Source organism: Cavia porcellus, unplaced genomic scaffold (assembly GCF_034190915.1).
Source record: "Cavia porcellus strain 051 isolate PalLab524CR breed Dunkin Hartley unplaced genomic scaffold, mCavPor4.1 scaffold_32, whole genome shotgun sequence".
NCBI classification, from domain to species: Eukaryota; Metazoa; Chordata; class Mammalia; order Rodentia; family Caviidae; genus Cavia; species Cavia porcellus.
The window spans coordinates 26,745,341-26,806,288 of NW_026947515.1; the positions used below are offsets into that span (position 1 = coordinate 26,745,341).

At 51.7% G+C, this 60,948-nt stretch overlaps 1 protein-coding gene and 1 long non-coding RNA gene across 28 annotated transcripts; both read right to left on the bottom strand.

Moving 5' to 3' along the window:
• Positions 1–3,289: 3,289 nt before the first annotated feature.
• On the bottom strand, positions 3,290–6,259 carry LOC134474289 (uncharacterized). The gene is made up of 2 exons (XR_010045035.1): positions 5,599–6,259; positions 3,290–4,374 (listed from the first exon to the last, which is right to left on the bottom strand). It is a non-coding gene; the product is annotated as an uncharacterized LOC134474289 (long non-coding RNA).
• Positions 6,260–12,872: 6,613 nt separating this feature from the next.
• Positions 12,873–46,716, bottom strand: LOC134474349 (uncharacterized). 27 transcript variants are annotated; one of them, XR_010045169.1, is made up of 8 exons: positions 37,749–38,115; positions 36,171–37,492; positions 35,712–35,783; positions 33,238–33,427; positions 30,863–31,040; positions 20,174–30,427; positions 18,804–18,910; positions 12,873–17,708 (listed from the first exon to the last, which is right to left on the bottom strand). XR_010045169.1 is itself a non-coding variant. In XM_063242044.1 (4 exons), the coding sequence occupies exons 1-4, from the start codon at positions 46,699–46,701 to the stop codon at positions 30,653–30,655; spliced, it is 669 nt and encodes a 222-aa protein (XP_063098114.1). In that variant the 5' UTR covers positions 46,702–46,716; the 3' UTR covers positions 30,435–30,652. The 27 variants fall into 27 exon arrangements, 1 of the variants encoding a protein (XP_063098114.1); XR_010045166.1 differs by having other exon boundaries at positions 33,238–33,458; XR_010045174.1 differs by lacking the exons at positions 35,712–35,783; positions 36,171–37,492 and having other exon boundaries at positions 33,238–33,458; positions 37,749–37,838; positions 38,016–38,147.
• Positions 46,717–60,948: the final 14,232 nt, after the last annotated feature.

The window sequence follows — 60,948 nt, forward strand, 5'->3', positions numbered from 1 at the left end:
AACCCAGGGCATTCATCCTGAGTTATATCCCCAGTCCTTTTCATTTTGAGACAAGGTCTCTAAGCCCCTAAATTGCCCAGGCTGTACTCAAGCTTGCAGTCCTCCTGCCTCAGCCTCCTAGAGTTCTAGAATTGAAAATGTACACCACCACACCTGGCTCTGATAACCTGCTTTCAGGGCAGGTTGCCCAGCTTTCTTTCCCTCCTGGGTGCTGAACTAGCAAAAATGGGCTTTCAGGAAGGCAAAAGGAACAGAGATGGTTTACACACAGGAACGGGAGGCAGAGGAGTCCTGCGAAGGTCCCCAGGTAAATCTACCTTGCCTTGGCTTTTCATGTGTGAAGATGGCCAGCAGTAGCCACAGTGCCCCCTGCCCAGATGCTCAGCCCCATCCATACGCTGCCACCCTGCTGCGTTCAGTGTGGAGTAGGGATTTGGAGAGGGGACCAGGGCTGGGTGGGCGGGGCAGGATGCCAGGCCCAGGGGAACCTCCAGGGTTCCAATCCATAAAAGTGTGCCTGAGACCTTCTACATTTAGGATGCAGCATCGGGGGTCACACTGGATAATCTGCCCCAGGCACCTGGGAGGGGACACAAGACTGCACCACCGGAACCACACTCCTGACCTGAGCAGTGGCAGGAAGAACTGACATCAAAGAATGACATCAAGGAAGGAAGTCGCATGTGCTCAGAAAGCATGACCGTAAAGCAAACAGGTCCTCAAGGTGAGCCTGCAAAAGCAGAGTGACCTAATCACTGATGAGCATGGCCTGGGACCAGACCCAGCTGAGCTGTCTGGTTTCCCTGTGGAGGTGTCTCATCAGGTCCCACTGGAGTCCTGTGTCCCTGGAGTATTGGAAACTTGGAGGTTACAGACTCCTGCTCACCGTCGCCATGGGACAGGCATCAAGCTCCCGCCCACTTCCATCTCTCCCCACCTCTCTCTCCCTCTAGGCCAGTCCACCATACTGGGAGAGTGTGACATGCTGTGTGGAGAGGTCAGAGGCCTCCAGCCTCCAGCCAGCACTCCAGCCATTGGCCACGTGGATGGGCCTCCTGGGAAGCAGCCCCTCCAACTCCAGCGAAGCCTCTCAATGACCTGCCTGCAATTCTGAGGTACAGCCCAAACTAGACTCTGTAGCCAGGCAGCTTCTGGATTCTCAGAGTCTCCTGAGTCATGGGAAGTGCATGGCTACCATTGTTGGATCCTCTAGGTTTGGGGAAAGGCTGTCACACTACAGTAGAGAGCAACAGCAGGAGACCTGGCCCCGGTGACAACCTTGAGGCTGATCCTTGCCTGACCCTGGAAGCAGGTGGTTCACGTGGCAGACTGTCCCCCGGCCCCTGCTGTGGCTCCCCAACTTTCCCCAGCCCTTCTTATCCTGCCCTTCTCCTGGCCACCATGATTTCTTCTGTTTGAGCCAGTCAGGATGTTTCACAGGGCTGTCTGTCAGCTTTAATTTTTAAACCACAAACACCAGTGCCACCTTTTAATTATACACACCAGGGAAGGGCTGTAAGCAGTGAAGGGAGGCAGAAGCACAGGTCAGCCTAAGGGGAGAAGAATCTGAAAAACACTTTGCTTCTGAACATGTAAAATGGGGATGCAGGGGACACACTCAGACCTGCGGGGGCTCCTCTGGCCTTACAGACCTTGAGCTGCTCCTGCCCTGAGAGCAGCTCTAGTGGAGAGGGAGCTGGCTGGGAGGAGATGCTGCAAACCAGAGTGTGGGCTTGCCCCCTCTTTGTTCTCTGGTTCAGCATCCAGCAAGTGTCGGATACAGCCCGGAAGGGGCCCCTCTGCAGAAGAGGGACACCTAGTCCCCAGGGCTCTTGGTCCTGGCGGTTGGACCAGCTGCTTCCTGGTCCTTCCAATTGCCAGGAGATGCTGAAAGGTGGGTTTCCTGTGGGGAGCTATTGGGTAGAGATCTGCTGGAGTGTGCTCTGCACCCCCAGTGCCACCACATGCTCCTCGCCTTTATGAGAGCTTGGCACTTACCACCCACCTCTGGACAGCCGAGGCAGCTAATTATCCTGACCCCGTGTGTTTGGGTAGGAGAGGAAGGGAAAGGCCTGTAATTAAACCTCTGAGTCAGAGAGGGCTGCATCTTGGCAGAAGGTCAGTTGGAAAGTGGCTAAACCTCTTCCAACTTGGAAGTTAAGAGCGGCCCCGTCCCCACCCCCACCTCCCACACTGTGGGTGGAACTCAGAACCTTCACACTGAGCTACATCCCCAACCCTTTTTTGTTATCTTTTATTTTGAGACAGGATCTAGTTAAATTTCTCAGGCTAGGCTGGACCTTGTGATCCTCCTGCTTCAGCTTCCCAGAAGGTAAATGCAACATTTTAATTGCAGTGTCAGTTATGATTATATTTTTCTCTTATTGCCATCAAAACAGATTTATCTTTTTGCACCTCTAGGATAGAATTTCTCAAGAATAACACCCAATTGGTCCATGTCTGCCTGTACCCACACCCTTAGTACCCCTTCCTAAACTGATTCTGGGCCTGCCCTGCACTTGGCTTTGGCTAGTTAAAAAAGAAGCAGAGGCTGAGGCAGGAGGATCACTGCAAGTTCAAGATAAGCCTGGGCTACAAAGTGAGCTCAAGGCCTGCACAGGGAGACCAGCTCAAAAAGACAAGAAAAAGGAAGAAAAGAGAAGGAGGAGGAGGAGGACAAATCCTAAAGTCAGAGCATTCAGGGCCAAATACACAGTGGGCGGTGAAGAAGAGTTTTGTAAAGCACAGAGAGCCCTCAGATGAAAAGGTCCAGGCATCTGGATTTCCCAGGCCTTCTCTGAGGAATGACTCTTTCTCTGGGTGCTATCTTTACTTAAGTCTAATTTTTTTCTACTTATACAAATTAACTATATAATTATTATGAAAAATTTTAGAAAAAGGTAAAGAATAAAAAATTTTAACCATGCATAGCTCCACAACCTAGAGCTAAGTCATGCTAAGCACACAGTTGGACCTCCACAGCCAAAGGCTCCAGGTGCTCAGATTCAACCAGCATTGGGTCCAAAATACTCGAGAGGAAAAATGTGTCCATACTGAACCCTGCTGACTTTTTCTTGTTATTCCCTAAGAAGTACATAGAACACAAATTCCACAGCATGTACCTGATAGTGTAGGTCTTAGGAGTAGCTTAGGAGTAGCTGGTTTGCACTGTGGAGAGAGTTCTGTACAGGAGGAGGTGTACAGGTGAACACTGCACCACTCAACATAAGGCCTTGAGCATCTATGGATCTTGGTATCTGTGAGGGTTCAACTCAATTTCAACTGGGGATAATTGCATTTTTCATTTATTACAGGCTTTTTGCGTAATTTCTGCACTGCATTAAAAGCATTAGTTAGTAGCTTCAAAAATTAACGTAAAAGCATTAGTATTAGCTTCCAGAAATGAAGAATACATGTTTATCTAGTAGAATAACCACTCCAAGGGTGACCAAGGGCAGCGCAACTAGCAAACTTCTGGTAGAAGTGCGATCATAGAGTTTACTGGGTTCATCCTAAAGGCAAGAAAGGAGACAAATACAAAACCGTAGTAAAATGACGAATTTAAACCCAAAGCAGTCAATTATTAGCTCAAATGCAAAAGTGCTAAATACTTCAATTAAAAGGTAAAGATGGAAGCCAGGTGTGGTGGCTCATGCCTGTAGTGCCGGCACTCGGGAGGCTGAGGCAAGAGGATCACTGCGAGTTTGAAACCAGCCCAGGCTATGATGTGAGTTCAAGGCCAGCCTGAACTGCATAGCGAGACCTTGTCTCAAAAAAGACCAAAAAAAAAAAAGGCCAAGATCGTCAAAGCGTGTTAGAAATCAGGAAGTCAGGGATGCACCGAAGAAAGCACAGGCGCATTCCCGCTTGTGTGGGAAGCAAGCGCCAGGCAGCCTGGTTGCCATCCAGAGCGGGCTTGGCCTTGCTCCCTGGTGCTGTTGGCATCTGGCTCGGGCAGCTCAGGAGGGAACTTTTTCAGCTGATTTTGGCGAAATTATCAGCCGGGTTTCAGACATGGGTGGACCACGCTGACTTCAGCCTAGGACGTGCAGGCCTGAAGCACCTGTGCTTGAGAACGTGAAGACGGCGGCAGTGAAGCGGATGCGCCAGGAGCGTTGAGCAGGCCACACACAGAGGGACTGGCCTGATCCCCTGCCTTGTGCCATACCAAAGGTGAAACTCAGCCCTTTTGTTCTGCATCTCTGTGGGTCAGGAATCTGATGGATCACCTCGTAGGAGACTTGTGGCTGCCCTGGATTTCTGGGGGCACAGCGGAAAGATTCACGGGTCTGGAAGAGGTGTTGCAGTGAGGGGTGGCAGGCTGGTCCATTCCCATGTCCACTCAAGAAACGGTGTGGCCGCTGCACTGCCGAGCTGTTGGAAGGAAAGGGGAGGCTGAGACAGTTCCCTAAGCTTACATCCTGCTCTCTCCACCTCTCCCCACTGCCACGGACTGGCCATGAGGTCAGGGAAGGGACTGGGCCCTCAGCACACCCACCACCATGGACATGGCCGTGCCTCGCCCTCACCTGCACGCACCACACTGCACTCGTGTGCTGGCACTGCTCTATGTTCATGCCTTCACACACGTTTGCATACACACTCCTAATGCAGTGCACACACACACACACAAATACAGTTTCCTCCACCCACACACTGTCCTACACTGACATGCACACTCAGCTACATTTACACACCCACACAATGGAGCCTTTCGCCCAGTAGATTCCAGAGCTTTTCCTGCTCCAAGACCAGCTATGAGACACAGGGGTTTTGTCCTTCCCCATCCCCACACTGTGATTCTAGGCACCCAGATAGCAGGCCGAGGACATGGAATTCCGCAGCAGCAAGCTCTCCGTGCCCTGCCCCACGCAGCCAGGAGGCTGCTGTTCCTGGGGTTCCAGGCTAGGAGAAAGGAGGTGAGGGGAAGCTCCCCTCCTCCTTCTGCCTCCTGCTGACAGGATAGAGACACAGCCTGTGCAGAAGAGTATTTGGGCTGCCCCTGCCAAGAAGCTGACCACACTTCCGGCCTCTTTGTGCTCCCAGTCGCATCCTCGGTGCCAGCCTCGGTGGCCATCTGGGAAGTGGTTGTGAATAGTACCACCTTCCAAGGCCATTTTGGGGGAACCCCATGGCAGTGCCTGCAAAAGCACTGGGGGAATCATTAATGCCTGCCCTGTCGGAGTGATGCCACTATTACAACCTGCACTTCCTGTTAGCATGAGGGCTGGGGACAAGCTTCAGGAACAGCAACTGTACACTCAGGAGCTCTTCCAGGACAGCAGCGTGGAAATGTGCCCGAGGCCCAGGGGCACAGGCAGAGGGCAGCAAGAGGCCCAGGGAGGGCAGTACACAGAGAAAGTGGGATGCTGGGCGGCGTTACCATCTCTGCTGGCCCTACCCAGGGCCCTACAGTGCCCAGCAGAGCCAGAGCCTTCCTCTCCCTCCAGCGGTTTCCAGGAAAGGCTCTGTTGCCATGGGAACATTCAACCAATTATTCTGCTTTGCAGAAAATCACTTACAGCCAACTTGGCTGGAACACATTCCCCTCCCCAGAGCAAATGCTACCTCGTTTGCTTGGCCCTACTGTGGCCGCACCTGGGAGTGGAGCCGCAGGAGAACAGCCTGAATCTCAGGCTTTCTTTGGGCCAGAGCATGTGGACAGTGCAGGAGAGGAGTGCGTCCTTTAGCAAACCACAAACCCTGGCTTCCCAGGGTTTGCAAGTCCATGGACGCATAGGAGCCTCCTGAAGACGGAGTGGGTCAGGGCCAAGGTCATCCGGTTCCGTGGGACCAGCATCGCTGGGAGCCAGACTCCGCTGGACACTGGGAATCCACTGGGAATCCTTCTAATACTTTCCATGGGAACTTGGGAACTAAAGAGGGGTAATGACCGGCAAGCAGATCAGTATCAGCAAGTGACAAGGACAATGATACCACATGTTCAGATTAGTCAGAAGTGGCCCAAGAGAGGAAAGAGAATGCAGGAAGATAAACAGAGGCTGGGTTTTAATGTACAAATAAGAGCTTGCCAGGTAGACAAGGGGTGAGGGTGGGAGCTCCGGGCTGGGGAAACATGAGCAAGGAGTGGAGTCATGGAACAAAACAGCACACTTGCCGGACAACAGCTTGCCGGGCGCTGTCCTCAGCCAGGGGCAGGGGCGCAGGGTCAGGAGTCAAGTGCACCCTTCACAGCCTGGCTTTGGGCCTGTGTGCAGTGGGAAGAACCAGACTGGCAGGTGGCCAGGCCAGGCAGGAAGGAGGCCAGAGATCAGCCAGGAGCCTGGGGTCCCGCCCAGGCAGGGAGTAAGGACGCTGGACCAGAGCTGGTGACCAGCAGAAGCAATAGTCAGGAGGACTGCAGCGAGCCTGGCCAGGAATGGGGTGAGACTCCCCCGGACCTGCATCTAAGGAGGTGGGGTTTGGAGGCCACTTTAACCAGGATGAGGGGTAGAGGAGGAGGGCAGAACACGGTTGGACTGGCCCGTGATGAGGAGACAGGACACGTTTAGTATGCCACAGGCCAGCTGTGGCCAGGCCCTCTGTAGCCAGACGGCTGGAGTTTGATTTCCTCCGCAGACGATTCTTAGCTATGTGGCCTTAAGAAATGAGCGAACCTTCCCAAGCCTCAGTTTCCTCTTTTTTTGTGGTACTGGGGGTTAAACCCAGCATCTTCACATTAAGTTACACCTCTAGTCTTTTTTAATTTTTTATTTTGAAACAGGATCTCACTAAGATGCTAAATTACCCCAGCTGTGCTGGAACTTGTGACTCTCCTGCCTCAACCTCCCATAGTGCTGGGGTTATAATTGTGGTCCACCATGGCTGGCATCAGTTTTCTCTTTTGTAAAATAAAATCTACCTTGCTGGGTCTACATTAGTTAGCTTTGCCATCACTAAAACAAAATATATGACACCCACAACTTGGAGGAGGAGAGACTTAATTCGGCTTGTTGTTTTAGAGGGTTCAGTTCATGGTCTAGTGACCCCAAGGCAGGAACATCACGGCAGAAGGATGTGGCAAAGCAATTCTGCTCCTTCCTGGTGGCCAAGAGATACAACACAGAGGAAAACACCAAAGAGGATAGAGTCCCCACAGGCGCACCTCAATGACCCATGAAACGGACTCAGAAGTGTACTTTACTAATCCTCCAGGCAGTTTTAAAGCCAGCCAAGTTCACAAATGAAATTGCTGATGTGAATGCTTGAGGCCCAAGTCCAGGTCTGGGTTCTTCTGCAGCCACGTTGAATACGGGTAGACTCAGGAAAATGTAGTGTACTCAGAGGCTGCTGTGCCAGGTCAACAGACCACATGGCATCCCACCTTGCCGGGCTGACTCCCATGGTCACAGCCCACCAGCTGCCCCAGGCAGAACACAGTTAAGGGGCACTTTCACAACAAGAAACCAAAGTTACCAATATAGCCCTGTGGAATACAGCGGGCAGGCTGGAAAAAAGCAGTGTCTCTGAGTCCTCAGGCTCCCTCCCCACCAGGCATTACTCACCAAGGGAGGGAGGGAGGGAGCTCTTATGTCCATCTGACCCCACCTTGGGAGGGGCCCCTCGGTCTCACACTGCTGGTTTCTCCTTTAGAAACTGACAGACGCTTGGGCCTGACCAGGAAATCCTCCCTCCACCACTCCGGGGGTAAACTCTGACTGCCACCGCTCCCCAGTTGTCATTTGTCCCTGGTTGCTCCTGGCGTCCATGGAGATGTCAGAAATTTAGGGACCACGCAGGAGCCTCCCGAGAACACCCAGCACTCGCCCTCACACACGGCCAACCCTCATGTGCACGCCAGCCTCAGTGACCCCAGGGAGCTGGAGGTTATTTTACAGAGGAGGAAACTGAGGCTCAGAGAAGTTCAATAACTGCCCTGAGGCCGCCCAGCTGAGAATCAGAGTATTTGAATACAGCAGTCTGGCTCTGGAGATAGCGGCCGAGCATTCCTGTGGTGAGGACTTGGTTCTCTAGGGGTTCTCGTGGTCACCCCCTACACAGAGCCTTCCACAGGGAGCATTCCTGGCCTTGGGATCCCCCTTAGTCACCTCACTTGCGGTGCTGGCTCAGGCATGCTACCCTCCCACTATGATGTGGCTTCTTAGGGACAGAGGCCATCTCTTCCAGCTTTCCTGTTCTGTCGGCTATGCAGACTTAGTTGCCGGCAGCCTTTGACCTCTGAGCCCCTGGTGCAGGGTCTGAGCTGGCGGGGTGGGGAGGTCCCTGTCTCTTTACTGTACCTTGGAGAAATTGGGAAAAGTGATTTCCTGTGACACGTGAGCATCCTTAGCCAAAAGTGGCCAGCTGTCACCAGCACAACATCAAGGAGGGGACAGCATGGAGAACTTTCCATCAAGGACCAGAGCACCTCAGAGATACCAGCCCAGTTCTGTTCCTGGCATTTGCATTCACATTCCTTGTGTCATGCCAAGCACCCTGGGTGATGCCAGTGTGGAAATGAATGAATGAATGAATGAACAAACCAAGGAAAGAATGAACAGATGGACCCATATTTTTAAATACCATCTCTAAGGCAGAATCCATTCTCCCTGCACCTAGAATGTGCCCGGCAGGCAGACCCTCAGACAGGGCTGGCAACCAGAGGACAGAGCTGCACCTGGGCAGACCCCAAAGGAGGGGAGCTGGGGTCGCTCATCCAGGAATGGAGCTCCATAGGGGCAGCACCCTCACTGACCCATTGCATCAGCTCAGAAGGACCAATAATTCAGGGATTCCTAAATCCACAAGACCCCTGGGATTATCGCCAGCTGCATCCCCTTCCCCTCAGGGCCACACTGCTAACACTCAGGGTTTGCCATGGTTGTCATCTGCTGGGGGTGCTCCCTTGGGCTTCCAGCTGCACTATATCCCCGGGCTCCAGAGAATCCACCCAATACCCATCGCAGTTCTCTAGACCACATTATGGTCCCTTGAGGGGATTCCCTAGAAGGGGTGAACCTGGGTCTTTACAGATCTGTGGTTGAAAACCAACCCTTACAGCTATGTGGCCTTGGACAAGTTAATTCCTAGAACTGAGAAGAGATGCCATCCCCACCTCAGAACCACTGGGAACAAGAGCCAGAGATGCCACATGGTACCTCAGCTAGTGTTCCCTGGCCTATCCCCCAGCCCATCCCTCATTTCGGGTAGAGGGACCACATCTTCCCCACCCACCTCTGGAGCATTCCCCTTGACGAAGAAGCGCTGTGCTTCTGCTCAACACACAGGGGATCCAAAAAACTAGAGTGGAACATCAAACAGAAAATTCACCTCCTGCAGGAGGAGCTGATTCTGACAGCCAGACAGCCCTAGGAGTCCAGAGGGAGTGGCCTGGTCAGACACACGGACTGTGCCCTGCTCCCAGGTGCCCTACCCTTCTGCCTCACCTGTCACCTATGTCAGTACCCAGGGGCCCCCACCACAGAGCACCTGCCCTCGTCTTGACAATGCCTCAGCCACAGCAGCCACAGGTGAGTGAGGAGCTGGTCCCAAGAGGACCTCAGAGCAGAGGAAGAGACCAGAGCTCCCCTCTCCTGTGAAGGAAAATAAAGTGAATTAAATTAAATAATGCAAGTAAGACCCAATCACTTGCAAGGCTTCAATGTACCTAATTACAGAGGAAGAATCCATCACAGTTTAGCCTATCTAAAAAGAGAAAAAAACCCTTCCTGTGGAAAACCAAAACTCATTTTTGTTTGTTTATTGGAAGTTAAACCTCTCAGCTCTGCAGTGCAATTTCAGCATCCTGGTGACTTAATCAAAAGGTAGGGGGGTCCTGGCCCACTGCAAAGTGCACCGCATGATTTTCCAGGCATCTATTCAGTTCTAACCAGAGTGAATCTCTTCCTCTGAAAAACAATGAAAATGTGGGTAATTAGCATGTAATTGTTAATGGGTAATTTCATAGGGGGTGAGCGGAGTTCATAACATCGTTCTGAATATGTTTGCATTTAACGGATCTCCCGTTTCCTCGCTTTCGTCTGGGATTTGTTTTTCTGTTTCCTTCTTTTTTTTTTTTTTGTTGCTGTATCTGTAATTATTTTAATTGAGATCTTCCCCTAATGGAAACAAAGAATGGCATTTGTGGGAGACTTGGCTTCTGGGGCCACCCAGTTGCTAGTGACCCATCCTCTGTGAGCCCTCAGGGACCCACAGCCTCGGGGGCTTCTGCCCTCCACCCCAATCTCTAAGTGGGCGTTGTAGACAGCAGTACTGGCTGGTACACATGCGGATGAAGTTGTGTGTGTGCATGTGCACGTGTGTGTGTGTGTGTGTGTGTGTGTGTGTGTGTGTGTGAACAGAGGTGTGTTTTCGCGTCTCCCCTCTGTGACCCATCTGCCCCAGGTTGGCACACTGGATGGCAAAGGCAGCTCTGTGAGCCAAGAGCCCTGGACCACAGTTCCAGTCCTCTGCTGTGAATCAGGGCTGGGCCCTGGGCAAGCTTCCTCCAGGTTCCCAGCTACCCCGCCTTGAAGCCTTTCTCCCCAGCCAAGCACCGAATTCCTGCCCCCTTCTTAGGGACTCCCCCATGGAGTGTCCCATCTGTTACCAAGAGGAATACTTATACCCCTGTGCCCCGATCCTCAAAGAGCCTCATTCTAGAAGCTTCCACTGCACGTGGAACTGTATCACAAAAACACAAAAAAGAGGACGCTGGTAGGCACAGCCTCAGGGCACAAAGGAACAGAGGCCTGGTGGAAGAGGAAGGGGGCCACCCCCACAGTGTCCTCTGGAGGGCACCCTTTTCCCAGGCAGCTCTGGGCTCCCAGCCCTTACCTGCCCTGGTCCTAATCCTGTTTCCTTGTTGTTCAGTCTGCTCTGCCCAAGACCCAGGGCCTCGGGGTTCCACACTGCCAGCCTGCTCAGGGGACCCCAGTTTGTGGATGCACTCTCCCTCCATAGTTGGACTCTGAGGTCTGCTGGATGCTGCTAACCAGCGCTGAGGCTGGACATTTGACCAGACTCTCTGAGATGCAGCTCAGGGTGGCTGTGTAAAACCCGCCAGGAAGCCCAGCTAGGGACATGAGGTTGTCCGGGGCCAGGCCAGCAAGGAGCCAGCAGCAGGACAGATATTTGGGGTCATAGCTGTGACATGAAGATTTGGGTGAGATGATCCTACCAGCTGAAACCTCTATCCCTGTGTGACCACGCAGCCCAGCCTGCTCTCCACAGCCCCTCCCCTGCAGCTAATGAGGGCCCCAAGGTCTAGGACACAGTGTGGCCTCTGCACAGAAGGCAGGGCCTCAGGACAACAGGGACACAGCAAGCAGAGACCTGGCTGGCCACCAGGCAGCAGGGGCACCGTCTTCTAGAACCAGCCTAACCCCCCCCACTCCTGGCCATAGAACTCCTCCCCAGAGTGCCGAGAGGCTGGAGGCGGAAACTCCACCCTGATTTTTCATTGTTTTTATAGAAAAGTTAGTTTCTGCCAAAAGGGAAAGATTAAAATGGGAACAGCGCCCACCCCTTGGGGATTGTTATTCTCTTCATCGGACCTCCCTGGCCGAGCCTGACACTGCTCCAAAAGTCCTTCCCAGGCCTGGGCTGAGGAGGCCTCAGCATCTCTGCTCCGGAGCTGGGGCTAGAGTTAGAGTAGCAGGTCCCCTGGACATTTGGATCAGAGCAAGACAGGGCAGGACCAATCCAGATGGCCTGTGAGAGAGAGGAGAACACAGAATACACCCAGAAGTGCCTGCCCCCCAGACTCTCCATCACATCTAGGTTGGGGTCCAGTTTTAAAAACCTGTCAGTAGGGGCTGGGGATTTACCTCAGTAGCATAAACGCCTGCCTTGCAAGCATGTGGTTGTGAGTTTAATCCCCGGTACCAATGAAAGAAAAGCCTGTCAGTTGTAGAACATACCCCTCTTTCCTTGAGGATCCCCCCTTTCCTTGGAAAACCCATATCCCATGTTTGGTGTTTCACATTCACTTTCTAGCTCCCTCTGGAGGTGGCCCTTCTCCCCCCTTGGAGGCTGGGTACCAGTGTTGGAGCTCCCACCCTCCCAGACCTCCTGGCACATCCCCTCCAGCTTGCCATCCTCCTGTCCCAGGCAGGTGGCATCTCTTGCTCCAGCCTCTGCTTTGGGAGGGTCAGGTGAAAGGTACAGTGGGCACCCACACCGTGGTCAGTTGATGTGATGGTGCCCTTGCGCACCAAGAGGACGAGAGGCGGTCACTACCACCCAACACCTCTGGGGAAATCCAAGGAGGAGATGTGGTGAGTGAAAGCCATGTGGCCTCTCACCTAGGGGCAACGGGGAGGGCATGCATGCCAGCCACCGACAGCAACAAGCCTCGAGCCGCAGGCGTCTCTATCTCTGGGCACGTCGCTCCTCCCCAGTGCCTTGGAGCCAGCTGACATGGACTGATTCCCCTGAAACCATGAGTCCAGTTAAAGCTCCCTTCCTGCCCTGGGCCATGAGTGCAAGCACCAAAAATGTTCCCAAAAAGCAACCTCATCCCAAGCCCAGCCCAGTGACCTTCCACCTAGAGAAGACAACCTGGTGCCCAGGGTCATCCGGTTCCAGTCCCCAGAGAACATCAAAATCTACAGATGCTCAAAATCCTTATATAAAATGGTGTGTGCAGTCAAGCACAGTGGCACACACACTGTGATCCCAGCACTCCAGGAGATGCGGCAGGGAGGTTCCAAGTTCAAGCCCAGTCTGGGCAATTTAGCAAGATCCTGTCTCAAACTAAAAGGTAAAAATGAGCCGGAGATGCAGCTCAGTGCAAAGGGCCTGGGTTCACTCCCCAATGCCAAAACACAAACAACAACAACAACAAAACCCAAACACTTCCTTCTGAGCTCTTTAAATCATCCCCAGGTGACACCTTATAATGCCTAACATAAGGCGAGTGCTATGTAACTAGTTGTTGTATTGATTTTTATTTGTATCATTTTTATTGTAGAATTATCTCTTTATTTTTTATTATCCTAGGGTATTTTTTCCCCCTCAAACATCTTCTCTCCACCATTGGTTGAATCTACAGAGGCAGAACCCAAGGGCCAACTGTATTCAGATGCAGGTACTGGAGCCAGGTAGACTCTGTTTCCCAGGGAGTCCAAAGTAAGACAGAAGGAAGGTGATCCCACAGTCCCCCTCTTCTCTCTCCACAGGCACAAATGCATCCCGTTTCTCTGCCATGTCTTGCTGGGGAGTAGTGGAGAGCATTTAGTCTCTGAGAGTTTCTGTTTGCTCGTTCTAGAAGCCAGGGTACATCTTGCTGGTTCCGGGTGCTGTGCAGTCTTGCTTTGTCTGGAGGAATTGGCTGGCTCAGGCTGCGGATGCAGTCTGGGGGTGATGGTTAATCTCAGGTGTCAACTTGTCCGGGTTTATGGGTTGTGGGAGACATCTCCAGTGACTCCCTTTGAATCCAGAACAATTGCTGTGACTTTGATTACTTGGAAACTCATTTCCTTATGCTGATGTGTAAAAGGCTGGCTAGGGTATTTCCTTCTCTCTTCAATTGGCGCTGAGCATTGCAAATAAGGCTAGCTGAGGTGCTAATGTGCGAAGTCTATAGCCGGCAGACAGCCCTGTTTCCTCACAGGGTCTTCTCCACAGTACAGGATTGAGCTAGAGAGATTAGAGCAAATAGCTCCGGGAATGTCAGCTGGGTAGAGCCTCATCATCAGAGGCTATGACTCTCCAGGGCACAAGAGTTTGCATATCAGAAACCAAAGCCCCCCAAAACAATTCCACTGCTACCATAATTGGGATATGTAAATTGATCCTTCTGCATATCTTTATCTCTGCAAATTACAGAGATGCCATTCTTGCACCTGGCCAGCCAGCTCAAGTTACTCAGCAATCCCTGAGCCACTCCTCTTTCTTCACAAGAGAATAAATGCTGGGAGAGGTCTAGGATTGAGGCCTTTGTCTGCATGTCCTCATGGGGATTGGATTTAGGACCCTTTGGCTGCCCTTAACTTGGAACATGTCTTGGTGTCTTTACTCTCCCCGTTGGTTGGATTGGTGATGGTAGATTGAATTAACCTGCTGGGGTTCCAATAACGTCTCAATGGAATTATACATATAACTTTTTGGATTGTGAGAAAAACTACAAAGAGGATTATAATACTTGGATGACTGAACTCGGTATTTGGGTTTACAATAATGGATGCCAGACATTTCTTCTGGGTGTTTCCAGGAGAGCCTGGCATCTGAATCAGTAGACTGAGTATGCCAATTAGGACAGAATTTGAACTTGATTGGCTTTGGGTGCTACCCAGGGAGCTAAAGGAGCACATTGGGTCAGTCGTGGGAGTGTGAGCTGGGGCACAATATCATACCTCACCCATCCTCTCTGCTACCTTTCCTCTGTTCTGTTTCCCAGTTACCAAAACTAAATACCAGGGCTGGGGATTTAGCTCAGCGGCATAAGCGCCGGCCTTACAAGCAGGCAGTCATGAGTTCGATCCCTGGTACCAATAAAAATGAAAAAGAAAAAAAAAAAAAAAAAAAACTAAATACCTTTGCTCCACTATGATGTTCCTGCCTTAGAGCTAGCTGACCATGGACTGATTCCCCTGAAACCATGAGCCACATTCAAGCTCCCCTCCTTTAAATCATGAGGGTCAAGTATTGTCTCCCAGCAATGCTAGAGCTGACCAGTACAATGAGTAAAGAGCTGGGCAGCCATCAGTGGGTTCATTGGGGCAGACAGAACAGAGGGGTGGCAGCAGGGCACCCCCTCTCTCTACTTGAGTTGAGTTCCCCATCTTCTGCTACCACTGACACTGGAAGATACCAAAACTCCTAGAGCCCTCAAACTCCAGCACTCTGTCCCCAAGCCCTCTCCCTGGATCTCACCTCCTGGGCTCCCTGGCTTTCAAGCCTTTGGACATAGACTGAGCCACACCATTGGCTTTCCAGGGCCTTCACCCCATCTGACACTCCCTGGCCTAACATTTACTTCTGACATAGGGAAAGCAGATGGCAGGTACCAAATCAAATTAATATGAGCTAACCAGGAAGGTAACTTGAGATTAGGGTCCCTGAAAAAAAAAATTAAGACTGAAGGAAACAATCAAGGGGGACAAAAGCCTTTCTTTATGAATTTGTACCGCTACAAGGAAAATTAACTTATTCTGAGTGCCCCTATCTTAGCCCATGCGTGCTGCTATAATGAAATACCCGAGACCAGGTGGTGTATAAAGAACATTAACTTCTCACCGTATTGTGAGCAGCTGAGGGGGAAGGATCACGCATTTGAGTCTAGCTCAGTAAGACTCTGACTTAAAATGAATTTTTTAAAAAGGTCCTAAACTTACTTACTTTGAAATAAGTTCTTTTATGACTCAGTCCCCGCAAAGGCCCTCGCTCCAAATGTGACAGCACTGGCGGGGTGCATTCCTTGGTGGTGGGGGATTGGCAGAGGACACCACCACTCGAGCCATCACAGACCTCAAGGGATGACACTGAGATGGACACTGTAGGAAGCCCAAAGCGGAGTCTCAGCCTTAACTGTCTCAAGGAGGCCTGAGTGACCACGGAAAGCCCCCAGGCCTCCGTACCTGGAGAGTGACAAACACGGCCGATGCAGATACCAAGTGATACAAAGGCCTCAAGGATGGGGCCGAGACTTCCTGGGTCCCCCATGCACGGAGAAGCCAGCAGAGTAGGTCCGTGCATCTGATCTTCGATAATATGCACTGTGCACTTGTACCAGGCCACTCAGGAGGCCTCGAAGAAGGCAGGAAGGGAGCCAGGCAGCCTCAGTCCCCTGCGGTCAGTGAGTAACAGGACCTCTTGCAGGAAGCAGCCTGCCCACAGGCTGGTCCTCAAGCCTGCTCTCTGGGGTACCTCACCCACAACCCCTGTACCCCACCACTCCAAAGAGCTTATGAAACATTGTCTAGCTACAAAGGAAGTCTGGGAAATTGCTTTTTTTTTTTTCTGCACTGCAGTTTGGAGTTCAATCTAATGTCCCAATGACAATGTAGGGCCTCTGACTCTAAAATTCATAGATCTGCTCCCACCCATCGCTCCCTGTAAATGAGGCTGGCTGGACCAAATCAGATGGGTAGTCCCCCTTCTTCACTCTGTGGGTGACCGCCAGAGGTATCCTCCTGTCCCGTCACCAGAAACTGCCTTCCCCAGCTGGACTCTCCTGCAGACCCCTAGAGTTAGCTTGGAGGACACCATCCAGTGACCAAGTTTCTGAGATGACTCCAGGCCCTCCAAGACCCCAAGTCCTGGAAGCTGTCCTGCTGAGGCCTCAAAGATGCAGAAAATTGGCTCCTCACGCTACTCTGCCGGTCAAGATCAGAGTTCCCTGGTTGTGGCACAGCACTTGGCCACTATGTGAGTTGTGGCAAGCTTACAGTGATGCAAACAACTCGCATCCACACACTACAGTACGAATGGTGCCCAGTGGATCCAACCGAACGCAACAGACCACTGTGCACACTGACCAGGTGAGTCTGTTTGTAGACTGACTCTGCATTCCCAATGTTGATGCCCTGGTCCTGCCTTTGAACCTCACACCAGCATGCCAGTGCCTTCATCAAGGAGTTAAATTTTTGACACGTATTCAATTTCAATTCCTATGACCATCTTGATCTTACCTTTTGTCAAAATTGTCCTTTAAAAAGGATGGATCTCTAGCTGGATAAGATTTGAAGACAGAATTATCAGGCTCTGTCCAAGTACCTCCTTACCTTCCCCTAGCCCCTCTGTCCAGGCCTTAGACATTCACCCTGTGGCTAAGTCCAAAGTGCCCCAGGGTTCTCTGTCTGTGAGGATTATCACTTGCTGAGAGACCCTCCCTCAGGTAGCCTACCACTTGCTGCTGCAGCCTGTCTCTGCCCTGACTCCAGGTCTTTATCCCGTCACCATAAGACCTGGTGATTCCACTTCCGGATTACACCCAGGAGGAGAGAATGTGTTGCATTCAAACTGAAATTCGAGCCAGGCTCTGTGCTGGACCCAAGTTAGATGTGGCTCCTTGGGCTCAGAGAGCTCAGTCCAATGGCTGAATCAAACATGAAGCAAGTGCACACTGAGCCCACAACAGCATGCTATAAAGATCTATCAAGAAGGACTGGGGATTTAGCTCAGCAGCATAAGCACCTGCCTTGCAAGCAGGCAGTCATGAGTTCAACCCCCGGTACCGGAAAAAAGAAAGCTCTATAAAGAAAAAAAACAAATTATTAAAAAAAAATAACAGTGAGCAACAGATCCTTTTTAAGACAATTACAGAAAATTAAGTCTGGCCTAAATACCAGAGCATGTTAAGCAATTGTTGCAGGGGGCAGTGAGACACTGAGAGTTTGTGTTTTCGAGGTCCCACACACTAGGGATTCACGAGCTGATATCTACAGATTTAGTGATAGCAGGTCTTCATTTTCTTTAAAGTATACAAGCCCAAATTTGGGAAATTAAAAGACAGGATTTTAGGTATTTTTGAAGCTGATGGCATGTCCAGTGGGGTTTACTATTCCGCCGCTGTTTGTGTGTGTTTGGTAATTTCTTTAATAAAAAGTTTTGTAGAAAAATGAAAACAATTTTGCCCACCGATGTTCACGGCAGCGTTGGTCACACACCCGAAAGGTAGGAAGAGCACCAAAGTCCATCCACTGACATGCGGAGACACAAAGGTGGCTGGCAAGGAGGGACAGCAGGAAGTTCAGACCCAGGCTGTAAAGCGCTGAGCCCTGAGGTGAAGAGAGCAGGGTACAGAGGCCACATGTCACGTGCTCCTATTCATAGGAAGGGTCCGGAGAGACAAAGGGCAGATTAGCGGTTTCTTAGGGTCAAGGGAGAGGGGATGGGCCAGGGGAGACAGAAAAGGCTGCAAAGTGTCTTTCTGGGGAATGGACATGCCCTGGTGCTGATGAGTGGTGGCCAACATGTAAAGCCCAATGAAGCAGACTGTGGCTCCCCAAGCCCGACTGCTCCCTACAACCCCCACATGCTGCTTCCTCTGCGTGGGTCTCTGGCTCTCTTTGTGGAGCCAAATTCCCTCTTTTTGTAAGAATACTAGTCACACCAGTGTGGGATCACCCCAGTTGGGTCGTTTTAACTTATGTACCTCTTCGAAGATCCTGTCTCCCAATATAGTCACAGGCCGAGGGAACTGGAGGGCAGAGCCTCATGGTGAGGTACACAGATTACACCTCAACACAACTACTTAAAAATAAGTGAAGGATGTCTACAGCTTTTCCAAAAGGGGGATCCTGTTTCTCTCCGAGGATGACCATACTTTAAGCACCCCCTTATTTCTCCAGCTCACTGTTCCATCTGCCCCCACTCTCAAGAGCACATGAACTCCTCCTCTCCAGGGGTCATAGCCCCACAAGACAACAGAAATCCCTGTAACCACCCACAAGGGAACAGCTCCATCCATATCTCTGAGCTCTGTGAAGCCTTCCACAGCTCCCACCCAGTCTCAGGGCCCTGTCGCCAGGGCAGGCTTCAGCCCTGATCCCAGGCAGCCCAGGTGCACCTCACACAGGCCGGAAGCCTGGCCTAAGTGGGAGCACAGAAGCTGGGGTAGGCTGGGGCTTGTGCTCGACTGCAGCATCCCAAGGGTCCCAGAGGTACGACCTGAACACAGGATAGGGACAAGGGTACTCTTGACAGACTGTGGGCAGGGCTCCGCTTCTCTGCCAAGCAATCTCACTCAGCAGGCTGCTCGCAGGAGCCTGCAGCCCCTGTTCACACGCCAGGATGGCAGTGACCTGGGGGATTTGGGCTGCCTCCCCTCCTGCTATGAATCGCCCTTCTGTGCACTGATCTTGGGATTGGCTCTGGATAGTAACTAATTAGTGTAAATCCAGTGATGCGGAGGTTACCTGTTAGGAGGCTGCTGTTGACATTAGATCATTAGAGGTGATGAAAACCTTCCCAAGAGCTCCCCGGGTCTCAGTTCCAGCTTCCCCTACAAGTCTGGTCTCATAGCCTGGGAAGCATAATGGGGTGAGAGTCTGGTGAATTTGGGGTGGTACCTGCCATTTGGTCCCCACAGGTTGACCTACGGGCTCTAATGCAAGGTCTGGACCAGAGGAATCCTGGCCAGGACCACAAAGATGGGAGATGCAGACCCAATTTTGATGGCCTCTGGGGTCCAGGGGACTGAGGGGCCCCAAGCTAAAACTCATTCACTACAGGGCAGGATTCTGAAAAAAGGGCTGGGGCCAGGTCAGTAAGAGGCAGGGTGCCCCCTTGGCACTGTGCTGGGGTCTCTGGAAACCTACTTCATTCATTCATCCATCCTCCAAATTCTCTCCTAAGCATTAAAGCCAGACACATCTGTATGCTCAGGGCTCAGCAGGGCTGGCAGTTTTGCCTTCTGAGTTTATCCAGATCAGCCAGCTCCTCCTCTTCCCGTGATGTTAATCTTGACGTGTCGACTTCATTGGATGAAAGACTGTCTAGCAGATTAGTGGTGCACACTGCCACATGTATCCTGGGGTACCGCAGACCTCCCTCCTCCTCCTCTTGGGTGCTGCTCTCTGCTCTGCTTCCTGGCTGCCCTGAGTGGCACAGCTTTGCTCCATGGTGCCTTTCACCATGACATTCACGCCTTGGAGCCTGTTAGCTGTGGACTGAATCTTTACAGGGCAAGGAGAATGAACCTCTCCTCCTTGAAGCTGTGGGTAGTATGACATCCAGCATGGACAAGCCAACTAGTGCATCACCCAAGCCATGACTGAGGTTCAAGACAACCAGATACTATGATCTCTACCCTGCCCTCTGCACAGCCCCATGGTGTCCCTAGCCACTGCCCCACTGTGCCCACACATGGCCATCTCCAGGGCAGCAACCTCCTGACTCCTGCAGACCCCTCTGCTGGCTCCCAATGCCCTCACAGCTGTCCCCCACCTGCCTGGCACCTTCTGCCTGCCAGCACTGAACTTGTGGTCTCCTCTTCTGGACCCTTTTCCCAGAGCATCTGCCCTGCTCTCTCCTTGCCTTTCCTGCCCACGCTGTCCACACTGTCTACGTGGGTTGGTGGACTTTCTTTCCATGAAAGGCCAGATGGTAAATATTTTCAGCTCTGCAGCTTGAGCAGTCTGTGGCAAGTCTTCAGCTCAAAAGTGGTTGGTTACAGCTTAACCAGAGAAGCAGGGCTACATCCCTAGTTAAACTTTATAAACACAGATTCTGATGGACAACAGCTTGTTCATGGCTGACCTCAAAACAATTTTTGCCGTTCACGTACCTGTCCCAGCTTCATTGTTGTTGGGAGCAGTCAATGCCAGGTGACGCTGTGGAGATCTCTCTCCTAGTGACACATGTGCTCTATGAATACGAGGGTTCTGCCTAGTTTGCTCATTATTGTAAACCTGAGACAATGCCTGCAGATAATAGTCCTAAGTGTATTAAAAATAGACAAATAAATGAAAAGGTCACCGGCTCTTAAATATTTAATGAAAGTAACAGAACATCATAGCCAACACACATCAAGTGTTTTCTGCCAAGCCAATCAGGAAACAGAGCCATGCAGATGGCAGAGCTTAAGACCCAAGGGCTCAAGCAGTGGAACCAACGGGCCCATGCCTGTGTCTTCACTACTATGAAGCAGACTGAGATCTTGAGCACGGCCCCAGCCTGACTTCCTCTCTCGCACCTCCATAGCCCCCTTACCGTGTGCCCTTGGCCGGACTCTCCAGCTTGGTCCCTGGGTGGCCGTGGCCCAGTGACCTCACAGATGCTCGGATGCTTCTCTCTGCGACGCATCCCCAAAAGGCCAACCGAGTGGTCCCCACTGCTTATCTGTCCTAGAGCGCCAGGGCCAGTCTCTGACTGCCAGTTGCCCCCAGAAAATCACAAGGGCTCCCACTCAAGAACAGAAAGCAGTGTAACAGCTTTTATGGCAAATTTGCCTCCACAATGAAATTGAAGTTTTGATCTGAACCAAGATTTGCTGCAAAGGGGAGTTGTGCAAAGGCATGGACCTCTGATATCCTGGTGAGAAAATCTGTCATTTCCCTGCTGCCACCTGGTCTTATCTGTCTCTGCCTTGTGACTCAAAAGCCAGCCTGTGGTCCCCATGGTATTCATGAAGATGCCCCATGCTTTGCCTGACGCTGAGGCCAGGTCACACGGCAAGCGCCAGGGAGCCGATGTGCTTTGACATCTGCAGACCCAGGCGCTTGCCTCTTGGTTTCTCTGCACAGAGACAAGGAAGGACAGGTGGGGGCCGCACAGCCTTCAGTCTAAGCTGGGAGACCTGGGACTCACAAGAAAGGCCTTATTTGGAAGGGAAACTCTTCCAAGTCCCAGCATCATGAGTCAAGCAGCAGGAATGCTTGTGACATTTTATAACAAATAATAACAATCCCTTACCTCTGTGGGCTTCTTAATAGTCTGTCATATTAGCTCATTTGACCTGTACAGACCTGTGGGTGGGCCGGTCCCAGGTTTGCTCCATGAGGTACACAGAGCTCAGACAGCCTTGCCCAAAGTCATAGGGGGAGGGCGCAGCTGGAGGGAGCCTGGACCTGGCTCTGGCCTCCAATCAGAGCCCTCAGACACAGCCTGCCCACCTGTCTGAGACACCAACAAGGGCTCAGGTGACACTTTACCAGTAGACAAGCCGAGAGTCCCCTGCTAAATGGGATGCAGGAGAACCAAATGAGTAAGATGTGGCTGTGAATTCTTCAGGCTGGGAGGGAACTTTCCCAGAGCCGTCTGAGCCAGGCATGGTGCACACACACACCTCCAGCTTGGGAGGCTGAGTCAAGAGGATTGCAAGTTCAACATGTTCAAGATCAGGCTGGGAAACTTAGCAAGATCCTATCTCAAAATAAAAAATGGACTTCCAGGAGAACATGGAGGATAGATAGCAGCAGCCTCAGAGGCTCTCTTAAAATCCAGGAATGGTGCCGGGCAAGAAATCCTAAGCAAGGGGAGATATACCCTGCCGACCCAGGAATGAACTAAACTAAGAGAAACCAACTGGAAACGCAATCCCGGTGATACAGCAGGAACAGATAAGGTCTCAGTGTGGAAGCTGGACCCCGCACCACTGGAAGCTGTGATTTGAATTTCCTGCAGTCGCTGCTGCATCCCAATCAGCGCAGCAAGGAGAGAGGCACGAAAGCTCTGAGAGTGGGAAGCGGTGAATGGAGTTGAGAGCGAGACTGGCAGGAAGCCCTGCATCGACCTGCGGTGAATGAGCGGATTGGGGACCCTTCCATAGAGTAGGAGGCTTCAGCAAAGGACATACTGGAACCAGGCAGACTACCCGGAACAGGTTGCTGCAGTGACTTCAGTGACATATTCCCCTCTCAAGTGGGATTGGTGGGAAGCGCCTGGCCTGTGTGATGCTGCTGACTAAGACCCAGTAGGCTAGTCCAAACCAGGTCCCTGAACCTGGAGGTGCACCCTAGCAGTGAAGCCTTCGGTAGGTTGACCTAGAGGGGCAGGCCAAGCATAGGCTGCCCAGGCCTCTGTCTCCCTAGTGCACTGCAAAGGGTGGGAACACCTAGCCGGTGCAATTCAAACTGTAACCGACAAAGAAAGAAACTGGGCCTCCTATATTTGCTTGTATAAAAGGAACAAAAAATATGGGAAGAGGGAGGAACAAGAAAGGGTCCTCGGCCCCCAATCCTGAGAAACATGCAGTATCAGACACGGCACCAATAGACATAAAGCGCTATCTCCAGAGCCTCATAGACGAGTTCAGGAATGAAGTTATTAACGACCTGAAGCAAGATATAAGTAGAATAGTTAGAGAAATGCTAAGCACTGCCCAAGAAAAAACAGATGGTGGAATGGAAGAGCAGAAAAAAAGGGGAGAATTGTTTGATGGAGAAAATAGAGAAAACAGAATACGTGAAGCAGGTTCAAAGAGATTACCAGGAAACTAAAAACTATCGAAAACTGGCATAACAGCTTGAAAGAAACTAAGGATAGATTATCTGAACTGGAGGGCAGATTTGTAATATGGGAGCATGAAATGAAAAAACTTCTTAAAAATAACAAAAAACCCAAACAGCAATAATACAAAGGCTAGAAGATGCTAAGAGGATCTGTAACTTAAGAATTAACATAAAAGAAGAAGTAGGGACACAAACAAATGGACTACAAAAGCTATTCACAGAAATAATCCAAGAGAATTTCCCTAACTTAGCAAAAGGTAAAGATACTCAGATGTATGCAGCATACAGGACCCCAGCCATCTACAACACAAACAGAGCTACACCCAGGCATATAATAATCAAAATTCCAGAAATCCAATATAAGAACAGAATATTAAAAGCCGTCAGAGACAAGAAACAGATCACTTACAAGGGAACACCCATCAGAATTACAGCAGACTTCTCGGCACAAACCATCAAATCATGAAGAGTGTGGGGGGAAATAATTTAAGCTTTGAAACATAATAACCTGCAGCCAAGATTGATATATCCTGCACAACTATCCCTGGAAATTGATGGAAAAACAAGGTGCTTCCAGGATAAAGAGGAACTAGGGGAATGTGCAACCACCAATTCAACTTTACAGAAATACTGCAGGATATTCTAAAAAAGGAAAATACCAAGATTCCAGAAATAGTGGCAAGAGAGGCCACCATGAACGGAGCAGAAAGCGAAATGAAGAAGACAAATTGACAACAAACAACAGAAAAAGAGCTCAACAGAAATGAGGCAGAGAAGATCGGATGGTAGGAACAGCTATTTTGGAGAAAACAAGACATCATAATAGCTAGTGCTGATTTAGTATCATTTTGTTTTGAAGTACTATCAAACTTGTATTCTTCTGTCTCCATCGGTCTTAAAAGGTTGCATCTTATTGGATTTTATTATATATGATAATATAAGTAAAAACTTTTATAGACAAGGAGATTATACAGAAACCATTGTTCATTTTCTGTTAATGGGTTCTAAATACCCTGTAATAATGTCATTCTCTTGAATGGTTTTATAGTGTCTTGATATGTTTGGTGCTACAGTATACGAAGTTATACTCAAAGAGTTCAAGGAAAGACACACTATGGTAACTATTTTTATGTCAGGATATCTTGTGGTGAAACACTATTGTGCTTAAATGGTTATGATTTGACCTGCGCTGGTCTGTTGTTATGCCCTCTTTTATCTCAATCCCCCCCCCCTTTTTTTAAATTATTTACTTTTTTCTTTTTATCTTCTTAATTAAGGGATAAATAAATAAAAAATAGCAGGATACATTATAGTAACCTACTTTGATTTCCTATTAACTTGATTTGAAACCCTGTATTGCCCTCACCATCTTGTTTTGACTGATTTTCCCCTATTCTGCTTTGCTTGATAGTACCAAGTTCGAAAGTATAGGCAAAACTGTGAAGACAATAAGATTCATTATGATGCCCATTCCGGTTGACTATTATCTTCTTTTAAAGTCCTGTAATGTCTCCAATGCTTTGGTTTTATTCTTTACTGTTTTGTTCAATTTTATTATAACTGGAAATTCTTCTTAAAATAGCAAGAGGCAGTATGGTAACCATTGTTGATCACCTTGTATTTTGTTTTTACATTATCTATTATGTCCATCCTTTTGATTTGACTGACTCTGTTCTGATATGTTGCATTTGGTTTTACTCTCTTCAAAAAAAGTAGTAAGAACTGTGGGAGTAATAAAACCCAAAATGTGTAATTGTCATTGTACAAAAGAAAAAAAAAGAAAAGAAAGTGCTCTAAAGGTTATAACTGCATATATGTTTAAGTGTATAAGATAGATAACCATATTACTGAGTGTTTTTTTGGATCATTGAACAAAACTGTTTGCACTCTGTTTGAAAGTCCACTTTATATGCTTCAATTTTGTAACTTGAACAACTATTTCTAAGATGAGAATATGTAATCTATTAACTAGTGATTTCTTAAATTTATTTTTTAAATTTTGTATTACTTGTACCCTTTTTCTGTTTTTTTCTTTTTTTCCTTAAATAAAAAAAAAATAGAGAAAAAGGAAAAAAAAATGGAAGAGGGCGAGATGTAACTTCAGGAGACCATTCCCAGGTTCAGTCCCCAGTATGAGAGAGAGAAAGAGGGAGAGGGGAGAGAGGGAGACAGACCGGCTTTCAGACTGATGTGCACTATTCCTTGATGACATCTTAATTTACTTAGCAGTGGCTGCAGTGGCAACAATGTCACTGCAACCTCAAAGAACACGAAACTCTTATCTCATGGTTTCTGTGGGTCAGAAGGGGTCCGATGGGACCCAGCTGGGGTACAGCTGCTATCTCAGCTGAGAGCTGTGATCAAGGTCAGGGCTTTGATCAAAGTCGGGACTCAAGCTTATCTGAGGCCCTGCCCAGGCAGGACCTGCTTCCAGCCCACATGGTGGTCAGCAATGTTCATTCTGTTGCTCACGGCTTGTGGCACTCAGGGCCTCAATTTCTCAGTGGCTGTTGACCAGAGGCTACCTTCTGCTCCTTGCTCAATGAGGCCAGACCATCAAAGCCAGAAAAAGAGGAATCTGGGCAAGACAGATGTCTTGGTCTTGGTAATCACTGAAGTAACATCACCTTTGCTGTGCTGTGTTAGTTAAAATCCCAGATACTGTCATTTGATGCTATAGCATCAATGCCATTTGTCCCCTGAAGATTCATGTGTGCAGGTCATGGGACTTTAAGAAGTGGATCTTAAAGACAGGTAATTGGGCACACACTTGGCACTTTGAGAGGCTCTGGCCCAACCTTACAAAAATCGGTTTGCCCTTATAGGGCTGCTAAGTGACAGGAGGGTATCAGGAGACAAAGTCCTGACTCCTAGGGTCTCTCTGCCTCTTTATCTCTCTCTGCATTGCACTTGAGCCAAGGACACCAGATAGGCCTGGACCCCGTGTCCTGGGAGTTTGCAAACCCAAGACTATTTCTCCACTTTCCATGGGCTGCTTGGCTCTTGGGCTAAGCAGCCCAGCTGCGGTGTCCTCAGGATGAAAGGAGATGCACAAGGGTTTCCATGGGCCATGCCGGGCACCTGAAGGCTTTGCTGCCTGCTTTGACTGCGGGTTACTTTGGTCCTTCCCTGCACTTCAGAATGTAGTGAATCCCAGCAGGAACAAACCCACTCTAGGAGCTTGCTGGGTTGCCAGGTTCCTGATGATCAAATTCATCTCCGAGCTTCCTTGAGGGAGTTCTGAGTTCTTTGAGGGTGGGGAGATATCCACAGTGGCAACCCAGGCCTGACCGGGGGATACCCCGCACAACGCCGAGCGGGTGGTTGAGTATAAGGACAAGGAGTTTGGTTCAGATCCAGGTAGAACCCACTGGAACCCAGCAAGCAGGGAAGCGGAAAGTCTCTGGTTCAGATCCAGGTAGAACCCACTGGAACCCAGCAAGCGGGGAAGCGGAAAGTCTCTCGGGCTCCAGGAGGCCCTGATGCAGGCTGCTCCAACCCTGGAACTGAGGCTGGAAACCTCCGCCATCAGCCCAGATGCTTTCATCCTGCTGTCCCGCCTTCGAGGGACCCTCTGCCATCAGCTGTCTCCTGTTTCCTGTGCCTGCAACTTCTCCCTCCCGCAACTCCCACGTGATGAGCGTGCAGTAAGCACTCAGTGGAATAATGATTGTCACCTCACCCTGCCCTGCACGTGTGAACGTGCTCAAGGTTCCAGCACCTAAAAAAATTAAACCCTTGAAAATGTGTCAAATTGCTGGCTCCTGGTAACTTACGTCTGTCTTTGGATTTTTACATTCAGCTTCTTCCATGAGCACATAGTTGAAAGGATTATAATTAATAGCAGCTGCCATTCCTTGGGCAGGGAGGGACTGTGGGCTGAGAGGTGGGCTGAAGGTCTTTCATGCCCACTTACCTCTGCCCGTGTATAGTGACCAGCTGTCCCTGTTTGGGTCACATAACCTTTATTACTAAAGTTAGGACTGTTAGCCACCGTTTCATGGGAACACGCAACTGTGTCTCCCATTTGACACTGAGGAAACCGAGCCTTCACACAGTTCCTATCACTTCCCCTCAGAATCTGATCACAAAGATGGGCTAAGGCTGCAGCTAGACGTTTCCCCCGAAAAGACGCACGAGAGACCAAGAAGCACATGCAAAGATGCTCACCATCATTAGTCACTGGGGAGATGAAACCAAAACCACACGGAGAGCTGTGTCACACCTTCTAGCAGAGCTAACACTTAAAACAACAGTGACAGCAGCACAAAACCTCAAATGCAGGCGAGCATGCAGATAAATTAGGACACTTGTACATCGCTGGTGGAGACACAAATGTTTCGGCTACTCTGGAAAACAGTTTGGCGACTCCTCAAAGAGTTCATCATAGAATCCCCATGCAGCCTAGGGTTTGTACTCCTAGGAATATTCTCAAAATATTCTCAGAGTCAGGTACCCCTGGGAGCTCAGTCCTCCCGCTCTGGCTCCTCTGCTCAGTGTATCTAGGGGAAGCTGTGTTTCAGTTTGCATTTCTGTAATGACTAGCAGGGCTGAGCATCCTCTTCCACAGTTGTCATCTGTCTCTTCCACAGCGACGCTGTGGTTACTTACATGTTCCAGGCACTAAACCAAGACAGTGATGTGGCTGTGGCTATAGGTTGCAAGTGTCCTCTCAGGCTCCAAGGAGGTGGCTTTTCTCCTAGATTCTGTTGGTGCAATGAATCACACATGGGTATGATTTCGATTCTTAGCCCAGTTCCTGGAGTACACGCAGCTTGGCTATGAAGGCTTCTTAACTCCTGCTGCTGAGTCTGATTTGCTAATGTTTGGTTTGGTACTGCCAGATCCATGTTCAGGAGCAAGTCTCCTCTCTGCACAAGTCTGTGTGAAGTTCGGGTATCAAAGTTAGACTGCCTTGTGGAAGTAGTTTTTAAAAATCCCTCTTTTTCTGTTCCCTGTAATGCTGAGTACAAGATTGGCCTGTGGATGCCTTGTGAATGTGGTGACTACCTCCACACTTGCTCACTTTTGGGGGGTCCTGTGTCTGAGGCCACTTCTGCCTCCCCACTGGACAGGAGCATGGAGTAATTGTTCATGAAGTCAGGGGTCTCACATGAGAAACGTCCCCCAAATAGGCTTGACCAGAGCTGCACCAGGGACTCCTCCCCCGGCTTCTCCTGCGACTCCGTCCTTCTCAGTTGCTCTCTCTACTACCAGGACACTCTCCTTGCCACACCTTTCCGTGCCCTCCTGTTTTCCTCCTATTCCTCCATGCCCCTCCTCCTCTTTGAAGTCTGTGCCGAGACCCCCAACCCCCAGACAGGTGCACTGAGACAAGCGGCATGGTCTTTAGGGCTGCAGGAGGAGCGAAATCCTCGGCAGAGCTCGTAACTCTGCTAGCCGGCCAGCTGACTGACCCTGGGCAGCCTGTATTTAATCAGAGCAAGCAAGGAGCTGAGTGGATAAGGGAGAAAACCTGAGCGGGATCTTGGGAGGGGTTCAAGGACCCCTCAGAGCAACAGACGATGCTAATTAAGGAAAACTATCCAGAAAGTCTCTAGGAGGCCTCAGCTGTAGCCTGTCTTGCCCCCTGAGACGTCTCCTCATTCTCAGTTCAATCAGGCCCAGGCCACGCCACAGCCCTGCATGTGTACTCAGCTTCAATGTTCTCCAACACTCTTCTGTCCCTATTTCTCTCTCTGTGTCTGCTGGGTCTGTCCATATACCCTTCCCCAAAGCCCTCCTCCATGTACATGCAAGCGTGTGTGCATATGCGTGTGTGTACACATCCAGGCCTGCCGATGTCTGACACAAACCCAGCTCTTGGGTCTCCAGAATGCCAGGGGGAGTGACAGAAGGTGGGTGGCTGTGAGTGGGAAGAAAACCTGTGAAAGGGCCTCTCCCAGACCTTCCTGCCCAGTTCAAGGGCTATAAGGATGACCAGGGGCCCAGTGGAAGGCTTTTCTGTCCTTTAACCTCAGGACCTCCCTCTGGCTTCTGTTGTCCTCTGTCCCCTGCAGCTGCCTATCTGTGGCAAGACCACAGCTGAGTCCAAGCAGAGAGGCTGACAAAGAGGAGACTGACAGAGAGGAGAAGGAGTCCCTGGTGAGAAGGGCCTGGGCGAGGGACTGCCTTCCTCTTCTGCTGGCCAGTGCCCCAGCCCAGGACGTTCAGCCCTACAAGAACAGTCAGTGCAAAGAAGCCCAGCCAACCCACGATGGCATCAGCTGAGCTCTGGCCCAGTGCGATGGCTTCCCTTTAGACCCTGTTGGCCTCCCTGAAGAAGGACAGGATCCCTCTGGTGACAAGGACCATCCCTGCCCACTCCGGGATCTACAGCTCAGTAGGGTCTGGGATAGCAGGGATTCCCAGGGACCTCCAGGGCTACAGGGGTATGGGACACACTCCTTGCTGTCCTGAAAAGAGATCTCTGTGGGCTCCCCCTAAGCCTCTCTGGGATGCCCAGAGAAAGCTGTGCCCATCACTACTCATTGCAATACCAAGAATGGTAGTGGTGACCCTAAGAATTCTCTGCTGGATGGACCAACAGCTGCCTTAAGGAATCACTGCGGGAGAGGCATATTCTTAGACTGAAAACTCTCCAGGCTGTGGCCACTGTGAAGTGACCAAGGGACAAACCCCACATCCCTAAGCTGTGATAGTGACCTCACAGCACCTCTGCAAGGAGGCCTCTAGTGAGTCGCCAGTAAATGGAAGGACTTCCTGTCCTGGGATTACTGGGCTGTGTGTCCCAGAGCCCAGGGAACCTGTCCTGGTCAGAGTCTCATTAGCAGAGGAGTTGTGCTCGGGATCCCCACGGCCAACTGACTTTCCTGCTCCCAGGAGCACCCCTCTTCTGCCTGAGCCTACAGACCTGCTTTCACAACACATCCCATTTAGAGTTTGCCGGTGCAGTGGAAAACACACTTGGGGAGGCGTACCTGCCCCCAGTGCCGAAATGGGCACCACCTAAGCCCAGTTACCGGGTGCCTGTGGCCAAGGGTGGCATCACATTGATTTGACATGGGTTGGCACAGGGAAGTTCCTGGGTAGGAGCCAGCATCGTAGTTGGGCTGCCTATTCCTCTTACCTGCTACCTGTCCCATCCTATGAGTTGTAAGTGGAGGACCTGGCTGAGTTTGAAAGAGGGAAGGCTTTAGAAACACAAAGGTCTTCCAAGAAGAGTGGAAGGATTCTGTCCCAGGCTCCCTAGGGGAAAGCCAGGGAGAGGAAGTGGCACCAGGGGGAACAGGTTCAAGTCTGGTGTCAGGAACCTGCCAGCAGCCAGGAACACTGACGTGTATTCCACGCAGTATATCCAAGTGGCTTGGGCAGGAACTCTGTTTGGGGGCCCTAGAGCCATGAGGCCAAGGCAGTAGAGGGTAAAGGTGGCAGGAGCAGGTCTCAGGAGGCAGTGTCCGGGAGCACCAGGCTGCACGATGCAGTGGACGGTAAGGAAGCTGCCCCAGGCTTCGCTGCACGAGCGCACAGCAGCCTAACAGTTTGTCATCAGTGAATTCAGGGGAACTTTGCAGAGAAGGGGCCTGTCTTAACTGGTCCCCTCATTGCTGCAACAACAAACCCAGCACCTGCAAGTTAAAGGAAGAAAGGTTTATTTTGGTTCACCGCTTGTAGAGGTTTCAGTCCATAGTCAGCTGGCTCCAGGCATCACAGAGGAGAAACGGCTCGCGGCATGGTTAGCAGGAAGCAGAGAGATGGAGGGAGTAGAGAGGGACATAGACCCTTTCAGGCCACACCCTCAGTGACCCGGCTCAATTTGGCTTTACCTCTCAAGATCACATTTAGCCAAAAATTCATGAGTGGGCCAAACCACTAATGAGTACCACACCCCATGATCTAGTCACCTCCCGGAAGCACCATCTATGAGAGCAGGAGGCTTTGGGGGATATCAGACAAAGCAGGCTTTCTGAGTTCCCGGGGTGCCAGCTGGGCTGAGCTGAGATGCAAGCATCTCCCCGCATTTTCAGGGGAGCTGAGCAGATTCCAAGGAGCAGGACACAAACCATGTCTAGGCGCAGCTTCAGGCATCTACAGGCATCTTGGAGATTGAGCAGGGTGAAGACTGAGGGTGACAAGGACAAGGAGGGCCTGGAGCTTCTGAGTCTGAATCCCAAGGTAAGACAATCACAGGACACAGATGCAGGTTCTCGAAGCCCTTCCACATGGGTGCACATGCCAGCCCTGGAGGACAGAAGCCAAAAGGGTTCACCAAGTGAACAATCTCCTTGCAACCTCCTCCCCACTAGAGCTCAGGTCGCTTTCTAGAGGGCACCCAAAATTCCAGAATCCAGAGGAGTGGCGGTGTCCCCAACCCTCCAAAAAAAGTAAGCAAGCATCAGAGTCCAGGCAACAGTTCAGGATATCAAGGCTGCAGCCAGGAATGGTGGGCAGAGGCTAAGCAAAGGCATAGGAGAGGCTCAGGATCTCTGGGCAAGACAGGAGGGGAAGAGAACTGACTCCCTGAGGTAAGGTCCTGCATTAACACCGAAGGCCCCGTGGTGTAACCATTGCTGTGTCTCATCTGTTCCCAAAGGCTTGGGAGAGTAGGGGCATCCATTTACATACCAAATTTGCATAAAACCTACATAATTTTAGTGACAGGAAGAAAAAGGATTCTTTTTTTTTTTTTTTTCTCGGTACCAGGGATCGCACTCATGACCTCATGCTTGCCAGGCAGGTGCTTATGCCACTGAGCTAAATCCCCGGACCAGGAGGGGGATTCTGTATGGAGGACAGAATTTCAAGGTCCAGTAGAGTCTGAGGGACTCTATCATTTTTCAAACCAAGCTACATCAGTAGTGGCTTGATATGGCAGATTTAAAATGGCTACCAGGTGCTCACCCCAGCGGCACATACACTGAGAAGGGCTGCTCCTCCCGTGGAGAAAGGACAGCTGATTGTCCTCCGGGGTTCGGTCCCTACAGAAGCTAAGAGTTTTTTCCTATCGTAACCTCACATGGCTGAAAACATTGCTTCTGCCACTTCGCATCAGCTCTCTTTCTTCTGGCCTGCAAGCTGGGGTCCTCGGCTACCCATTTACAAGCGCCCACCCTCGCAAGTTCTGGAAGAGGCCTCACTCATCCTCCCCCTCTCGGACACAGCCTACAAGACCACCCCTTACCACAGAAGCCCGCTTCTGGAACCTTCCTTAGGAGGGGACTCGGCCTTTGTGGTCCCTGGCTATTTTGGCATTCATTTAGACATATTTGTGCATCTCAGGTCAGTTCCAAGCATATTTGTTAATTTTTGGAGTTTCTTACATTTCCTCCACTGGACTCCATGTCTTCTTGTTCCTTTTACCACTAGTAGGAACCATTCTAAAGTGAAGACATGAGGTTCTTTCCCTCCTGGCTTATATTTCCTGATCCACAATGAGAGGAGGAGCTCACTGACCTGTCCATCTTTCTTTCTTTGTATCTATGCAGCCAGCCAGCACTCTACCCAGTAAGCCATCAGCCTACCAACTTACTCATCCAGTCTACCCAGTCATCCATCAGTCCATCTATCCAGTTGTCATCGATCCATCTATCCACCCACCAGCCCACCCATTCATCCGCCCATCCATCAAGCCGTCCAGTCTCTCATCCACCCATACATCTACCTGACCATCTGTCCACCCACTCATCCACCCATTTACCACCCATTTATCCACCTATCAACCATGCATGCATCCATCCATCCATCCATATCCATCCAACCAACCATTCAAACATCTAATTTTTAAACTCTCACCTTGGAGAGCTACAGGTATGAATCCTTCCCTCATGACACTCATCTCCAGTGTGAGAAAGTCATATTTGAACATACAAAAAAAATAACTGCAAGTTGTGGGATTCGCATGAAGAAAATAGACTGGGGCGGTGGGGCAAACACCACGGCGCCGGTCTATTTAGGGACACCCAAGGGTCAGTGTAAAATCAAAACCATATCCTACTTATCACAGGGTTGACCTAATTGTGAATCCTCTGCTCCAAGACCCAACGTCAAACTGCAGCTCATGAGTAGCTTCTGGGATTGGAAATGTCCAGAGCAGGCCCAGCCTCCTCTCCCAGGCAAGCAGAGGTGGCCTCTGAATACTCTGGGGACAGCCAGCAGCCAGGGTCACCAAGGCCTCCTTTGCTCGGAGTTGCATCATGGAGTAAGCCCTCTGTGCCCTAAGGAGGCAGAGAAGGGGGAGGCCACGCAGGAGGAGGAGGAGGAGGAGCAGATGGAGAAGGAGGAGCAGGAGGAGGAGCAGATGGAGAAGGAGGAGCAGGAGGAGGAAGAGCAAAGCCAGTGCTTGCTCCCCAGGGAGGCTAGAATGCTAATGGGTGCAGTCAACCCAAATCTAATCTCAGAAAGGAATGATTTTAAAAACAAAGACAAAAGAGGCTCTGACCTGTTTCCCAGGCTTCTGCACATTCTGCTTGAGGACTTCAGAGGGCAGTGGGCATCAGAGAGTGTGGGGCAGTCCGAGGCAGCCTCTCCTCTGCACCTTCTTCTAGGTGACTGGCCGGGTTCCAAGAGGGACTGTCATCCCAGAGGGGCCTTGAGGGCTTAGCATGCTGTCTCCCCGGTGCCAACCAGGCCTGGGCAGAAGTGGGTAGGCTCCCCAGGGTCCTGGCAAGCCAACACTTAGCAGCACTGCCCAGTCCCTTCCCTAAGCCCCTGCAGCTGCCGCATCTCCATCAGAGTGGATCCCCCATTCACTCTGCATCACCCCCTCCAGCATGGGCGGGTGCTGGTGTTCGATGACCCACGGTATTCTTGGGGGACTTTACTCAAGACAGCATGACCAGTCCCTGATGAGGTACCCTGTGGAGCTGAGCCACCCCCTTCTGTGACGCTAGAGAGAGGGGCACTCATGGCACTGGCCATGTGTTGGAGCCACCCAGGGGCCCCCGCAGATCCTCGCCTGCCTGTGGTTTCTGCCTTGTCTGCAGCCGTTGGACCAGGCCCTGCAGCTCCAGCCTTTCGTACTGCGTCCCAGCACAGGGATAAGCAGGAGTTAATCACACAGAGTTTCGACACAGACTTGGAAAGAGCAACAACGTAAGCCCTGGCTCCTGAGGGCTGCAGAGTCTTAATGCAATAACCCAGATCCACATGCCACCCTGCACATGTGCACTGGATAAACAAGGCCCGCACCAGGGCTGGTTTTCGAATGCATATACATGCAGTTGCAAATAACCAAACACAAATTGATTTTAAACCACTGCTGAATTCAAAGTAGCTTCTCGCCCTTGTGAGTTTTCTTAGCCAGTGAATTCTAAAAACAAAAGCACCAGGACATGAAGAGGTTCCAACGTTAAAAACCAGCCTGTGGACTTCCAAGGAGGGAGGCCCCCGATTCCACAGCAAATGCTTCCTTTTCTATGAAGAAAATGAAGTTCAGGGAGGTTAAGAATCATGGCCAGGATCCGTCAGCTTGTGATGGTAGCAGAGCCTGGACCAGCCCAGTTCCGGCTTCAGACCCGTGCAAATGCTTTAGCCCCCCTGAGCCTTCATTCCTCCCCTGCGGAACGTGAACACCAACAGCATGACACGGAGAATCTGGCACAGTGGTCACACACAGTGCTGGACACAGTAGGTGCCTGACAAGGGATGCTGGCCGGCAGCATGGCTATCATTACTGCCACTACAGCCCATGGCCTCATGCGGCCTCTATCTGTACTCACACCGTGCAGACGTGAGTCCCCTGCAGCCACACACGCTTCACAGTGGAGCGGCTAAGTAGTCAAGAGCTCTGTCCCCTTCCCCACTCCCCAGCCAGTGCAGCTGGGACAGAGAAGCCTCAGGCACCAGCTTCCAGTGAGCCTCCACAGGGTCCACAAGTCCCAGAAGTGCCCTTGCCTGGGCCTACATCTTGCACAGAGGAGCAAGCAAGGTGGGTCATAAGCAGGGGCACAGTTTGCTTTCACTAGGGTGAGGTGGGGGTACCCGTGCTCAGCAGTCACCAGTCTCTAGGGTCAGGGATGGTTTGGTGGAAGGAAGAAAGGGTGGATCCATGGGAAGATGGAAGGGAGGGAGGGAGAGAGGCAAGAGAAGAAAGGGGGAGAGGGGAGAAGAGAGGAGGGGAGAGAAAGGAAGAGAGGAAGCAGGGGGGAGGGGAGAGGAAGAGCAGGAGAGGGGAGGGCAGCAGTGGGGAGGGGAGGAGAGAGGAGAGATGGAAGGAAGGGACAGAGGAGGGAGGGAAGGATGGAGGGAAGAATGGATGAGTTTGTGGAAGGATGGATTCGCTGTTTGCTCAGGACACTGTGCAACCACATTGAGAGAGCAAGGTTGAGCCAGAGGGCAAGGAAACGGGTAGATCTTTCAGGTAGATTCCAGGTGACATTTCAGAGGCCAACAGCACAGAGCAGCTGTCCTGAGACCTAGGTCTCTGCCCACCCCTGAACATTTGGAGTGAAGTCAAGATAAGGACTGGGGTCCTACTGAGGAGTAGAGAGAACCCCCAACACCTCGGTCCAGCCACAGACGCCTGGCTGCTTGGTGAAGGAGCTCCAGACCCTGGGCCTGCCTGAAGTGGACGCCCCCTCCCCTGGGGCCAGCGTCAAGGTTGGCCTGCAGGGCTGCTGTTCCCGCAAGGAGAAGCTGGCGGCTGCCTGTGGGCTGCCAGAGCCTGATCTATTTATAGCACAGGCTGCAGGCTTTATGTGTTTTTTTGGCTGCTGCATCCAGAGATCCCACGTGCTTTGTTCTATGAGGCTGTTCGGCCTTGAACGCTGCCGCCGCCTCACATTCCCCCCTGCCAGTGGTAACAGAAGCCCATGCGTGCACACATCTGCACACAGTCAGGGGGCCACTGGACCCACCTCTCCCCTGCCTGCCCGGAGCCCGCCTACCACACACAGCTCTCAATTTGCACCAAACCTGTCTCTACGCCATCCACGCTCAGGTCTGATTTTGAAAATCAAATCCTTTTTATGACTGAAGCACCAGGTCCTGCAAAGAGAACCCAGTAAAAGTCCTTGGGTAGAGGAAAATTCCTTCCCACCCCTCACAGGTATTGAGCCTAGAACCTTCATACTGAGCTACACCCCAGCTGTTTTCAGCATTTGAGACAGGATTTCTCTCAGTGGCACTGGCTGGGCTTGAATTTTCGATCCTCCTGCCTCAGCCTCCCAGAATGCTGGTGTCAAGGGTGGCCTCACCACACCCAGCTAGCACTCTCTGAACTGCAATTTGAAATTCTGTGTTTTAAATCCTTTTGATCACTTTTTTCCTAGGAAGACAAGAACAATAACAAGATAAATGACCTCCAAGCTTGGTCCCTCTGGCCAAGCCTTCCACAAAATGAAGGAGATACCCAGAGAGCTCAGAGCTACCCACCATGTGTCCAGCTGGCCTCCCCACTGCCCAGGCAGAGATTGCCATCAGGCTGGGAGATGCTGGAGTGAGGAGAGCTGGCACTGTGGGGTAGATCTCCTTTGTCCAGATGCAAAGCTCAACGTGGCTTCCTTGGAGCTCAACCAGCCCCAACCAGCGGGCATCTGAGTTCCACCGCTCCAAAAGGGTCCTGAGCAGGCTGTTTAGTGACCACTTCTCTAGGCCTTTGCCAGCGTGGCCTAGAGGAGAAGAGCCTGGGCTTTGATTTCTCTGGGCCTGGGCTCCAACTGTCCTGCACTTACTGGCTGAAGGACAAGTCCCTTTACCTCCTGTGCCAGTGTCTTCAGCCTGTCGAAGGGTGATAGCATCGCCCCCACTTCGGGCGATTATGAGGCATGAGTGGAAATACACACCTAATGGTGTCCAGGTTATTAATAATGAAGGCAATGTTGCCACTTTTGTTTACCTCTTGCCAAACCAATGACAATAGGTTTCTATTTACAGCAAGCTATGACTAATGGGCAGCATGGCATGGTGCCAACTCCCAGCCCCATGCAGTAGCTCTGCTGTGGCCTGGCCACTGCCTCCTGCCCATGCTGTGCTGGGCTTGCACATTGCTGGGCCCTACCTGGCAGCCCAGGGTCAGATCGCAGAGCATGCTCGCCAGTCCAAGGGCCAAGTCCCTTGTCACTCCAGGGATAGGCTGTCGCTCCCTAGAAAGGAGGTTTGCCAGCCCTCTACCCTGTTTAACCAGCAGCCCAAAGAGGGGAGACAACCTCCCTTAAAACACACAGCAGGCATTCGGAGGAGTTGCCAGTGTCCTGGGGTACAGCCTTTGAGCTTGACCTCCAGACTAATTTACAACAGAGCTAAAACAGCAAAGGCTCCCTGCCTCTCTGGAGGCCTGTCGAGAGCCACCAAAGCTTTGAGAGCCACTTCCGGTTGTCTTTGCTTTGTGGTTGAAAGCTGACTTCTCTCTCCGCCTCACAGGAAGAGACGCTGGCAGCTGCCAGGGAAGACGTGAAACCGAACTGGAGACGCAGGAAGCTGTGGGGGCCACATCCCGCCACCCATGAAGGTCAGGCAGAGAGGCAGTGCCAGGGCCTTCAGTCCAGGTCATCTCGCCTGCAACCGGCACTGGGTTGCCTTGTTTTTGCGGGGCATGGGACAAGCAGACAGCCTCTCGTCACACTGGAGCCGGGTGCTCAATTACCACAGGGCCCCAAAAGATGCCAGCAAGCAGAGCTGTGAGGACCCCTTCCATGGCCCTTTCTGTGGTTCCAGGCCCTGGCAGAGTGCTCAGAGAATGTGAACCAGCTCCTGAGCTGGAGGAAGGAAGGTCAGGAACACAGGTTCGACAGGAGTGCCAGGCAGGTGGCCCTGCCCCTCATTTCTTCTCCTGCTGATCCAGTGCAAAACACAACATCACTCAGTATCACCAGGCCTTACATGCTGCCTGCTACACCTGTCCTGTCCCCCCAGCACACACCAGGTCCCCCGAGTATGCAGGGAAGCAGAGCCACCTCCCTGGAAGAAGAGGACTCAACCCAAGCTGTGAAGGAGGGACACCATGCCACCTACCTGTGTGCTTGGCAGGGCAGCCACCTGTAGAGATTGTTCTTGTGGATGCCAGGAGTTGAGAGAACTTCTGTGGGATCCAGAGCAAGGACCCTAAGGCAGAGAAAAGGAGGGACAGACAGTCTTTCCCATGGAGGCTTCCTGGCTCTCAGCCATGTGGGGCCACCTGGAGCCCTTCGGAGACTACAAGAGCAGGGACCAGGGAGAGGCTGGCCTGAGTGGGCAGCTTTCTGCCAGCAGCAAGCTGGGCAAGGCATTAAGTCCAGTGACCTTTGGCAGCAGCCTGGATTTCCCCAGAGCTCCTGGGGCCTGGATCCCGGCTGTGGGAAGAGGGCTGTCAGAGCCCCGCCCGCCACAGTCACATGCACGGACACCCCACACACCAGCCAAAGGGCCCAGGCCTCTGTTAAGAGGAGACAGAGGCAGCCGCCCTATCTGGGAGCTGTCTTGGCCAGGAGCCTTTATTGGAGCAGCAAACCATGTCTCAGACACTGGGTGGATCTTGTTTGAGTCTGGAAAGAAAAATAATTCTGAAAAAAACTTCAGCAGGCTGCCAGTGGCAGGGTGCGGGAACCACAGAGCTCAGCACAGCCCACAGCCCACCCCAGGGACCCAGGAAGTCCAGCGGTCTGGCTCAGCTGCCCACAACCTCCTCCCGGGCCTGTAGTACTGTCCCTTGGGTGTCCCACTCCTTACAGCTACTGACAGTTGCTTGGGTGAACACAGTATTCATTCCTGGAGCTGCTGGCTATGGGCTTCTGCCCTTGTGCCCCACAGGCCTATGGATAAACTAGTGTGGTCCTGGCCACCACGACGGACCGCAGAGGCCTTTGTGAAAGGAGCCAGGGGCAGCCAGCAGTGTGGGCACAAGCCTCGTGAAGAGGGACTGAAAACAATATTTCAAGCCCAGAAATCCCCTCACCCCTCAGCCATCTGACTTGGACCCAGAGGCAAGCCAGATAACAGCCTCCCCTGGCCTCCACCCCAGGCTGCTAGAACAGCTGGGAGCCCAGCCATCACCACAGAGGCCATTCTTCAAGAAATAATCCTAATGGATAAACATTATATTCAAATTGCAGTGCATCTAGGCAATGGAATATTATTCAGAGATAAAATGAAATGAACCATCAAAGCAAGGAGAAAACTTAAATACACACTGCTCAGTGAAAGGAGCCAGTCTGAAGACTACATGCTGTCTGATCCCAACGATGACAACCTGGAAAAAGGCAAAGATGCGGGGATGTCAGAAGTTCAGCGGTGAGCCAGGCGAGGTGACGCAATCCTAGCACTCTGGGTGTCTGAGACAGGAGGGTTGAAGGTTCAAGCCCAGCCCAGGCAACTTAATGACTTAGAGAGATATCCTGTCTCAAAGTAGAAAAACACATTTTAAAGGCTGAGGTGGTAGCTCGGTGTGAAGGCCCTGGGTTTAATCTCCAGCACTGTAAAGAAAAAATAAAAATCGGTTGACTTTCAGGGACTTGGAGGGGGGCGGTCTTGGGGCTAGCGAAACAATTCGGTGTGACATTGTAATGAGGGTGACATTATGCATTTGTCAAAACCGATAGAATGTCGCACACAGAGCCAGCCCTGGAGAAACAGAAGACTGCAGTTAATGTATGAAAATCGGATCCCTGGCACTGATACACCACAGGATTGCAAGGTGTTAATAGTGGAAGGAACCATGTGTGTGTGTTTGGGGGAAGGGAATATGGGAACTTTATACCTTCTGCTTAATTTTTCTGTAGGCCTAAAAGTCCTTTAACAAAAAAGTCTAATAATTAGTCATCATAATAATTAAAAGGTGGATGGCATGTGTTTCATTATGTCTCTACTGGTTTTTGTGTATCCCAATGACAACTAACTGTCCAGCTAATTTCTATAGCTAGCAAACCATTCATCTGCAAAAAGGCTTTTCTTATGGAAAACTCCACCCAGAGCCCACTCCCACTGCCCCATTTATCAGAGTAGCCCTAATCCTAACCCCAGCTACCGCCAGGCCACCCCCACAACGTCTTGGGAAGCCCCTCCATTCAGGTCAGCCCTCTCAGAGCCCGCTCTCCCCTACCCCTGCCCGTCCCCCTGCTCTCCCCATAGAAGCCACAGTAAAGGGCCCCACCAGGCTTCACCCTCACTTTACCCAGAGTTGCCCTGGTGCTACCCACATGACCCTGCGTGGTATGGCCCTTGCCCACTCTTGGCATCTGTGAATAATAGTATTGTTAGTCTCTCGGTCTGTTGGCCTCATCAAACCTGCATCATAAACAGATTGACATTTTAAACAGCTCTCAAGCAGGGCCAGCACAGAGCAAGGTACTGGATGCTTGGTCTACCCCAAACTCCAGTGTTGAAGGTGCCCTGGGGTTCATCTCAGTGGCATCAAAAGCTCCTAAACAACAGAAGCTTTCATCAGTAGAGTAATCATGAAATCAGTTCTAGGATTAGAGCCCCCTTCCTGTTCCTCCCAGGTAAGTAAACTGAGGCCCAGAGAAGGGAGGGGTTACCTCCACACTGGTGAGAGGCCCAGCTTTCACTTGGCTCGGTGCAGAAAACCACAGAAGTGGGACACAGCTGTGTCCTGGTGGGGGAGGAAGTCCGGCAACCACAGCTGCCCACCTCCATCTGTGCTCCCAGGATTACTCATCAATTCCAGCCTGCTCCGGAGGGTCCCATCCTCCCACCCAGGCCCAGCCTGGCCCCAGGTCAGCGGATAAGACCCCAGCTCTGACACTCAGGAGGGTCTCCTGGGCACACTGCTGCCCTCCCACCCCCCTCTGCTGGAGTGATAAAATCCTCAACTGAGCTCTCACAAGAGTGGGGAGAGGGCCACCCCCAAAGGCTGATGAAGCTGACCAGGATACAGCAAAGAGGACCAGCAGTCACATCAGGTAATGCGAGGCATTAGACAGTGGCAGCCTGTGTCCACGCCCAGCTGCATGCGTGGTGCGCTGTGGGTGTGCGTGTGCAGCTTGTGATGTGTATGTCGTGTGGGCAGCTGGATGGGACACTCATGCTGGGCTGCTCCAAGCAGACACCAGGGAGATGATGCTCATACCAGCAGCAGGACAAATACATGAAAGGCCACTTAAGTGGACATTAAGACTGACAGGAAGTGTTTTTCAAGAGGGAAAAGCTGTGGAGGGACGGAGAAGAGTGATAAACCCCACGTGCTTGAGGCTCCCTGGTCCATCACTGTGCTGAGCCCCCAAGGGCCGCAGCAGGACACGTGCTATCTCACTGCTTCCATGGGCCATCGAAATCAATGGTGCTGGCCTGTGTGTGGTGGCTTTCCTCTCTCCCCAAGGACAGAGGTCCTGGGTTCCCCGCTGAGCCCTGCAACCCCTACCTACTTAACTCAGCTTACACTAGCGGGAGTGTGGGGAGGTGGTGTCCATCAGACGTGGCAGGGACTCGTGGAGAAATGAGCTTTGTGCAAGAGCCAGTGTCCCAGACACAGGGTTGAGGTGGCTTTACATGATGATTCAGGACAAGAGCACCTCCTCTGCCCTATGCAGCTGACCCTGTGCCACTGTGTGCAGGCAGCTGGGACATCTGTGTGTTTGCCTGAGCCCTGCCCCGACCCTGTCTTTTCAAGATTCAGGCAAACATGTCTGCTTTACAGTGGCTCCTAACCCAGAGCCAGAAGTCTGCAGAATGAGGCAACAGGAAGCTCCCCGTGGAAGTGGAAATACAGATTCCCAGGCCTGGCACACTTCCAGCTTGCCTCCCTCCTCGTTCCTGCAGTCTTGCCATTCCTCTGGTCCTCCCTGCCACAGCTGATGAGGCTAACAACAATGACAGACCCTCCCTTTCCAAGAAGGCATGCACACACATTTAATTCCAACAACTTCAATTTGCAGTTGAGGAAACAGAGGTTTAGAGATGAGCCACCATGTGAATATGCAAGTGGTAGGGGCTAAGGGTCACCCTCGGGGTCTGTCGGGAGGCCACAGGGCCAGATTCCTTATGACTGGCGCAGTACAATCACAAAATATGGTGAACGCTGAAGTTTTTTAAAATTATTACAGTAAAAGGCATATTGCCATTAATCCTCCTCAGAACACTCTGCCTCCTTTGAATGTTCTTATCCTGTCATTCTTTGCAATGACTTTACTGTAATAAACTTTTTATTAAATTTAGACATTTACCGTATTTCTTGATCACCCCTTCCACATCCTACTTGGACTATCACATCCAGATGATATTGCACATCAGTATATTCCATGTTGTCATTTGTCGGATGAATGACCTTTAGGGATGTAATAAAGGTGCCTGGCACCATTTAAGAGACTGCAGCTATGAAATAAACAAAACAGCCAAAAATACTTACCTGCCTCCCCACCTACAACCTGGACCTTACCTTCTTATGGTACCTACTTACCCCCTAGTTTTTCACTCACTTTCTTTTTAAGGTAACATTTATTTTAAAAGAAAATTCATGTTGTTACTCCAGATGAAAATCCAGAGTTAGATTTTCTGATTCTGTAGACACACTCTTTCTGTTGTTATGATTTGTGTCTGGATGCTCCTACGAAGCCTCAAGCAGTCATGGGGGCAGGCTTTTGGGGCGGGCTTTTCGGAGATGGCTGAATCTAGAGTTTGCGATTGGTTCATTGTCTAGCGTTGGGATTGGTGGTGTGATTGCTGCACCCACCCTTCAGGAGGTGGTTTGCATCCAATATAAGGGAGGAAAAAGGCCTATTCCTCCTTCTGCACCTCTTGCCCCTTTGTCATGCCTTTTGGCTCTTATTGCTTTTGCTGTATTCTGCCACTTTGGGCAGTCACCTGTCTCCACGCCACCCTACCTTGGAGCCAGCGGGTTATAGACTGAAACCTATACAAACTGTGACCTAAATAAACCTTTCCCTCTTTCACTTTGGGCATTGGGTGTTTTGTCTGAGCAACAGAAGAAAGTAACTAAGACACCTGTGAATGTCTGAATCCTGAAGAATGCTCTCATTTGATTAAAAAGGGAGTTCTGTTCTTCAAATTTTTAAACATAGAGTTACAAATGATCCTGGAAGTCCACTACTATGTATAGACCCAAAAGAATTGAAAACAGATATTCAAATACTTACAGACTAATTTCATAGCAGCATGATTCAAAATAGCCAAAGGATTAAAGCAACCCACATGTCCGTCAAAAGCTGCAGGAATAAGATGGTAGTATCTATTCACACAGTGGACTATTACACAGTCATAAAAGGAGCAAAGCCCTGAGCCTAGAAACCATGAGACAAGGTGAAAGAAGCCAGACGCACAAGGTCACCTGCACAGTAACTGTATTTCTATGAAATGTCCAAAATAAATAAATCCAGAGACAGAAGGCCAAGTAGTGATGGCCAGGCCCAGAGGAGAGGAGACAGGTGCAGTACAGGACGGGTGTGAGATAACTGCTGAGTGAGAACAGTGTTTCCTTTTGAGGTCACGAACACCCAGAACTAGCCAGAGGTGACAGGAGCACAGCACCGTGAGTGCACTGACCACCGCAGAGAACCATACTCCATAACAGTTCATGAGCAATTTCATGTTATTTGAGTTTTATCTCATTTTTTAAAAGGGTAGGGTGAGAGTTACTAGTATTAGCAAGCTGTTTAAATATGCCTCATCCAAATGAGATTTTCTCCTTAACAGGATAAGAAGGAATGGAAGAGAATTGCATTTTGCCTTCTGGTCCCCCACACTTTCGCCCACACTCTCTCACTGGGTCCCCACCACACTGCAGGAGGGAAGGGGTGGTATCTGTCCTAGTCTACCAGGGCTGCCCTGCAGGCCAGATGCCAAGATAAGGTGGTCCCAGGGGCTGCTGTCTCCTCAGCACCCACCCCCTGCCCACTTCTGTGTGTCCACCTGTCCTCTCCGTGTGCCTGCTGGTATCTCTCTGCCCAAATTCCCTCTTCTTGGAAGGTCAGTGGTCAGATTGGATGCAGGCAACCCTAATGGCCTTGTCAGACCTCAGTCACCAGTCTAACACCCCTGTCTCCCAATAATCCCAGCTTGAAGTCTTTCCCTCAGGACTTCAAGCTGGGAAGTTGGTGAGGGGACACAATCCAGCCCATAACAGCATCCCAGCTCGCTGATGAGAAGACATGGGGGAAGAGACAGTGACTCGGGTCACGCAGCTGGGCGGAAGACAGGCCGAGATCCCAGGTGCTGGGGTGCCCCGTCCATCCCTCACTGTCCACTGCATCCAGCAGTGGAGTGGCTACCGGAGCCACACAGCTTTTCAGCTACCCTTAAGCGGGGAGCCCAGCATGGTGGCACACTCCTATAACCCTACACTCGGAAGCTGAGGCAGGAGGATCATCTCAAGTTCAAGGCAGTGTGAACTATATAACCAGAGTCTATTTCAACAAGAAAAGAAAATCCCAAGTGGAGCAAAGACGTCCTCACACAAGCCATCTGGTTTCAGCAGTGGTCTCCACGTGGTCTCTGCTCCCCCACCGGCACGAATGTCCACCATGTCTCCCGTTCAGGCTCACAGTCACAGAGGACTTGGAGGCTCCAGTCTCGCATCTGGAGAGACTGTGTGTGATTAGCTAATGAAAATTAAAGAATAGCGTGTCCATAGGCCTCCGGAGCGGGCCGTGCACTGAGAAGGGCGGCCCCAGTCAGGCCTGTTAGTTTTTCTCGGTTTGTAACTAGAGAGTTAAACCAGGGCTGAGAGCAGAATCCAGAATTGCGGCTTTGTTTAATGCGCATCTTTCTTCTCCCGGCATCAAAGAGATTAATTCTGTAGAATAAACAGACTTCAAAACGGGACGCAGGCTCTGAAAGCCATGCCTGATTTGGCCGGCAGTCCTCACGCGGCTGCGCAGCTGTCAGAGCCAGAATCATTCTGTGCGCTGAGATCTGAGATGTGAGACAGGCGGGGTGGGCGAGGGGGGCATGGGCGAAGGGGGTAGGGAGGCCCCGCCCACTGCTGCCATGGAAGCAAGGCCCAGGGGCACATCAACCTGATGGACACACAGGCCCTGCTCAGGACAGGCGAGGAGGCTCCCTCCCCATTCCTCGCCACAGCCAAGGCCAAGACTTCTGCTGAATGTGTCCAAGGCAGTGCCCACTGCAACCAGGATGCCTGCAAGGCCAGACCCCTTAGAAAGATGCTCACCACGGAGGTGTCTTCCTCAGGATGGGTTTGGAGGCTGCCTCTTTCTCCCACAAATGGCCCCTCCACTATGCCTACACCAGAAACTGGGGCTTCTTCCAGGTCTCTGTACCACTTGCGAGCCTGTGGTGTTGACCCCTTGCATACCTGTTGTTTCTGCAGGAGCTGAACCCTGCCTGCCCCCCACTGAGCCCCCACTTGCAACACCTGTGACCTCTGTCTTGAGCACACTCTCCTCCACCCCGAATTCTCCCCAGCCAATTCCTTCTCCTCCTTTGAAAACCCATCCAGCCTCTGGGAAAGCTGCCTCCATCAGCCCCAGGCTCCAGTAAGACAGCAGGTGCCTCCTTTGCTCTGTGGATGCTCCCAGGACAAAGCACAGTAATAATGAATGAATGAGCGAGTGAGAAAACCTGGCCATCCAAGGACAACAGGCATTTACAGAGCATCGTCAGGGACCCAGAAACCTCACTAGCTACAGGACTCGGTACCACTCCCACTACCCCAACAGAGCATCAGTTTCCTAGAGTGCAACAGTTGGGGTCAGGTGACCTGCCGAATCTGAGAAAAGGTGGCACATAGGATGAGAGAGAGCACAATCATCCCAAGGCTGCCACCCCTCTGTCCCTTGATGCAAAGCCACTCAGCGATTCCCTGGTACCAATAGAGGCATTGCAAGGCTTCTCTTCCAATAGGGTCCTGTTGATTGCTATTTCCAAAAGAATGAAGGGCTTTTGGGGAAACAGTCCCACTTCTCTCTATTCAAATGCACTGTTTAGTGATCAAAAGAGAGGAATGGTCACAGGCCTGAGAAAGAGCTCCAGACACATATCTTGGAGAGAATCAAGTTATAAATACAAATTGTACCTGGGTATGGTGACACACCCCTCCAATCCCAGCACAAGTGGCCAAGGATCACACATTCAAGCCTGGCCTGGGCAATTTAGCAAGATCCTATCTCAAAATTAGTAAATAAAAAAAAGCTGGGTATAGAGCTCAGTGCAAAGGCCCTAAGTTCAACTCCAAGTATAGGGGGGAATAAAAAGCAAGCTGCCGGGCTGGGGATTTAGCTCAGCGGCATAAGCACCTGCCTTACAAGCAGGCGGTCGTGAGTTCAATCCCTGGTACCGATAAAAATGAAAAAGACAAAAAAAAAAAAAAAAAAAGTCTCATTCAAAAGCAAGCTGCCTCCTAGAAAAGAGGAGAAATAACCAGGGTGGCAGGAGCCAGCTGAGGGGGCATAGGGCCAGATCCAGAGCACTGAGATGCTCTCCTGTGTCCCAGCAGAGACATTAAATGCCCAAAGGGCAAGCAGAACTCTGCTTAATAGGCTCAGGGCCTCCTTTATGTCACCAGGAATCAGGAGGAACACAGCTGCTCTGTCCACACTGGTCAGCAGCCACTGGCTGCTCTCCTTCTTAGAGCTATGAGGAACCTGACTCCATGACCTGCATGTGCTCTGCTCCCCTGGGCAAGTCCTGGAGGGCCCAGAACAGGCTGAGAGTGGGCAAAGGGTCAGAGCAATTTCCCCACAAGATGGGAGAACGTAAGGTCCCCACCATCAGGCACAGGGTCGCGTGCTTCCTGCCCTTCTCTGTTTCCTGGGATATGTGCCTCCCCCCAGGGAGCGTGTGCTCCTGGAACAGAGAATTTTATGCACACTAACTCAGGACCACTCTTGGGCACCAACGCACACTGCTGAGTAAGTGAGCGGCTAACCTTCCTCCATCTAGAGCAGCGATCCTCAACGTTTTTGCACCAAAGACAGCTTCTGTGGAAGACAATCTTTTCAGACAGGGGAGGAGACGGTTTCAGAACGATGCAAAGGCGTGCATAATTCAGATCCCTCATATTCACAATCTGTCGTGTCCGAGCTCCTGTGAGAAGCTAAAGGCCCTGCTGATGGGACAGGTGTCGGCACTCAGGCACTGAGTTAAGCGACAAGGAGCAGAGGTAAATACATAGCACATGGAGAGCGGAGGTAAATACACACGGGCGCGTCTCTCTGGCTTCTTCTCCCCATCTGCGGTACAGCCTGGCTCCTAGACCCCTGATCTAGTGGAAGTATAGGGAAACAAATCCCACTGAGTTTTGTTTGGGGTGTGTGTGTGTGTGTGTGTGTGTGTGTGTGTGTGTGTGTGTTAGCAGTACTGGGAACTGAACTGAGGGCCTTTCTACATCCCCAACCCTTTTTTTTTGTTTTCCATTTTTCTAAGTCACTAAGTTACCCAGGCTGGGCTTGCATTTGTAATCCTCTTGCCTCGGCCTCCTAAACTGCTGGAACTACAGGTTTGTGCCACTGTACTAGGCTAATCTCTTGTTCAGTTTTATGGGCCAGGGAGTCCCATGAGGTATAAAGCAAGGAGCACCCATAACCAGCAGCCTCTCTGCTCCCAGAATCTCTGCTGGCCCTGGAGCAAAGCCAGGGCAGGGGCCTGCACTGTGGGCAAGCAGGAAGTCCTGGGAACTTGACTTGGCCAGCAGCAGGACCTAGACTAAGTACTTTTGGGGGACAACTGGAAAGTGAAGACCCCACCCCCAGCTGTTTATCAGACCTAAGGACCAGGAATCAAGGGGACATGAATGCTCTAAAGTCTCCCAAGTAGATGAGGGCAGGCTCAAAGCTGATACATGTTAGGGAATCTAAGAGAACAACCTTGGAATTTGTATTCTTCACTTTTTACAAAACCTCGGGACAGGTGAAAGCCCTCATGGATGCCTCCCAAGGTGGCAAAGCTTTCGCTTCTTGTGCATCTCAGGAAACCCGACCTGTGCGGTAGAGTGGGGCCTTTCTCTCTGCCTTCTGTAGGTTAAACTTCTCCACAGCTAGTTTACCTCTGAAAGCTGCTGGCATCATCATTCCACTAACTCGTCAGTTCTGAGTAAAGGTCACTTACATCTTACCAGCTTTAAGACGCAAAGATGAGGTCTGGTCCATGTACATGGTGGATGCTGCTGCCGGGTGCCAGCCCACAGAAGGACAGGCTGGAAAACCATGACCATGTGTCCTCGTCTGTCTTGCTCACTGGACCATGCTTCACTCTTCTCCAAAGTCAAGATGACCATTGGAGGGAAACATTTGTAATTCATTCTGGTCATTGAGGCCACAGCAGCGCATGTATGGGCACTCATGAAACAGGATTTCCACACCTGCTTCAGAGAGTGACATGGCGATGGGATAAGTATACTCAAGACAGCAGGAGTAACACAGGCAGGATTCGTGGGAGTGTGTCTCTTACAGTAAGAAATTTTAAAGATTCAGTCATTCACTGCATAGCTCGACCACACTGCATATGTAAAACTGCATCCAGATGTATTCAATTGTCCAAATGCCCTAGGCATGTGGGCAGTATAGCCCTCGGTCTGCCAGCTGCTGCCCCAGTGCAAACTCCAGGCTCCGGGCTCCCCACCAGCCTCTGGAACCCTCCTGGGGCCACGGAAGGCAGGTGCCACACACACGCAGATGCTTTCCTCTTCACTCCCACTCAGGACCTCACAGCAGCCAAGCATCCTGGTACAAAATGGGGAGAGAAAGGGACCGGCCAAGCTCCAGGGAGGCCCAGTTCAGCCACAGAGACCTGAGGACATCTCGGTACCATGTGCCCTCAGACAGGCCTGGGCGCTATCCCAGTGCCTCTGCTCATGACGTTGGGCAGGGTCATGCAGCCTGTTTTCTTTCTCTTCAGAAAAGAAGAAATGACCTCCCAAAGGACTACGCAGAGGAAGATCTGAAGCCCCGCCCTGCGTGGAGCCAGCGTTCGGCAAACCCAAGCTCCTTTCCCTTCCCCTGCACCTTCTTCTACCCCTTGGCTCCTGAAAAAGCAGGAAGCTGGTCGGGGACAAGGGTGGGGAGCTGGGCCCTATCCCTGTTCAGGACAAACTGGAGATCTGGGGCACCTCCAGCTCCTCTGAATCCCGGCCCCTTCTTGTCGGCACAGAAGGAACTCAGACTGCAGAAATATCCAGGCTGGCTCCAGCCTGGCCACTCCGACCACAGGCTTGTGCTAATCCTGCCAGAAAAACCTACCTGTGGTTAGGAAAGACGGCCATTATGGTTTCCAGAAAATTCCTTTGAGCCAGGAGAAGCTGTTTGCCATTCCTGAAGCCTCTCCAGCCTGCGCCAATGTGGTTTTCCAATTAGGCTGGGGCTGCTCTCAAATCTCCATTTTAACCAGCCCCCTTTCTCCTTCCTTTCTGAAGAGGAAGCCTGGGACCACAACCACTCCTTGCTTTTATTTTCCTAATTGGCTTCTGGTTGTCTCTCTGATTACAGAGGTAGTGTCTGTTCCACCCTCAGGAATACTTGGGAGGCCTGGTCTAGCGGGGAAGTCCAAGCCAGCAAGTCCAGGGCCATACAAGGGAAAATGAGCTGGGAGGAGGACGCCATACTCCTCTCTGAAGGGGCGGAAGTGCTTTGGAATTCTTAACCGCCTCCGCTGCTGGGAATGTCTGAAGGAACCCTGGACACCCCAGCCCATTCTTAAGGTGGGGGCCTCAGGCTGCAGCACAGGTGAGGGCAGCATGGGAAGGCCAGGAGAAAAGAGGCGTGCATGAAATACGGGGGAGAAAAACTGTAAAGAATGCATCAGGGAAGTCGGAAGAGAAGACAGAGGGAGAGAACCAGCAGACAGGGAGGCTGAGAGGCCCCAGCAAAGGGCAGGCCAGCCACACCCCATAGCCAGAGCAGTCTGTTTAGATGAGGTTTCACGTGGCCCACTGGAGCTGGTACTTCCAGTTCCATCAGGCAGGGAACAACCAAGAAGACATACAGGATGCTGTGCCAGTCCTGGGTCTCATCTTGAGTGGCCACAGCTTCCACATCCTCCTCCTTGCAGTGGCCTTCTGGGCATCCTCTTTCTCAGAACCAGCCCCAGCTGGGACATGCATGGCCTCTCAGATCTGGGATCTTGGTTGAGCAACCAGCCAAGAGTCAACGCCAAGCCAAATGCCAGTCGTTTGAATGAGGCTTCCTGGGGAGTCTGATCTCATCAGTTATGTTCATGACCATAGCCCCAGCCAGAAGGTCCTCCCAGAGGAGTCAGGCAACCCACAGGATCCTTGCAGTGATAAGGCGGTTATGTATTCAAGCAAAAACTAGTCACCAGAGGTATCACTATAACAACGTTAATGACTCAGTAGATTTCTGAGTCCATTTTGTGTTGCTATAACAAAATACTTATGGTTATTTAAAAAGAAAATAGGCTTATTTAGCACCTAGTTTTGGAGGTCCCATGGTAGAAGCATGTGTAAGAGAGAGAGAGAGAGAGAGAGAGAGAGATCACAGTGGGAGAGGAAGCAAGAGGACAAGGTGAGAAAGCCAAATTCACTTTATAACAACTACTCTTGAGGTAGCCTATCTGGATCCAAGAGATCTACCCAGGTCCAAGAGATTTAACAAGAGGTCCAAGAGGACCAACACATGTGATCCAATCGACTCCCGCTAGGTTCTCTTCTCAGTAGATTACACCAGGACCAACCTGCAGCATCTAAGTCTGTCAGGACAAACCATATCCAAGCAGTGAGGACAGAGCCCTAACCAAGGGGATAAGGTAGGAACAGGCATGCGCAGGGAAGGGAAGCAGTGTTCACCCACTGTCTGCTGAGCTGCAACACGAGCTTGGAAGTGAGAGAGGGGTAGGAACTCTGAATGGCCTGTCACTTTTAAGTGTCTTTCTTGTCCAGGTATCAAGTCTTGAGCCTGCCAGGAAAAGGCCACCCACAGGCTTAGCAATCAGATCCATTGGAGCTGTCAGCCTATGTGACCAAGCAGCCGGGCAGCATGTAAGGCCCAGTTTTAGGCCTGCCACCTACACTCTTGGGTCTGCTTTCTCACTGAATATGGGATTGAAAAACACCTGGCCAGCCAATTTTCCATGGCATTGCTGGAGAGAAATAAAATGCAGGGTACAAAAGCAATCAGAGCAAGGCCCAATATAAGGGACTCTTATTATCATTACTACTCAGAGGTAGAAGAAGGTTGACAGGTACAACCTGCAGCCAGTCACCTACCTAAACTTACAGGGATTGAGCGTTTCCAATTTGGGAGCATTTTGGGCTTCGGTTAGGGTTAGTTAGCAAAGTCTGCAAGTATTCTGATAGTAGAAAATTTCTGAAATTAGAAATATTTGATCATTTGGACAAGGAATGATTAACCTGCACTGTGCATTTACCTAAAAGAAAACTTAGGAAGATCCACACTGTCCACAGAGCTCTGAATCTCCCCCAACAGCTTCAGTAAACACCCACTGGGCTCAGATTGCACTAAGAGTGTGCTGGACCTTCAGCCCCTTTGAGGGCTTCCTAGAGTTGTAGGTAGAGATCAAGCCCCACTCTGGCTGCCAGGGAGAGCAGTCCCCACCATGCCTGTTGCAGGAGACGGCATCCTCTGGGTCATAATCACATCCTCCACTGCCGACTTCTATCACTGAAAATCCGAGCTGCCTCCCAAAGGGATGGAGAGGACCCCAGGAAATGAATCTAAAAACATCAGAGTTAGAAAAAAAAAAAAGAAAAAAGTTGGTGCCTTCATTCCACTGAGCTGTGTTCTCGGGGCACTTCCTGCCCCAGCTGACTTTGTGAGCTCCCCAGCACAGCACAGAAGAGGAGAGGTACACAAAAGGGGAAAATAAATACAAACCCAAATCAGTCTCCCCTTAGAGAGAGGTGTAAGCAGCTGGCCAATGGCAGGGCAGCAGGCAGCGTCCTGAAGGCTGCAGCTCTGGGGGCTTTCCCAGCGGTTTCCATGGTTTCCATGCCTTCCTAATCCTCGCCCAAACAGCTCTCCTTGCACTCACCTTGTGTCTGCGAGCGGAGGAGAAGTGAAATAAGTGTGACAAATATGCTGATATAGAGCAAGAGAGAAGAAGGAGAAGAGAGCCAACCCTGGGTCCCCTCAAGGACAGGTGATGTGAGTGTCTGCCTGGAGCTCTGAGGGCATTTCTGGGGCCAACGTGGACCAAACTCTGATTTCGAGAAAGCCTATCGACCAAAGAGATTGGGTTTAGAGGGGAAGGTGAGTGGGCTGGTGGCTGTGGAGGTCAGATCTTAACACAACGAATCATTCATAAGCCCAGAGTCTGCGGGACCAGAGTCCACAGCCCCCAGGGTCAGGTTCTGGTCCCGGAGAAGCTCCAGCCTTTCTCCCCAGGCTAAGCTGTGAACTGCATGACCTCGCCAAGCCGATGTCCTTATCTCTTAAAAGCTGGGCAGGGTTGCTGTGGGTAGTGAAAATTCTGGGTAGGTTGGTCCCTGCTCATGCCTGGAACACAGGACCGTAATAAATGGTAGCATTGAAGTACAAAGCACTCTGAGAAACATGGCCTTGAGGGGCACAGCTGATGGGTGTGTACAGAGCTCAGGAGGTGGAGCTCTTCCCGCGGTCTGGTGGAGAGTGCCTCCGGGATCCCAGAAAGTTCCTCCTGTCCCTTGGCAGCCAGTTCCTAAGCCCACCCGACCTGGGCCTGAGCTGATGGCTGGTGTTTTCCTTCCCGAACGCTAGAATGTCATCAGCTAGAAAGCCTCTGGGGTCGGGCTGCTTCCCTGGCCTGTGTCTCCAAGGCCTGTCCACCTAACTGAACACATCACAGCTGGATCTCAATCCCTCATGTGGATTCAGTGCTTACTGTGCTTTGAGTCTGCCCAGCACTGGCTCCTTCTCATGCTGCTTCCCCTTGGCTCTTCTCAGCAGGTTCTGAGGTCAGACCCAGGAGCTCCTATTGGGGGAAGAAGGGGAGAGAAGGGAGGGGGAAAGGAGAGGAGCAGCCCCCACCCCAAGTGAGAAACACCCCCACCCAGAACAGCGGAATTCCCAGGTAGCACCACCTGGACCAGCAGTGTACCTCACCCGCCCCTTGCCTGATCCTTTACCAAATCTCTTTTCTTTCTTGCCTTAGACTCTCATGAAGAAGGAGATCTGGAAGCCACCCACACTCGCACACCATGCCAAGAAAGTCTAGGCCCTTTCTATTCGGTGATTTTTTTTCTCTCTCTCTCTTTCATTCAGCAAGAAATTAGTGAATGTCGGCATGTGCCAGGCACAAGCAAGGCTGGGCAGAAGAGGGGCGGCTCCAGGGCACAGGGTCCTGCCAGCCCTATCCCTGTCACCTCTCCTCCCCTGACTCAGCCTGACAGCGGGGTGGGGGTACAAGTGCCCCCTCAGCGTCCTCCAGTTTCCCACTATTCAGCTCAGGCGACCGGAAGGACTCTCAGGTGTCCGCGTGCCCTCTCATCCTCCCTGTCTTTCTCTTTTCATTTTATTTTTCAAAATGCTCTTGATAGTGGGAAAGTTAGTACAAAAGGAGACAGAATGAGAATTGGGAAGAATGTCTGCCGCTCTGCTATTTGATCACCTATGATGTTCTCCTTCCCGCGCCCTCGATGTGGGAGGCTCCTCAGCAGCAGGAGGGAAGAGTGACTGGGAACTGGGAGACCCCACAAGGTTGGGGTCCAGCCTTGCAGTAACAAGTAGGTCAGAACCACAGGAGACCAGGTCTAATACCGCGCCCCTGCTGGTGTCTGTTGGAGAGACTCGGTACCTACAGGGAATTTTCTTTCTACCGGAAGGCAAGAACCTGAGGTCCATGGAGGCAGGGCAGCTGAGCTCCCTGTGGGGCAGCTTCGAGGCCTTTTCTCCCGGGGACTCAAGCTGTCACCATTCCTCCCTCTCACCTGCACTGTCCACACAGAAGAGGAAGCTGGGCACCTGCTCCAGGGTCTGCCAGGACCCCAGCTCAGCTCCATCTGTGTCACTTCCCGGCTCTGTCCTGAACCAACTCTCTTGGCCACCTTCCCCTACCCCCACATGGAAAAGTCATGACCCACGCCTGAGGAAGAGCCATTTGGAGAAGACCCACCCTGGACCCTTCCTGGAGGAGAGGCAGTGCCCTGTCTGCCCACCAACCTGCATGCAGGAGAGAGAGGTTGGTGGTTCAGAGATCCGAGCATAGGTCCTTGAACCAGCTGATCAGAATTCAAACAGGATCAAACCCATTAGCTACGTATTCACTGAGTGACTGAGACTGGGACTGATGGACTCTAAGTCACCATGCCTGGTACCACTCAGACATACTTAGACCAGTGCTGGGCACAGAGCAGACTGTCGCAAGGGCAGTACTGTGACTGAGCCAGGCCTGCCCCTGTGCACCAGCTACAGCAGCTCTGGGCCTGGGGCAGGACTCAATGGTGGAGGGTGGGCACCGCCCTGCACCACTCAGATAGCTGGGCAGACCCGGAGAGGAAATCCCAGGACCTCTGGCCCCACACCCAGGCTCCCAGAGACAGAGACCCATTTAGACTGAAAAGATAAAGGGGGCTGGGCTGTCTTCCAGGACCACACCAGGGCACCACTCGAATTAGCAGTGTCCACTGCCCAGGTTAAAGAGCAAGGTCAGGAAGCAGCCCATCTGCCCACCCAAAGCTGGTCACAAGACCCAGCGGGCAGGTCCAGGAAGCAGGAGATGGAGCCCCAGGTGAAGAGCATCTGGAGAGAGCCCTGTGCCCCAGGACAACTAGGTGATGCAGTTTTCCTTCTCCTAGATCAAGAGCCCTGGCTCTGTCCCAGAGGGGTACCTTGGCAGGAGCACCCCTCCCCCAGCTCCATCACACTCATAAGGCTCCCTGCTCCCCAGGGACCCAGAGCGAATGTGAATGTGGTTTCCTTTTAGCCTCACCCTAGAGACTTCCGCTGGGCTGTGGCCAGCTGGGGGGAGATGCTGGCCTCATCACAAAGCCTCCTGCACTGGGGGAGAAAGACAGACAAGGGCACAGTCAGAGGGGTGGGGCACAAGGCTAGGACACTTCCGGTGGAGGCAGCATGTGGAGAGACGCAGGAACAAAGAGCGACCAGGGAGACTGAGACGGAGGCTTGTGCCATGGTACATGCACTAGAATTTGTGTGTTCGTGCATTTAAATTTCCTGATGTGTGTGCCAATGTGTGTCCATGTGGGCATGAGTGTATGGGTGTGTGCAAATGCGTATATGCAAGCATACTGGTGCAGATGGGTGTGTGGTGTTCGAACACTGCATGCGGCAAAAAATGTGCAGGTGTGTGTCTGCAAATGCAGTGTGCATACATGTGTGTGCAAATGAACATGTGTAGGTATGTGTGTGTCAATACACATGCATGCAACTCATTCATATGTGCAAGTGTACATGTGTGAGGGACCTGCGGAGAAGGGGAGGGAGAGGAGGAAAGAAAGGCAGCAAAAACCCCACAGTCCCAGCCCTGCCCAGCGTGGCTGCCACCCAGAGAGACCACCAGGGGCCGGGACTCTTGTTTCTCGGTTCACACCTGGCCCAGCAGATGTGCAAGGACCACTGCTGCCTGCCAGGTCCCAGATGTGTCCTTCTCACAGAATCAGGTCACCACACCACACTGGCTCTGCTACTGAGGCCAGCAGGCCCCCCTCTGACCAAGAGGGAGTTAAATGTCACCCTTTCTCCCAGCCATTTTCACCTCACCAGGAACCAGGGGATTTCCTGGCAGCTCCTCTGGGCAGGTGACGTAAGCTGTTTATCTAGTGCTTAGCCAAAGAACCTTCCAGGCCTCCGTTCATCTGAACATGGAGCCCCTGGGGATGGGCGTAGCTGGTTTGTTCCCACCCCACATCTCACATCTCTGAACAGGCCAGGCTCTCGCATTCCCTTTAGACTTTCTGTGGGAGGATTGGCAAGGCTGGATTCCTGCTCAGGCTCACTCCACCAGGGCTGGTGCTCCTAGGTGTCACAGCCTGTCTGCAGAGAGGTAGGAATCCCCACAGGGCCCACAGTGCAACTGCCAGGAGCACTCGGATCTGTACCCGGAGCCACGAGGCTGGCATGGCCAAGAGCCTGGGCTGGAGCCACCCTGCGTTCTCACCCCAAGGCCAAGGAGTTCCGATCACAAAGGAAGGCAGCCCTACCCACTCTCTGCCAGCACCCCATACTTTGGGAACCGTGGCCCTGGGGAAGAGAGGGTCAGAACTGGGGTCCACCTCCTCTTCTATCCAGTAGCAGCTACGTGAGCTCTGTTTCCTCATCTGGATTAGAGATGTGTAATTCTGTGTCCTGAGCCCAGGGCCTGCCTGGAGCAGTCCTTCCCACTGCCCAACAATCTGGGGCCCAGAGCCAGCCCTGCTGTCTCCTCACGCTCCTCATGCTCCCCGAGAGCTCAGGCTCTTTCCCTACTTCCTCCCTGGGTCCATCTGCCCTGTGTCTCTCCCTGCCCGCATCCCGCTTCCCAACCTGGATCCCTTTGCATCACCTCAGCATGGCTTTCTCCCCCGGCCCCCCTCCAGCTCATTAGCCTCCCCCTCCGGGATCCCTGGTCCCCCACACCTGGATCTCTTGTCCTTGCACCCAGATCCCTTGAATCTCACATTGGGGGCCCTGAAACCTACCCTGGCTTCCCTGGCCCTCACACGTGGGTGCCTTGCCCTTACCACCCGAATCTCTTGAGCCAGACCTTGCCTTTCATACCTGGATCTCCTGCTGCCTACCCCTGAGTCCCTTGAACTCCACACTTAGATCTGCCACTCCTCACCCAGAGTGCCCCGTTCTACATGCCTGGATCCCTTCGCCATTCTAAACACACTCTCACACACACACACACACACACACACACACACACACACACACCTGAGTCTCTGCCTTGCAGGACTGACTGCTCGTCCTAAGGGTGCCAGGCAGACATCCTACTCTTCTGGATGACATTACTGTTCCCAAGCCTAGGGCAGGTGCCTCTCCTGGGGGTTCATATTGTGCCCCAGATTTCCTCCACCTCCAGTCAGTCTTGGAGGACTGGGACCTCCTAAAGAAGCTTGGAGGATGGGATCTGCCTGATGAGCAGCCTGGCTCCCTTCCTGGCTCCTCCTGCCAAGCGCGTGGTGGCTGTTGGTAGAAGGCATGTGGAGGGCTGGGCATGTGGCTCAGGTCGGGGTGTTTGTTTGGCATGGGAAAGACTCTGAGCTCCACTTCAGTACCACAAAATAATACAAAGAACAGGAAAGCAATGTTTGAAAAGAACAAGCTTTCCCAGAAGAGAGCAAAACCCTCCTCCAGGACTGGGGCCAGCCGAGATGACAATACCTTCAGAATGGCCCGTGAGCACCCATCCTGCCTCTACCCTGCAGCTCCCATCCGTGGTTCCTGCCATCTCAGGCAGCCATTCACACTCCGAGGCAGCTCAAGGCTCACAGCTCTGCCACAGGGTGATGTGGTCTGTCAGCTGTTGCCATGGAGACCAGCAGCAGTCAGCACCATGCCCCCCTTCTGCAGGGGCTGGGCAGAGCAAAGGTGCAGCCAGCTGTTCTCAAGCAAGGGACACATGTGGCTCTGCACCCACATAAGCCAGGACTGATCCCCCCCTACCCCCACTCTCATCCCACAGCTGGTGACTTCAGGTGAACACTTCAGTCCCTCAGGCCTCAATGGGACTGCAGATTGCAGCCGGATGAAACAAACCAGTGCAGGGCATATGACTGTCACCATGTCTTGAGTGTGTTGGCCTTTGTGTTAGCTTTCTGGGAACTGCCATAAGGTGTCCAATTCCCCCAGCTCCCTCCAACTCAGATGGGCCTGGATCTGGACCAGGTATGATATCACAAAAAGATTTCACATGACATCTGAAGACAAAAAGATGCTCCAGGGCTGCTTAGCAAATGTGGAGTGTGGTCTGGCTTTGTGGGCCCTGGTGGTGGGTGTCAAACTGGCCACTTCCTGTAAGAAGCAAATCCACCATGGCACCCCACAGGTGAAGGAGCTGGGTGGAGGCTGAACATCCCCAGGACAACTGGGTTCCTGAGATAGGAGCATGTCAGGGTACTATAGCCACCCCTGGATACTAAGAAGTCAGCTCTCTACCCCTTCACCACCAGCCTGCATCCTTGTAGCACCGACCACCTGTGTCTTGGGTAGGCCTGGGCCCTGATCAAAACATGCACACACCCGCTTCTCCCCAAGGTCACCTCAGTCCAGGCTCTAGGCAGGGGTAGCGCAGCTGTGTTCCAGTAGAACTTGTGACTTGTAAGCTAGTCGGTTATAATAGAAACGCTTCGTAACAAGCAATTCCAGAAATCTCAGACTTGGAACAACAATGGTGGACTTTCTTTCCTCTTTGTGGGTGCAGGTTTGCAGCTGCTTGGCTCCGGGTGCACCTGCAGGTGTGTGACCACATCAACACCATGGGGCCCCAAAATTCTGCATCTGTTCTGGGGCAGAGGACTGAAAAACCACTTGGCAGAAAGACACGAATGAGAAATCCTATACTGAGAAAGGATGAAAAAATTAGATACAAGACTCAACCTGCCACTCTCAAGTGGAAGCCATAAAAAGGGACTTGGCCCTACCAGTGTTCCTGCTTGCGTGTTCCACACACCCTCCTGCCTCCCTCCCTCCCGCCCCCCCAGAGGGACTCAATTCCAAGGTGTAAATATGCTGAGGCTGGTGTCGGATGAGAAGATGAAGGGATGGTGCCCGCAGATGGGAACGCACCACATGGTATGAAGCTTCACTTGGCCCCGATTCTGCTCTTGGGGAGATGGAAGAGCCTGCTGGATCCTGAAGTTGGGTAGTTTTCTAGTTAGTTTCCTTTCGCTCCTTTCCAAAGCTCTGCTCACCCAAGAGAATAATGTCAACCCTTGTGATGGCGTTTTAATTGTCCCAGGGGCATCGATCATTATTGTGAATCCAAAAACTAGCTGAGCTATTACTGTTTGACGTGGGATCATGCAGGGCAGTGTGTCATAAAGTGTTCAGTGAAGAATATTATTTGGTTTTCCAAGCATGTTCTCATCTGAGGTCTCCTAGGGAGGAGGTATTCCTACGATTAGAGGAGGGCCCAAAAGCAAGGGAAGGAGGGGTCAGGTCACTGCTGGCTGGAGGATGGTGATGGAAGGGTGGGCACAGGTCACTTCTCTGTTCCAGAATGGGATGTGTACACTGAGGTTGAGTGCACCATGCATAAACACACGCACATGCACACACACATACACGCATACATGCACACACGCACACATGCACTGTGGGCTCCCTAGTCACCGAGGTTTAAGGTCCCACCTCCTTCCTGAGCCTGTGTCCTGGTCTCTCCTGTTCCTCCTCCCCTGGGGTCTTACTCACCAATGACCTTTGGCATTCTGCCTCTCCCTCTGCACAGCTCCATCCTGCCTCCCTGATGGATGTATTCGAGCCCCAAATGCAGGTCACCTGCTCCCCACAGATACCCACTCTGCCACCATCCCTAGCTTAAGCATGCCTGAAAGCAGAGTCCAGGGCCAGGATTTAAGTACCTACATGGGTTGCATTGCGTCCTCCATGAGATCATGCTCAAGGACTGACCTCTCGTCCCTGTGAAGGAAGGGAGACCAAGTCAAAGGGAGTCACACTTCACCTTGGTGAGCTCTAATCCATTGATGGACTGCCTTAAAAGAAGGAAGCTTTGAACACAAAACACTTTGGGAGACCACTGAGGCCTCTAGTGGAGTGATGTATAAGTCAAGGAATGCAAAGTATGGGAGGCAAGCCCCAGAAGCCAAGAGAGAGGTTGGTACAGATTCTCCTGAGAGCCTTCGGAGGGAACCATCCCCACCAGCACCCTGGCTTTGGACTTTAGCCTCCAGAACCAAGAGAGAATACCTGACTGTCATCTTAAGCTTCTCCAGTCTGTTGGGATTTGTTGCTGCAACCACAAAACTCAGACAGTGTCTGTCCCCTCCAGGCTTCTAAGTGCCCCAAAAGAAATGAGGCCATGGTCACATGTAGCAAGTTCTTTCGCACACAGTTACAGGGACACCTGTAGCCCAGTGGAGAAGGCAAGACGTAGCCCTGGAGCCCTGCCCAAATCCCAGCTTGGACCCCCAGAGAGGACAAGCACCTCGAGTCCCCATCTGGAGCCTCTCAGTGACCAAGCAGTGATGTGGCACCCACGTCCCATGAGAGAACAACACCGTGCAGGGCTCCCTGGCAGGACTCCACCAGTCTCCTAGCCTGTGGACCACTCTGAGCATCTCAGCAGAGGAGCCAATGGGCAAGGGAGAGAATCTACAACCATCCTGCACACAGCAGGAGCTTGGTGTCCTCCTGGACAGATAGGTGCTCAGGAACATGGGTGGCAAAGAGAAAGCGTCAGCTCTGTGTGTCCCCAATTGTTGGCGCCCCCTGCTCCCACAGAACCCTCGTCACTCCTCACCAAGGATTTTGCTGCCCTTCCAGATACCTGCTGCCCTTGAACTCTGTCCAGAGGGCCCTGCTTCACACTTCCTGTCATTCATTCGGCCACCCCACCCCACACACTCAGGGTGCACCTGACACTGCACCCTGCTCTCAGAGAGCCTGACTGTCCTGGCTCTAGGGAGCTTCCCCAGTGCACTTCTAAGAAAGGGACATGGGCCTCGGGGCGATGGGAGGAACCTGACACTGTCCCCAGGCACTTCCAGCCCTACCTTCTCTCCTGCCACCACCCTCCACTCCCCAGGGAGCTCTGTCAGTCCCGTCCCAAGATATGCATTGGCATATGTTGCTGGGGACAAATCAATTCACTTAAAAATGGGAGGGGGATCCGAGGACAGTGGTGTATAGCTGCAGTCCCAGCTGCTTGGGAGGCTGAGACAGGAGGATCCCAAGTTGAAAGCCAGCCTGGGCATCTTAGTAAGACCCCTATCTCAAGATGAAATTTTAAAAGTGCTAAGGAAGAAGCTCAGGGGTAGAGCATCTGCCTACAATGCTCAAGGCCTCAAGTGCAATCCCCAGTATGGGAGGGGGACCAGAGAGGGCGTTAATTCAAATCATTCACCTGGTAATCAATCTAAAACCCTGCCTGTCCCACTAAGGTATGTAAAACTGTATTTTGGGGAAGATACAAGGCTCCTGATTTTTTTTTTTTTTTGGTGCCGGGGATTGAACTCATGACCTCAGGTTTGCCAAGCAGGCCCTTACACTGCTGAGCTAAACCCCCAAACCTAAGCCTCCTAAATTTGCTCCAGACCCCAGGCTCCCTGTCGAAAAGCCTCCTGAAAGCCAGAGCCAAAACTGCACAGGGTTTCCCGGCAGGAAGCCAAGGGCTCTCCCCATCTCCCCATAGCAGCTTCCCGGGACGGTCATTAATCATTCTTCTCCCCCTGCCCATC

Excerpts from the sequence above, each read along its gene's own strand:
- LOC134474349 (XM_063242044.1), bottom strand. The coding sequence starts at position 46,701 with ATGAGGGATCTGAATTATGCACGCCTTTGCATCGTTCTGAAACCGTCT. Across the intron at positions 38,962-46,569 it reads GCTGCTCTAGATGGAGGAAG|GTTGTCATCGTTGGGATCAG; the intron begins GTTAGCCGCTCA and ends GCCTTTTTCCAG. Across the intron at positions 31,041-37,748 it reads CTGCCCTGCCAAGCACACAG|GGCTGGCATGTGCACCCATG; the intron begins GTAGGTGGCATG and ends TCTGTCCTCCAG.